The following is a 72,089-nucleotide window of genomic DNA, read 5'->3' on the forward strand; positions in this document are numbered from 1 at the left end:
AGTCCTTCCAATGAACACCCAGGACTGATCTCCTTTAGAATGGACTGGTTGGATCTCCTTGCAGTCCAAGGGACTCTCAAGAGTCTTCTCCAGCACCACAGTTCAAAAACATCAATTCTTCAATGCTCAGCTTTCTTTATAGTCCAACTCTCATATCCATACATGACTACTGGAAAAACCATAGCCTTGACTAGATGGACCTTTGTTGACAAAGTAATGCCTGCTTTTTAATATGCTGTCTAGGTTGGTCATAACTTTCTTTCCAAGGGGTAAGCATCTTTTAATTTCATGGCTGCAGTCACCATCTGCAGTGATTTTGGAGCCCCCCAAAATAAAGTCTGACACTGTTTCCACTGTTTCCCCATCTATTTGCCATGAAGTGATGGGACCAGATGCCATGATCTTAGTTTTCTGAATGTTGAGTTTTAAGCCAATCTTTTCCCTCTCCTCTTTCACTTTCATCAAGAGGCTCTTTAGTTCTTCTTCACTCTCTGCCATAAAAGTGGTGTTGTCTGCATATCTGAGGTTATTGATATTTCTCCCAGCAATCTTGATTCCAGCTTGTGCTTCTTCCAGCCCAGCATTCCTCATGATGTACTCTGCATAGAAGTTAAATAAACAGGGTGACAATATACAGCCTTGACGTACTCCTTTTCCTATTTGGAATCAGTCTGTTGTTCCATGTCCAGTTCTAACTGTTGCTTCCTGACCTGCATACAGGTTTTTCAAGAGGCAGGTCAGGTGTGGTGTCCCCATCTCTTTCAGAATGTTCCACAGTTTATTGTGATCCACACAGTCAAAGGCTTTGGCATAGTCAATAAAGCAGAAATAGATGTTTTTCTGGAACTCTCTTGCTTTTTCCATGATCCAGCGGATGTTGGCAATTTGATCTCTGGTTCTTCTGCCTTTTCTAAATCCAGCTTGAACATCTGGAAGTTCACGGTTCACATATTGCTGAAGTCTGGCTTGGAGAATTTTAAGCATTACTTTACTAGCGTGTGAGATGAGTGCAATTGTACAGTATTTTGAGCATTCTTTGGCATTGCCTTTCTTAGGGATTGGAATGAAAACTGACCGTTTTCCAGTCCTGTGGCCACGGCTGAGTTTTCCAAATTTGTTGGCATATTGAGTGCAGCACTTTCACAGCATCATCTTTCAAGATTTGAAATAGCTCAACTGGAATTCCATCACCTCCATTAGCTTTGTTTGTAGTGATGCTTCCTAAGGCCCACTTGACTTCACATTCCAGCATGTCTGGCTCTAGGTGAGTGTGAGTGATCACACCATCGTGATTATCCGGGTAGTGAAGATCTTTTTTGTACAGTTCTTCTGTGTATTCTTGCCACCTGTTTTTTATATCTTCTGCTTCTGTTAGGTCCGTACCATTTCTGTCCCTTATTGAGCCCATCTTTGCATGAAATATTCCCTTGGTATCTCTAATTTTCTTGAAGAGATCTCTAGTCTTTCCCATTCTATTGTTTTCCTCTATTTCTTTGCATTGATCACTGAGGAAGGCTTTCTTATCTCTCCTTGCTATTCTTTGGAACTCTGCATTCAGATGGGTATATCTTTCCTATTCTCCTTTGCTTTTTGCTTCTCTTCTTTTCACAGCTATTTGTAAGGTCTCCTAGCAAGAATTCTTTTGCTTGCATCTGGTTGTGGCCTTTGTCATATATCTTCCTTGAACTTTAAGCATAGGTTATAAATGGTCCTTAAAACTTTAATTTCTTCAAATATTGGAGCTAATCTGATGCCTCCATGGTATGCTGCAGGCTCACCATTAACTCATTGCCAAAACTCCTTTCTTGCTTCAAAGGATACTAATGGCGTAGAACAGTGGATTTGGGGATTTCATAAAAACAAAGTTTTAAACATGGGGGCAAAAGTGCTGCTGCGCTATGCTGTGCTGTCGCTTCTGTTGTGTTTGACTCTGTGCGACCCCGTGGACTGTAGCCCTCCAGACATGTCTGTCCATAGGGATTCTCCAGGCAAGAATACTGGAGTCCGTTGCTGTGCCCTCCTCCAAGAGATCTTCCCAACCTAGGGGTCAAATATAGGCTTGTCAAATAAGATCCTTGTCAAAATATTTTGTCTGTTATTACTGTATTTTCTTTCATGAAAAGAACATCTTAATCCTGGAAATTTAGTAAGGAATGAATTTAGACAAGAGACAGTCTATTGAATTGAGTGCATATTCCATAATGAAAAACTCTTACACTGTGTTGATTTTCTCACTTCATAATGACTGGTAAAAAGTGTGTCACAGCCAACACTAGTCTTCAGACTGGGAAAATTTGATGAATCCCTGAGTTAGATGATCAAGGCATTATTAGTTTGACAAAATAACATTAAAATGCTTAAATTTCAAAACATAACTTTAGAAATAGTTTTTCCCACAAGGAGCTCTACTTGATGCACTGGGGTGACCTGAATGGGAGAGGGGGGGATACATGTATAAGTATAGCTGATGAACTTTGCGGTACAGCAGAAACTAACCCAACACTGTGAAGCAACTACAGTCCACCGAAAATTAATTTAATAAATAATTAAAATTTAAAAAATGTTGCACTTAAATCAGTTAGTTATCTTTCTTCTCTCCCCTCCTTGGACAAATGTTCCTGGAGCAACTATCTGGGTTAGGCCCTGTGGCAGAAGCTGGAGAAAACTGATTCTCTACTCATAGGAGCTCATAGCCAGGGCTTCTGTACTCATTTTAAAATACGTTGTGCTATTCATTATTCCCCTAAATTTTCATTGTACAGTATAAACTTAAGTTTTTTTCATTTCTTTTTTTTTAATATCTAAGGAAATGGTGCTTAGAAGAAATGTGATCCAAGGAGCATGGGCTGCTACTGTTTGAAACTGCAGATTTCTGAATCTCAGTCCAATCAACCCTAAATAATTCCAAGCAGTTAGGAATTCAACCTCAGCCTTGGTAGCAGCTCATATGCTAAATCTAGTTAGCAGTTTCAGAACCAGTTTTTAAAATAATTTAACCATTAAAATCTTTTTCTATACATAAATAATACATATTTATTGCCAAAATTAAAGTCGTACAGGCACATCTGCTTAAACTTGACTGGAGATAAAACCATGAGTCCCCATAGTTTCTTTGTATTTGCCCTGAAGTAGGAGAGAGAGTGGAGTTTGTGGCCAGACAGACTTGGACTCCAATCTGTCTCTAACTTTCATTAACACTATACCCTTGGATTTCTTATTTCCCCTGATTCATCTATTCCCCTTAAAAATGTGCTTTGAGTGACTTCTCTGTCCCAGGTGTGGTGCTGAGTATGGAGTACAAGAATGAATAAGAAACAGTCCTTAACTTCTGTAGTTCACACTCAAGTGGGGACAGAGCACATTTGAAAAATAAGCAGGCAGTGTACTGATGAGGGACTTCCCCAGTGGCTCCAGGGTTAAAGAACCCACCTGCAATGCAGGAGATGCAGGTTCGATCCCTGGTTTCGAAGATCCCCTGGAGGAGGGCATGGCAACCCACTCCACTACTCTTGCCTGGAGAATCCCATGGACAAAGGAGCCTGGTGAGCTACAGTCCATGGGATCACAGAGTCTGAAGCGACTGAGCATGCGCATACAGATGAGACGTGCAGGGCACAACATTGGGAGGTTTTTTGGTTTTATTTTGTTTTTTTTAAGTTTGGTTTTTTGGGGGTTTTTTTGTGGCTTATTTATAAAGTCTTTATTGAATTTGTTACAATATTGCTTCTGTTTTATGTTTGGGTTTTTAGGTTGTGCACCATGTGGGATCTTAGCTCCCTGATCAGGAATTGATTGCATTGGAAGTCGAAGTCTTAACCACTGGATAGCCAAGGAAGTCCCCACATTGGGGGATTTAGAGAAGACCCCTACCTGATCTTAGAGAATTTAGATGGATTCCTGGAGAGGTAATCCTCAAGATGAGTCTTTTAAAATGAGTAAAAGTCAGGGAGGTGGAAGAGGGGAAGGAGGCATTTCAGGCATGGGGGCTGTAGGAGCAAAGATATAAGTAGGGAAAGCACAGGAACCATGAGGAAAATGGACTTGACCTCAGACTTGTCTGATTTCAAAGCCTGAGGCCATCCTTCTGTGCGGGGAACTTCAGAAGTCTGGCTCTACACCAGCAAGCTTACAATGTGTTCGTCCAAATTTATTAATTAGATGGACAATAAGTAGGTATTTTGCAGGTAAATATCAATGCTATATATGTAGATAGAAATATATAGTTATTTATATATATATATATTCTATAGAAATTATTTTTAAAGAAATAAAAATTCCCAATATGTCAAACCGCCACAGACTAATGCAGAAATGTATCACCAGGTTAACTTTCTTCTGCATAGAACTTGGAATAAATCTGATATTCTTTTCCATAATTTTAACTGTGGAATTTATTGGGAAACAGGATGATGTAATGCTGCTCTAGTCTTTGAAAAAAAAATGATATGTAATATCTGCCAGGTCAATGCTCCATGTGTACTAAACATATTCTGAATGAACACCAGCATAGCACATACCAATAAAATGACAGAGAATAATGCTAATAAAAAGTATTTGCTGAGTATTTTATGTGCAAGGCCACATGTTAGGCAGTATCTCTCATGTCATAATTAATGGTCCAGTGAGACAATATTATTTTCCTTATTTTGCAGGTGAGTAATTCACTGGGAGCTTACAGACTTCATAAAGGGATTTTAGGAGGAGGAGGAATGTGGAACAGAAGGTCAGGACCTGTCAAAGACGAATTTACTTTCTCTAAATGCCTGTTTACAGTTGGCCATGTACTCAATGACCTGTTTGAAACACTTTGGGAAATGCATATATACTTTATCTTTAAAAAAAAAATCTTCAATTTGATTCTTATATTACTTAGATTATTTGAGTGCAACACTCAAAATATCTCTCAATACTTTTTTTGGTATACTTTATAGTCTGCTAAATTTAAAAACATAAATCACTCTTCATGAATCTTTAAACATTTTAGTAAATATTCACACTCTGGTTGACAGTATACAATTAAGCAAACTGATTCACCAAAATCCACAATTCATGGGAGTTTATATGGTTTGCTTTACTTTTTTGGCAAAAATTATGACTCTGCAAAAATTGGATTATTGACTTCAAGAACCAAGTTGAAAATCAGCTGGAACCATTGCACTGATCTCTTAAGATGGCAATACTATTATTACAAAAAAATCAGTTCTGACAAGTTCCTTGCTAATACATTTTTATTTTTATCTCTTCTTGAATGGAAACTTATTTGAATACTTTGAGAAGCGAGTGGAATATGACACTTTTTTGAATGGACATTGTCTGGACTAGGAAAGGAGTGTTATATTGTGTTGTTACAACTGCTTTCTTTATGTTTACCATAATATCATATGTCAAGTTCAAGTTCTTCTTGTGCATGCAACCAAAAGCTATGCCTACTGCAAATTCATTAGAAGACTATCTGGGAGTCATGAAATCCATGAGAGAATGGAGAACTCAGTTTGGAAATGAATACTTGGATATCTCTGGAATCTGGGAGGGATGAACTCCAACAACATCAAGAGCAGTCAGGTCACAGTCTCACCGTATGAATAGAATGGAAACCCACATTTTTTTGTTTTCTTCTAATGATTCTGTAAAAACAATTGTCTTTTTCCCTTCTTTTAAGGTTCAGTTTCTAAAGAAAGACCTGAAATTTTTAGTGGAGGTTTTCCACCCATCTGTTTAGTTAAGGGGAAAGGCAGAAGGCCACTCTCTTCCTTACAGTTCCAACAAATTATGTCTAGTTGGGATGAGAAATTTCCCAAAGCTAATTGAATTCCAGTTGAGAAGCAGATTCTGGACAACCAAAAGGCTAAAATATCTCTGCATGGAGGAATGGAAACTAGAATAAAGCTGCCAATAGGGAAAGACAAGGTGAGCCTTTCTTCTTGTTTGCTGAAAGGATGGGTTACTGGTTGTTTTTTATTAAGAGTATTAAAAACAGAGGCTGCAAAGAGAAATAGGCTATAGGGGATTTACTACTAAGTCTAAAAGGTAGAATTATCTGAGTCATAAACTTGTCCCAAGAAAAATGTGGTCTCAATACTCATTTAAAATAGATGTGAGACAAGGATGACATATCAACATTGTTGATGCTTAGTTGCTTAGTCGCTTAGTCATGTCCAACTCTTCGTGACCCACTGGACTATAGAATATTGCTCTAAAAATTCTGATTAATTAAGTATAGCAAAGACTGTAGATAAGATTAATTATTAGAAAAGAGATAAAGTTTAGCATTTTGGGGGGATAATATGACTGTATAATGAAAATCCAAACAAGTCAACTGAAAAATTAGAATAAATTTTACTATACATAAGCAATAATAATTATATAGAAAATATAATGACTTTAAAAAGATATATTCATAACAAGCAAGACACACACACACACACACAAGTGTAAAACATCTAAGAATGTGTGGGAGCAAATGAAGAAAACCATAGAAACTTGTTATAAGATATAGTCAGTCAGTCAGTTCAGCCACTCAGTCATGTCCGACTCTGCAACCCCATGAACCGCAGCAAGCCAGGCCTCCCTGTCCATCACCAACGCCTGGTGTCCACCCAAACCCATGTCCATTGGGTTGATGATGCCATCCAATCATCTCATCTTCTGTTGTCCCCTTCTCCTCCTGCAATCAATCTTTCCCAGCATGAGGGTCTTTTCCAATGAGTCAGCTCTTCACATCAGATGGCCAAAGTATTGGAGTTTCAGCTTCAACATCAGTCCTTCCAATGAACACCCAAGACTGATCTCCTTTAGGATGGACTGATACAGAAAACTATCTAAATGCTTTTGCTCCCTTTTTAAAATTTAACAAAAATAGTTTCACAAGTAGAAAATTCAAGATAGTTTCTGAAACCAGGAGTGAGTAGGGGCAACTTTCTTACCATATACTAAATGAAAAAAGTTTTAAAACTGCTTTTAAAATCTATGAGAACAAAATCTAGTCACTTCAAGGAAACTAAATATACAATCCTGAAAGAGATTGTAATAGATAGAAGGGTTTGTGAATAGAAATGTATATACAGGAACATGCATTTTTTAGTTTTATTTAAAATTAACTGCCTCACCCTAACTTACCCATGAGCATAAGTCACAATTATGAAACAAATAAATTCAAATCCGTGGTGCTGCTTAACATGATACAAATTACAAGAAGTCTAGATTACAAACAGTTCAAATGCAAATTGATATTTATAATTAAGAATGCTTGCCCACTTCTATTAGGGGATCTTACTTGAAACCACTATTTCTCCTAATTTTTTTTTTCTGTATGCCATCGTAATAGACACGGGATATACTGTGTCCAATTATAGCTCTTTTTTCCGTTCCGTCGCTCAGTTGTGTCCCACTCTATGCGACCCCAGTGAACTGTAGCCTACCAGGCTTCTCCGTCCATGGGATTCTCCAGGCAAGAATATTGGAGTGGATTACCGTTTCCTTCTACAGGGGATCTTCCCGACCCAGGGATCGAACCCCGGTCTCCCGCATTGGAGGCAGATGCTTTAACCTCTGAGCCACCTTACCTCATGTTTATCTGCTTTGATGAATAACTGCTTCTCTTTCAGTGTAGCTTGGCATCCAAGCTGAATTTGCTTTACTTCCTACAGCTTGTATTTTGAGTCCTATCACACCAGGCATGACCTTGAACTATGATGTGAAATCCTCCCAGACATTTTTGTGAGCTTCAGTAACAGGTGCTATGTGCTTAGTTGCTCAGTTATGTGTCCAGCTCTTTGCGACCCCATGGTCTTTAGCCTGCCAGGCTCCTCTGTCCATGGGCAATACTGGAGTGGGTTGCCATGTCCTCCTCCAGGGGATCTTCCCAACCCAGGGATCGAACCTAGGTCTCCTGCACTGCAGGCAGATTCTTTACCATCTGAGCCACCAAGGAAGCCCAGGTAACAGGCATTTAATTTAAGCTGTTCCAAAAAAAAAAAAAAAAAGGAATCAAAATGAACTAAGTGGTCAACAATGGGAAAACGGTTAAAAAAATTTTTGTGCATCCATACAATTTAACATTTTGCAGTCATTACAAAATGATATTTTTAAGAACTTTGAATGATATGGTTCTTAAGTGAGCTATGAATGATATTTTGACTTTTATTTTGTTTCCGTATATTATTTTTATTTTCCTCTATTTTCCAAATTTCCTACAAGTATGAAAATCAGAAAAAAAAATTTTTTAATGTAAGCATCAATAGATTTAAAAATCAGAATATGTATTAATAATTAGTAATAAATAGAAAATTATGTGTAAGCAATAGTAATATTTAATATACACTTCTAGTTGACTTTAAAAAAAAGATATATATATATATCCAAGCAAATGAATGACAAAGTCCTTCTAATTGCCATCTCCAGATGTAGCCTCTTAGTTTCCACCACTGAACACTGAGTAAAGTACCACTGTCAATTTCATGGCAGTTCATGTAAGGGTAAGAAATGTTCTTTAAAATTTTAAGTTCTTAATTTCTGGACTTGTAAAGCTTCAATATACATAATACAAATGGAAAATAAGAAGCAAGATGTAAGCATCATATCTCACTGCACAATCTTTGACCCAAATATTTGATAAAACTCCCTGCAATTGGCACATGTGGTTGAGATTATGCATGTTCATAAATATGATCACCAACTGTTTTGTAAAACACTAGAAATCAGTCCTGAATATTCATTGGAATGACTGATGCTGATGCTGAAACTCTGATCATTTGGCCACCTGATGCGAAGAATTGACTCACTAGAAAAGATCCTGTTGCTGGGAAAGATTGAAGGCAGGAGGAGAAGGGGATGACAGAGACTGAGATAGTTGGATGGCATCACTGACTTGATGAACACGATTTTGAGCAAGCTCCAGGAGTTGGTGATGGACAGGGAAGCCTGGCGTGCTGCAGTCCGTGGGGTCACGAAGAGTCAGACATAACCGAGTGACTGAACTGACTAATAATTCTATGGATTTATTCTGAAAATAATTTACTCCTAGATGAATCTTTTTGGAAAATTTTACCAACTAGAATTATCTTCAGTGCTCTTCTGAACCAGGGGTAGAAAAATGCGTAAACCATTGGATTAAAAGTAGAATTCAAATAGCCAAACCAAATCAATGCATCGTTCAAAGTGGGTGGGATAGTATAGTCCAGGAAAGGGTCCATGACCATGCAGACAAAGAAAGGACACCAGCATGTTAAGAAAACTCCCATCACAATCCCTATAGTCTTCACAGCTTTCCTTTCTCTGCTTCGTGAAATTCCATTTCTCTCTTCCAACCCAATTTGAACCTTCTGCTTTGCATCATGAATTGATCTTTCCTGGCCTTTTGCTATGAAATATATTCTACAATAGATGCACAACATAATAGAGCCAGGTATATAGAAAGAAGTCATAAAGGCCAGAACCCCAGATATTTTGCTGAAGAAGACAGAGCAACTCCCTATGCAATGACTGTGTTTATAATACATCTCTTCAGCTCCTTTGAAGTTTAGCTCCAGAAAGATCATCCCAAAAGCAAAAAGAGCAGGAATACTCCAGCTAATGAAGATCATCAGAGAAATAACCAAGATGTTGATCCTGGTTTTGTATCTCAGTGGGTCACACACAGCATAGTAGCGGTCGATGGAAATGAAGGACAAGTGAAAAATGGATGCTGAACTCAGCATAATGTCAATGCTGGAGTGAATTTTACAGAAGACTTCTCCAAAAGACCAGCGGTGCTCAACGGATCTCACCATGCTATAAGGCATGACCAGGCACCCCAGAAGAAAGTCCACAATAGCCATGGACTGAATGAGCCAATTATTTAGTGTATGCAGTTGCTTGAAGTGTGATATGGAAATAATAACTAGCAGATTGCCAGCCACTGTGGTCAGAATTATGAGCACCATTAAACTGTACAGGGAAGCCCGGATGTCATTTGACCAGCTGCTTTTCACACAGGAAATATTAATTTTATTGTGGCAAAGGGACATCATTTCTAAGGACTATGCACTGGTTGTTATCTTTTCCTTAGTGCTTTGAGGAGTCTCTCTTCGAAATCCATGATCAGGTTAGAGTTCCTTCTCTTACTTCCATATATATATCCCAGAAACCTGTGGGGCGGGGGGGAAAGGAAATTATCAACAATTTGAATTTTCTCACTTTTAATGCATTTACCTATTACTTCTTGCTGAAAATGATTATTTTGGAAAGGGGTTTTATTTCCAAGTTCAGTTCAGTAAGTTCAGTTCCTATAAGTTTTTTTTAACATCTACTTCATGTTAGTCACTGTGTTGTAAATGTAAAGCTGAATTATTAGTTTGAAATATATGATTCTGTAATACTCAGCTAAATTGTGGGGAACTTGCAATACATTTTGTAGTATATGTTTAATGTATATTATGTGTAATATATAACTTTATGTTGTATACTTATATATTATAAAGATAAAAAGAGGAGGAGAAAGAGTTCAGAAAAACAAAGTAAATTCATTTCTGGTTATCAGTGAATAAACTATCATTACATTGGGAAAATGCTAGGAAATAGCAACAAGTCTTAGAATTCCAGGAATCTACCCTCTTTTTCATCTCTTTTCACTCCCTCTGGGCTGACTGTTTAGATCAAGACCACATAGGAATCTAAATTTATCCAAAACTGAAACTGGAGGAATAAAATAACTTTGCCAACAAAGGTCTATCTAGTTAAGGCTATGATTTTTCCAGTGGTCATGTATGGATGTGAGAGTTGGACTATAAAGAAAGTTGAGCACCAAAGAATTGATGCTTTTGAACTGTGGTGTTGGAGAAGACTCTTGAGAGTCCCTTGGACTGCAAGGAGATCCAACCAGTCCATCCTAAAGGAGATCAGTCCTGGGTGTTCATTGGAAGGACTGATGTTGAAGCTAAAACTCCAATACTTTGGCCACCTGATGTGAAGAGCTGACTCACTGGAAAAGACCCTGATTCTGGGAAAGATTAATTGCAGGAGGAGAAGGGGACGACAGAGGATGAGGTGGTTGGATGGCATCATCGACTCGATGGACATGGGTTTGGGTAAACTCCGGCAGTTGGTGATGGACAGGGAGGCCTGGCGTGCTGCGGTTCCTGGGGCGGCAAAGAGTCAGACACGACTGAGCAACTGAACTGAACTGAAAATGGATATTTTAATAAACTTGAAACATCTCTCCCCCTAGTCCCTTTCTGCCTTCTATTCCCAGGAGGAAACATATTAAATGCATCTGTAAGACTTATTTTAGTAGATACCCGGGCCCACTTTATGACAGAACAAACAGCAGACTAAATATATTTATATTACTTGAATTGTATAATTTTTGAATTATAATTGAAACTTCACTAAACAAATGATAGATTTTTTTTACTACAAAATTTGTGTACACTCAACTAAACTAAAATTTAAAGTTTTCTTCTTACTATTGCCCCTTTTCCTTCTTTCTTTTACTTTTGTTGTTGATCTATTAAAGGAATCAAGCAATGTTTAGAATGTTTGCTAATAATTTCTACCAATTAAGAAAATATCTCTGCCTGGTATCACATTGAGCAGTTTCATTCAGCAGGAACTAGGATCCAAATATAAGTAAGGAAAGGTGGGGGAAAAAAAAACCTGCTCAGTTTTAGAAGACTATATTCATAGATGATGAAAAAGTCATCTGGCAACTTTGTATGCCTTGTTCTTCGTTCCCAGATAAAAACAAAATGGCTTCCTCCTCATAACGATATATCTTGTTTTCAAAGAAATAAAGCCTGAAGCACTGTATCTGAGAAATTATTGATAATATCAATGACACTTCAGAAGAATAATCTGTCTGGTAAACTTTAAAACTTTATGCATAATTTTTGTGCAAGTATTTTTAAATGTTATAATTTATTTTAAAAATAGATTTATTTAAATAAATGTTCTATGATGATATTATGAGTTGAACACTTATCTAAGAACATGACATAATCAGTTCAGTTCAGTTGCTCAGTCGTGTCCGACTCTCCCCGACCCCATGAATCACAGCATGCCAGGCCTCCCTGTCCATCACCAACTCCCAGAGTTCACTCAAACTCATGTCCACAGAGTCGGTGATGTCATCCAGCCATCTCATTCTCTGTCGTCCCCTTCTCCTCCCGCCCCCAACCTTTCCCTGCATCAGTGATTTTCTTTTCTTCCAGCTTTAAGAATTTAGCTAGCTAGAAATGATTACTCTCTGTATTTACAAATTACCAAGTAGAACATACTATAGCAATACAGAAATTTAGTAAATCTCTACAATATCTAGCTAGGCTTCCCAGGTGGCGCTAGTGGTAAAGAATGTGCCTGCCAATTCAGGAGACATAAGATTCCAGCTGGATCTCTGGGTCAGGAAGATCCCCTGGAGGAGGGCATGGCAATACACTCCAGTATTCTTGCTTGGGGAATTCCAGGGACAGAAGAGCATGGTGGGCTACAGTCCATGGGGTTGTTAAGAGTCAGACACTACTGAAGCTACTTAATATGCATGCTCTGATACCTAGTTAAGTCAACAGTTCTATTCAATGTTCTAATTACCTAATGTTTGAAAATGACACATGATTTAAAAATATATTGTTAGGCATTATAGTTTGAAGTAGATCTGTCTAGCAGGATAGGACTTCACTGGTAGAGTGTCCTCAACTTCTCAATAAAAGGCCATCAATGCTAATTTCACCATGCCATTTGTCCCTGGTTCCTTCAACTACCCATGTCTAATGGCTCAGACTTTCGATCCCATACTAGTCTGTACAATTACTAATGTGAACCTGTTTCCTAATCTACTCATCCACTACCCACCCACAGACCCTTCCATGTGTTCCCTCTGGAGCTCATGGTCATCACCCTACTTCCTCAGGCTCTTTTTGAAAAACTTCCCTCTCTTTGTTCTAACTGAAATTTTCTTTCCCCTGAGGATATCTCTTTCCCTACAGCCTTATCAAATGTAACTGTTTCCTCTCCTGCATCCTTGACTATCCTTTCTATTACAGGACTTGGAGGAAAAACGTGTCCTCTTGTACTCATTGACATTGCAAATCATTGTCCCTCCTTCCTTCCTAACTTCCATCCCTTGCAAACTTCGAAGCTCTGTGTTCAGACTATACCTCCTCTTGCTGAAGACTTCAGACTTCAAGTCATTTTTCTATATCTTGAAGATGTTAGCTCCTGGCCTACTCTCACTTTCTTCAAAGCTACTCCTGGCAAAATTCTTCATAATTTTCTTGTCCACATAAATGATTCAGTAATGGACTTTCAGCTCCTTACTCCTCTGTCTTCCAACAAGCATGTCCTGCACATGTTTGCTCTGCATGGCTATCTCACTTATTTAACTAAAGACACCAGATATGTACTTACGTTCACATTAATACAATGCAGAGTTTAACTTTACATTAGACATAATCTGGTCTCTTCCTATAAATCCAAAACCTCAAATTAAGAATCTCTTAGTTTTGATGATCTAAAACTGATGCACTATTACATTCTGTGTAGCATAGCAGAGACGCTCTCAGGTATAGTGTGTTTACCTTATCATAATATTGCTGGAGATGATTTTCTCTCTTATCTATCAGTCTATGCTGACGTCTCCACAAACAAATGGATTTTGCCATGCTTCCTGTTACTTAAAGATGGAAACAGTTTGCTTGCAGGGATGTCCCATCTGGACATTTCATGCTGCTTTTGCTTAGTCACTTAAATCATGTCTGACTCTTTGTGACCCCATGGACTGTAGCCCACCAGGCTCCTCTGTTCATGGAATTCTCCAGGCAAGAATACTGGAGTGGGTGGCCATGCCCTTCTCCAGGGGATCTTCTTGACCCAGGGATCAAACCCAGGTCTCCCGCATTGCAGGCTGATTCTTTACCATCTGAGCCATGAGGGAAGCCCAATGAGTCATAATTTAAATATTTGGAAATCCTGTCCATGACTAAAACTGAATTACTGACCTTGTGAAACAAGCAGAAAAATATTATATACACTAAGCTAAAAGACAGACAGAAAGGCAATCATTCTTTTTCAAGATATTTCAATCAAATGCCTTCCTCCTGTCAGGCACTATGTGCTGAGGCAAGAGTGGTGAAGAGACACAATGAAATCCCCTGCTCTTCTGGAACTTACATTCCAGTTGAAGGGTCAGTCAGCTCATCAGTCCAGTCGCTCAGTCGTGATCGACTCTTTGCGACCCCATGAATCGCAGCATGCCAGGACTCCCTGTCCATCACCAATTCCCAGAGTTTACCAAACTCATATCCATCGAGTCGGCGATGCCATCCAGCCATCTCATCCTCTGTTGTCCCCTTCACCTCCTGCCCCCAATTCCTCCCAGCATCAGGGTCTTTTCAAATGAGTCAGCTCTTCACATGAGATGGCCAAAGTATTGGAGTTTCACCTTCAGCATCAGTCCTTCCAATGAACACCCAGGATTGATCTCCTTTAGAATGGACTGGTTGGATCTCCTTGCAGTCCAAGGCACTCTCAAGAGTCTTCTCCAACACCACAGTTCAAAAGCATCAATTCTTCAACACTCAGCTTTCTTCACAGTCCAACTCTCACATCCATACATGACCACTGGAAAAACCATAGCCTTGACTAGATGGACCTTTGTTGGCAAAGTAATATCTCTGCTTTTTAACATGCTATCTAGGCTGGTCATAACTTTCCTTCCAAGGAGAAAGCGTCTTTTAATTTCATGGCTGCAATCATCATCTGTGGTGATTTTGGAGCCCCCCAAAATAGTCTGACACTGTTTCTACTGTTTCCCCATCTATTTCCCATGAAGTGATGGGACCAGATGCCATGATCTTCGTTTTATGAATGTTGAGCTTCAAGCCAACTTTTTCACTCTCCTCTTTCACTTTCATCAAGAGGCGTTTGAGTTCCTCTTCACTTTCTGTCATAAGGGTGGTGTCATCTGCATATCTGAGGTTACTGATATTTCTCCTGGCAATCTTAATTCCAGCTTGTGCTTCATCCAGCCCAGCGTTCCTCATGATGTACTCTGCATATAAGTTAAATAAGCAGGGTGACAATATACAGCTTTGACGTACTCCTTTTCCTATTTGGAACCAGTCTGCTGTTCCCTTTGCAGTTCTAAGTGTTGCTTCCTGCCCTGCATGTAGGTTTCTCAAGAGGCAGGTCAGGTGGTCTGGTGTTCCCATCTCTTTCAGAATTTTCCACAGTTTATTGTGATCCACACAGTCAAAGGCTTTGGCATAATCAGTTCAATTCAGTTCAGTTCAGTCGCTCAGTGATGTCCGACTCTCTGCGACCCCATGAATCACAGCACGCCAGGCCTTCCTGTCCATCACCAACTCCCGGAGTACACTCAAACTCATGTCCACAGAGTCGGTGATGCCATCCAGCCATCTCATTCTCTGTCAGCCCCTTCTCCTCCCGCCCCCAACCTTTCCCAGCATCAGAGTCTTTTCCAATGAGTCAACTCATTGCATGAGGTGGCCAAACTATTGCAGTTTCAGTTTTAGCATCAGTCCCTCCAATGAACATCCAGGATTGATCTCCTTTAGAATAGTCAATGAAGCACAAATAGATGTTGTTCTGGAACTCTCTTGCTTTTTCGATGATCCAGTGGATGTTGGCAATTTGATCTCTGGTTCCTCTGCCTTTTCTAATTCCAGCTTGAATATCTGGAAGTTCATGATTCACATATTGCCGAACCGTAAACATATTGATTCTCCTGACTTGGAGAATTTTGAGCATGACTTTACTAGCATGTGAGATGAGTGCAATTGTGTCGTAGTTTGAGCATTCTTTGGCATTGCCTTTCTTTGGGATTGGGATGAAGACTGACCTTTTCCAGCCCTGTGACCACTGCTGAGCTTTCCAAATTTGCTGACATATTGAGTGCAGCACTTTAACAGCATCATCTTTTAGGATTTGAAATAGCTAAACTGGAATTCCATCACATCCACTAGCTTTGTTTGTAGTGATGCTTTCTAAGGCCCACTTGACTTCACATTCCAGGAAGTCTGACTCTAGGTAAGTGATCACACCATTGTGATTATCTTGGTCATGAAAATCTTTTTTGTACAGTTCTTCTGTGTATTCTTGCCACCTCGTCTTAATATCTTCTGCCTCTGTTAGGTCCATACCATTTCTGTCCTTTATCGAGCCCATCTTTGCATGAAATGTTCCCTTGATATCTCTAATTTTCTTGAAGAGATGTCTAGTCTTTCCCTTTCTGTTGTTTTCCTCTATTGCTTTGCGTTGATCGCTGAGGAAGGCTTTCTTACCTTTCCTTGCTATTCTTTGGAACTCTGCATTCAGATGTTCATATCTTTCATTTTCTCCTTTGCTTTTTTCACTTCTCTTCCTTTCACAACTATTTGTAAGGCCTCCCCAGACAGCCATTTTGCTTTATTGCATTTCTTTCTCATGGGGATGGTCTTGGTCCCTGTCTCCTGTACAATGTCACGAACCTCCGTCCATAGTTCATCAGGCACTCTATCTATCAGATCTAGTCCCTGAAACCTATTTCTCACTTCCACTGTATAATCATAAGGGGTTTGATTTAGAAGGGTAGTGGTAGGCAATGCGAAAATTTGGGCTTCGCTGGTGGCTCAGTCGATAAAGAATCTACCTGCAGTGCAGGAAACTCAGGTTTAATCTCTGGGTCAGGAAGATCCTCTGAAGAAGGAAAATTCCATGAACAGACTAGCCTGGGGAGCTCCAGTCCATGGAGTCACAAGAGTCAGACACAACTTTAGCAACCAAACCACCGTCACCAAGAATAAAAGCAAAAATAGTGAATAATATTACCTAAATAAAGATTTAGTTCATGTCAAAAAGAATTATGATAATATGATACATACAATGCTTTCTAAATTTTTTTTTTAAATAGAAGAAAGTAAATTTCAAGAAAACACAATACTGAAATTTAAATTTTCAACTATTTCAATAATCTCTAGTTATAATCAGAGTTAGTGAGTAACTGGCAAGACACTTCTTGATTGGATCCTAAGATGCAAAATTAATCATTTAATTTTGGAAAATTTCTCCAGTTGGATGTTTTAAATTTTAAAATTCCAAATTGCTTTACCCAGCAAACTTTCAGTGTGGTAGTTTTCATAACAGCAACAAAAGTAAAAAGTAAAATTGTCTAAACTTATATTAGACACATAAACCTCAGTAGATACATGTTCAAAGAGATGTCAAATTGGAGGAGTTGACTTTATAATAAGACATAGAGAGATACCCATGAGCTCTTGTCAAGTAAAGAAAAATATGCAGAGTGTTTTAAAGTACCATGTACTTGAACACACACATATGTATAAAAGCATGAAGAATGGGTATGGAATAATAGCTCCAACTGCTCAAAGATGGTAAGTTTGAAAATCATTAAATAAATAAATAACAAAAAGGGAAAAAATATCAACTTTAGCATTAGTTTTTCCTAGGTGAAATATGGATGAGTTTTACTTTCTTCTCTATAACTTTTACATATTCCAAGTTTCTTACTATGAAAATGCTTCATTTTCATTTTTAGAAAAAAATATTTAACAAAATTAGGTAGGTTGTGAATTGTTTCAAATGAAACTTTAAATGAAACTTTCAAAAAGCTATTGATAAATGATTATTAATAAATTATATTATTTGTGCTTCATGTGTTTGTATAATTCTTCACCTGAGTAAAGAATTTATTATGAAAAATCACACTTTTGCTAAATTTCTTAACTGACCCATATGCTGTTTTTGTTCTAGTATACAAAATTTGGACTCAAAATTAGAAATGGACTTGAAAATAATGTTATTCACAAATAAGTTTGCAGCTCTGTAATTTATCTAGTGTCTTTTAAAATAATGGAAGTATTTTTGAAAAATATTTATTTTAAAGAGGGAAAGAGATAAAGCACAGGATTTCTAAATATTTGAGTCATAACTCATGGGGTGTCTAGGTGGAACATCCCTGGAAGCAAATTGTTTCCATCTTTAAGTAACAGGAAACATGACAAAATCCATTTGTTTGCTTAGGCATCAGCATAGACCAATAGATAAGACAGAAAACAATCTCCACAATATTATGATAAGGTAAACACACTATACCTGAGAGTGTCTCTGTTGTGATACACAAAAGATAATAGTATATCAGATTTAGGTCATCAAAACTGAGAGATTCTTAAGTTAATGGAGCTAATGCATGGCACATATAAACACACACACACATACACAGAGGCACACATGTTAAAGCACAACGTCATTCAGAAATGCACCAGCATTTTCCCCACTAAACAGTATTTGCCACAAATAAGATTTTAGTTCAGTAGTTTCATATATAGTAATAATAAGATACAATTTAATTTGCAAACCTGAAAAATTTCCATGAAGACTCAATTACTACATTAAAACTAGCCAAACACAACATGGAATTTCCTTCATTTTACAAGGAAAGAACATTTAAAAAAAATCCTTTTTCGAATTTTCTAGCCACCCACAGGTGAATTTTTAATTAAGGTGAAATATTTTGAAAAGCTCATATAAAGTAAGCTATTTAAAATATATGTAACTCTTTCTATCCTCTCCTACTAAAATGACAGTAGAGAATCTTCCCATCAAATGACCCTAAATGTTAATATATTTGTAAGTACCAAACCATTGATAACTCTTACTCCCTTGAGCATTCTCCTCGTAAAAGATCACCCGGGCCTCCCAGCTAATCTCTGTGGTTTACAAGGCTGTTCATCGTGTTCAGACCTACCTTCTCAGGAAAGGGTCACAGAGCAAGCGGATAAGCAGAAACACTACCTTTGGGAGGAGGCCATCCTCACTCGTGTCCTGTACACCTGCTGCTGACTTGAGCCACTGCTGATCAATGATAGACTCCAGTTAATGCAGACAGAATGACGCAAATATTAACATCTGGAAAAGATAAGCTGATAATAAATCTTTCTGAAACAAGGTAACAGTATACTATTGAGAAAAATAGGTGAGAGGTGTGTTTATTCTAAATGAGCACCAGGAAGCAAGCAGTGAGCAAACTAAATAGAGAAGGTAAATATCACCGTTACTTTAAAAATAATCTCAAGCATGAGCCACCAGTAACCACAGTCATGGGTGTTAACAGCATATAAATGAAAACAAATGTCCATTAAGGCTGCCTTAATTCAGAAAACAAAGATCATGGCATCTGGTCCCATCACTTCATGGGAAATAGATGGAAAAACAGTGGAAACAGTGTCAGACTTTATTTTTTGGGGCTCCAAAATCACTGCAGATGCTGATTGCAGCCATGCAATTAAAAGACGCTTACTCCTTGGAAGGAAAGTTATGATCAACCTTGATAGTATATTAAAAAGCAGAGACGTTATTTTGCCGACCAAGGTCCGTCTAGTCAAGGCTATGGTTTTTCCCGTGGTCATGTGTGGATGTGAGAGTTGGACTGTGAAGAAAGCTGATCGCCGAAGAATTGAAACTTTTGAACTGTGGTGTTGGAGAAGACTCTTGAGAGTCCCTTGTACTGCAAGGAGATCCAACCAGTCCATTCTAAAGGAGATCAATCCTGGGTGTTCATTGGAAGGACTGATGCTAAAGCTGAAACTCCAATACTTTGGCCACCTCATGTGACAAGTTGACTCACTGGAAAAGACTCTGATGCTGGGAAAGGTTGGGGGCGGGAGGAGAAGGGGCTGACAGAGAATGAGATGGCTGGATGGCATCACCGACTCTGTGGACATGAGTTTGAGTGAACTCCGGGAGTTGGTGATGGACAGGGAGGCCTGGCGTGCTGTGATTCATGGGGTCGTGGAGAGTCGGACACGACTGAGTGACTGAACTGAATTGAACTGAACTGAACTGAAGGGGATGACAGAGAATGAGATGGCTGGATGGCATCACCAACTAGATGGACATGAGTTTGAGTGATCTCCGGGAGTTGGTGATGGACAGGGAGGCCTGGCGTGCTGTGATTCATGGGGTCGCAAAGAGTCGGACACGACTGAGCGACTGAACTGAACTGAATTGTTTATTGATTTGCAAGAAAAATACTCCTGTATTAGGCATCTGTACAAAGGAGATACCTAGCACTAAAAAGCAAAACCAAAACCCCTCACTTTCAAAATAGATCACTTGTACTTGAAAAAAGGAATATTTTTAAAGATTAGACTGTTTTTAAATCTAATAACATAGCTAGAAAATAATTTGATTTTTAAATCATGGTAGGAAAAAATGCATTTTAGCTCATGACTCAAGACATATATAAGTATGCATTCATAACAGAAGCAATGTTGTCATTAAAAAAAAAACCCTTCCCTTACCTAGTTTAATTCACTCTAATATTCTATTTTATTCTATTTCACTTTTTTAGATGAGTGGGATTTGTACCTCAATATTGTTACTAATCACAGTTTTAAGAAAACCACTTTAGAGATGATACATATTTAGCCCACCAATTTTTAAATTCCTATATATAAAATTTCCAAAATGGCCTTCTTTCAAAACAAGGAGCCAGTGCCTTCAACATGGCAAAATAAATGGGTGAACAAGTGTAGTTTCTCATCTGTTTCTAGCAATCTGTTATTCTGCCATAGGAAATCATAGAATCATTATGACAGCTTGATTATTGGTTCCAATTCTCCTTCTTCTAGCATCTATACCTTTCTCTTTGCTTCATTGGGAGTGGAAGGTGCTTCCTTTTCCTTTGAACTTGAACTTTGCCATTTAGCTTGTTTTGGCCAAAAGAACGTGGACAGAAATAAAAGGGCGCCAGTTCCAAGCCTAGTCATTAAGGGGACTCACCTGTTTTTGAACGTCCTCTGTGACATCCCCATGAAGAGAACACACCCCAGCAAACTCCACTTGTCCAAGGAGGTTGAGGCACATGTAGAGCAAATGGGCATATAGCTACCCAGCATTTGCAGAGCCATACTTTCTGACCCTACTGATTCATGCACTGACGTGGCTCTTATTTTAAGCTACTGAGTTTGGGAGTTGTTTTTTACACAGCATTTTCATAGGAATAACTAACTGAGTTAAGTTGTATTTCTGAAAGAAGCTACTGAGATCTACTTACTACCCATTCTCTTGCTGGGAGAAACACTGACACCAGAAAAGTACTGACGCCACACGATGGGCCACCTGTGATGTAAACAGCCATTAAAAAAAGCTGTATCTTCAGAAATTCCTGTATATTACAGGTTAGTTTAGGAAATAACAAGTTTACTTCTTATTAACAGTACATAGAAAATATTATGCATGGTTCCAAAACTAACGTCAATGTGTGCCTAACACATATATACCTGTCATTTTGTGAACAAGCCAAAAAGCATAATGTCTCATGTATTGGAGTTTATTAAGTTCCAGGAAATTAAAGATCTTATCTTCTTTGTTCATTACTGTCTCTCCATCGTCTAAAATAGTGCCTTCACACCATAAACACTCAATGCACATTTGTTTTGTGAACATTGGCTTCTTAATTATAAAATGAAGGATTGGTTGATTTCAGTTCCACCACTGAATGGCTCACATTGAAGACACGATCCTTGTCTTTGGACACGCAGGCTGTCTGCTGATCTTTCAAGGGGGGCATTTCTATAGATTTCATGAGCTCCATGAAGACAGGGAACATACATGCTCTTTTCACTGCTTTATCCTTAGGACCCAGCACATAGTAGGTGCTCAGTAACTACTGATCAGTTGACTGTCTGAGATTTCTAGCAGAGTAGATGAATATTCACATTGATAGCACTAGAAAAGTCAGAGCATGTGATATTGCTTTGGAAGGCATCAACCTAGTGGTAATAGTTGAAGCTGAATCTGTGGTGGAATAGTAAAAACAGAGACAGAGAGGAAGAGGGAGAAAGTGAGCTGAAAATAAGGTGATAGGTTAAAAAAGGTGCCATTAGTGATTTTGAAGCAATATCAGTGGATTATTGTAGACTAGAGGGAGGAGGTCAAAGGAAAGCTAGATGCATGAGACTAGAAAGATAGTGCATAGTGAAAAAATAGTAGTAGCTGGGTTAAATTTTTTTTTGAGACATGTGACAGTGAAAAGAAGATGAAACAGAATATTATTTTGAAGAGATGAGAAGTTCAGGGAAGTATAAGGGCAACTACAAATCCATATGATCCAGCAATCGCACTCCTGGGCATACACACCGAGAAAACCAGAATTGAAAGAGACACATGTACTCCAATGTTCATGGCAGCACTGTTTATAATAGCGAGGACATGGAAGCAACCTAGATATCCATCTGCAGATGAATGGATAAGAAAGCTTTGGTACATATACACAATGGAGTATTACTCAGCCATTAAAAAGAATGCATTTGAATCAGTTTTAATGAGGTGGATGAAACTGGAGCCTATTATACAGAGTGAAGTAAGACAGAAAGAAACGCACCAATACAATATACTAACACATATATATGGAATTTAGAAAGATGGAAATATAACCCTGTATACGAGACAGCAAAAGAGACACAGTTGTATCGAACAGTCTTTGGGACTTTGTGGGAGAGGGTAAGGGTGGGATGATTTGAGAGAATGACATTGAAACATGTATGTTGTCATATGTGAAACAAATCAGCAGTTCAGGGTCAATGCATGTTACAGGATACTCAGGGATGACCCAGAGGGAGGATAAAGGGAGGAGGGAGGTGAGAGGGGGGTTCAGGAGGGGGAACTCATGTACACCTGGGGCGAATTCATGTCAACGTATGGCAAAACCAACCAATATAATATTGTAAAATAAAAAAAAAAAAACTTAGAGGAGGAAGAAAAAAAATAATAAACCTATGTGTTGGAAAAAAAAAGAAACAATTACAATTCACAATTTAGAAGAATGTCATACATTTGAGTTAAATAAACTCAAACCATCTGTAGTCCAAAAAAAAAAAGAATGCATTTGAGTCAGTTCTAATGAGGTGGATGAAATTGGAACCTATTATACAGAGTGAAGTCAGCCTGAAAGAAAAATATCAATACAGCATACTAATGCATATATATGGAATTTAGAAAGATGGTAACCTTAACCCTGTATACGAGACAGCAAAAGAGACATAGGTGTATAGAACAGTCTTTGGGACTCTGTGGGAGAGGGTGAAGGTGGGATGATTTGGGAGAATGGCATTGTAGCATGTATATTATCATGTGTGAAATGAATCACCAGTCCAGGTTCGATGCACGATACAGGATGCTTGGGGCTGGTGCATGGGGATGACCTGGAGGGAGGATATGGGGAAGAGGGAGGTGGGAGGGGGGTTCAAGAGGGGGAACACATGTACACCCGGGGCAGACTCGTGTCAATGTATGGAAAAACCAAACCAACCAATATATTAATGTAAAGTAATTTGCCTCCAATTAAAAAATAAATTAATTAATTAAAAAAATGCATACCAGAAAAAAAAATTCAAAATAAAAGACTTAATTCTCCTTTTTGAAATCAGGGAACAGGCTCCCTTCTCTCCCTTTTCTTAGAGCACTTACTTTAGAAAACGTTTAAGTTCTTTCTCTGTCTCTATGAAATATATGTAAATCTTTCTAAAAGCAAAATAAACTGACTCTTGCCAGCTTTATGACCCAGGAGTGCCTTGCCCAAGGACTTAGGAATCACTCTTTGAAACATAATTAAGGAAGATGATGTCACTAACCCTTAGTTTCTGTGGACTGGTAGGAGTCTAACCTCAATGAACACTTCACTCCGAAGATGTAAAACTATCTTTTGTCATAAAGAAGAGTTTATATTTCCTCTAGATAAAGCTAATTAGTTAGCACAGATGGTCACCCCAACTACCAAGTGAATTTGAATTAACTATGCATGACAAATGATGCTTTCAGTCCTTTTTCTTGAGGAATGTTATTGTGTATCTTGAGAACGTGTATGCATTAGGGTTCTCAGAAAACCAAGCCAGTAGGTTGTGTATACATATACGAATAGATTTATTATACAGCATGTGTGTGCTTAGTCGCTCAGTCGCGTCCAACTCTTCGCGACCCCATGTACTGCAGCCCGCCAGGTTCCTCTGTCCATGGGGATTCTCCAGGCAAGAATACTGGGGTGGGTTGCCATTTCCTTCTCCAGGGGATTATACAGCATTCACTCCTGTAATTATGGATGCTGACAAGTCTCCGTATCTGCAGGATGAGATGGAGATTTGGAGACCAAGGAGAGTCAGTAGTGTAGTTCTAGTCCGAAGGATGACAGGCTTGAGACCCAAAAAGGGTCAATACTGAAGTTTGAATCCAAAGGCAGAAAAGAGCCACTGTACTAGTTCAAAATCAGTCAGGTAGGAAGAATTCTCTCTTACTTGATAAAGGTTGCTGCTGCTGCTGCTACTGCTAAGTCACGTCCGACTCTGTGTGACCCCATAAACGGAAGCCCACCAGGCTCCCCCGTCCCTGGGATTCTCCAGGCAAGAACACTGGAGTGGGTTGCCATTTCCTTCTCCAATGTGTAAAAGTGAAAAGTGAAAGTGAAGCTTCTCAGTCGTGTCCGACCCTTAGCGACCCCACGGACTGCAGCCTACCAGGCTCCTCCATCCATGGGATTTTCTAGGCAATACTACTGGAGTGGCTTGCCATTGCCTTCTCCGTGATAAAGGTTAGCTTTTTGATTTTGCTTAGTCCCTCAACAGATTTGTGGTTACCAAATTTGGGGGAGGGGAATTGGATGAAAGTGGTCAAAACTAAAAACCTTACAGTTATAAAATAAATAAGTTCTTGGGATATAATAGACAACATGATAAATATAATTAACACTGCTGTATATGATATGGGCTTATCAGGTGCCTCAGATGTAAAAAATCTGCCTGCCAATGCATGAGACACAGGAGGTTCAGGTTCAATTTCTGAGTCAGGAAGATCCCCTGGAGGAGGAAATGGCAGTCCACTCAGTATTCTTGACTGGGGGATCCCATTGACAGAGAAGTTTGTTGGGCTACAGTCAATGAGATTGCAAAGAGTTTGGCATGACTGAGCATGCATGCACTTAGACGTTAAATATGAAAATTGAGAAAATCATAAGAGTTCTCACCTCAAGAAAAGAAATCATTTCTGTTTCTTTAATTTTTTATCTATATGAGATGATGAGTATGTACAAAACTTATAGTGAAAAGCACTTCATAATATATGTAAGTCATATAATTATGTTGTACATCTTCAATTTGTACAGTACTGTCTGTCAATTTTATCTCAACAAAACTGGAGTTAAAAAATAAAGTCAGTTCATCATACATACCCACACAAATAGTGTGGAGGCTGAGAAACAAAGTGGTACTTCAAACATTGAGATCAGTTCAGAGCCTTGAGGATAGACCAAATGTTATCAGGTTTCATAAATATCTTAAAACTCCATTCAGACAATAGATTGACTCATAAATAAAATCATCCTGCTGCAAGTAACTCTGAATATCTTCATGAACATTGTAGGAAGGATCTTTGGAGGGTTGTTTGTATATATATATTCTTTGGCTACCACAAATAGAAGAATGAAAATATAATGGGGCATGAGAAAGGATAGTTTCTATCCTTTAGAAAGGGTAGTTTCTCTTTTTTAACTGACCTTAAGGCATTACACTTTGTGTGTTCATTTCTTACTAAACTTGAATCTCTGACCCAGATAATATATTCACATGGACCTACAGAGGGCAGCCTTCTGCAAATTTTTGTAGGATACAGGTTTTTATACCGAATCCTTCCTCCCGCCTCCCAAGGACACTAGAATAGAGTGACCCAGTATGAAACAGCTTCAACCTTCTCATTTTTTTTCCCCTCAATGGAGAGGGGAGGAGGAATAAACTAGGACCCTGTGGATTTCCCACATAATAGTGGATTTCCCACAGTGTGCTGCTCTGGACTTTCCCTTGCATCTTAGGACCTCTTGAAGACAAACCGTAAACATACTGCTCCTGGGGGCACAGGCTAAGGTTGGTCACTCTCAACAATAATAATAATAAAAGGGAAATAATAAAGAAGAAGAGGAGGGGCCAGGAGAGAGATGAAGAAGGAAGAAGAGAAAACATGAGTGGAAGAGGAGGAGAAAAAAAGAGGAAAAGGAGGGAGAGAAGAAAGAAAGTGGAGGAGAAACAACATTTACCGAAACAGTACCAGTCAATGAGCGAAGAGCCTTATGAGAAAACTCTAGTTTATTTCCATAACAACTCTATAGTAATAGATACTATCTTTATAATTGCTTCACAAAGAAAGGTAATGAGAATTAGATATTAGATACTTTAATTTAATACTAAGGGGAAGCAGTGGATTTTGATTCCAGATTTGTCTGACTCCAGAGTTCCAACTCCTAACCACTATGAAGAATTCGGGGGAAAAAAGTTTGAGTGAAGTTTCTTTTCTATAGCTGATTTCTCCTTCAGACTCTTCAAACAATTAGATAGCAAAAACTGAGATAACTACCCTATTGAGAACTTTGCTTAACATTCATAAGTGTTATGAATAAGTGGGCAAGAGAATCATTATTTAGGAGAGGTAATGTTGCAATGAATTCAATAAAGACTTTTTTTTATTATTGGAGGCTAATTATTTTACATTTTTATATTGGTTGGTTTTGCCATACATTGACATGAATCCACCCCGGGTGTACATGAGTTCCCCTTCCTGAACCCCCCTCCCATCTCCCTCCTCCCCTTATCCTCCCTCTGGGTCATCCCCATGCACCAGACCCGAGCATCCTGTATCATGTGTCGAACCTGGACTGGTGATTTGTTTCACATATGATAATATACATGTTTCAATGCCATTCTCCCAAATCATTCCACCCTCGCCCTCTCCCACAAAGTCCCAAAGACTATTCTATACACCTGTGTCTCTTTTGCTGTCTCGTATACAGGATTATCATTACCATCTTTCTAAATTCCATATATATGCATTAGTATACTGTATTGGTGTTTTTCTTTCTGGCTTACTTCACTCTGTATAATAGGCTCCAGTTTCATCCACCTCATTAGAACTGATTCAAATGCATTCTTTTTAATGGCTGAGTAATACTCCATTGTGTATATGTACCAAAGCTTTCTTATCCATTCGTCTGCAGTTGGACATCTAGGTTGCGTCCATGTCCTCGCTATTATAAACACTGCTGAGATGAACATTGGAGTACGTGTGTCTCTTTCAATTCTGGTTTCCTTGGTGTGTATGCCCAGGAGTGCGATTGCTGGATCATATGGCAGTTCTATTTCCAGATTTTTAAGGAATCTCCACACTGTTCTCCATAGTGGCTGTACTAGTTTGCATTCCCACCAACAGTGTAAGAGGGTTCCCTTTTCTCCACACCCTCTCCAGCATTTACTGCATGTAGACTTTTGGATAGCAGCCATTCTGACTGGTGTGAAATGGTACCTCATTGTGGTTTTGATTTGCATTTCTCTGATTATGAGGGATGTTGAGCATTTTTTCATGTGTTTGTTAGCCATCTGTATGTCTTCTCTGGAGAAATGTCTGTTTAGTTCTTTGGCCCATTTTTTGATTGGGTCGTTTATTTTTCTGGAATTGAGCTGAAGGAGCTGTTTGTATATTTTGGAGACTAATTCTTTGTCAGTTGTTTCATTTGCCATTATTTTCTCCCATTCTGAAGGCTGTTTTTTCACCTTGCTTATAGTTTCCTTTGCTGTGCAGAAGCTTTTAATTTTAATTAGGTCACATTTGTTTATTTTGGCTTTTATTTCCAGTATTCTGGGAGGTGGGTGATGGAGGATCCTGCTGTGATTTATGTCAGAGAGTGTTTTGCCTATGTTCTCCTCTAGGAGTTTTATAGTTTCAAGTCTTACACTTAGATCTTTAATCCATTTTGAGTTTATTTTTGTGTATGGTGTTAGAAAGTGTTCTAGTTTCATTCTTTTACAAGTGGCTGACCAGTTTTCCCAGCACCACTTGTTAAAGAGATTGTCTTTTCTCCATTTTATATTCTTGCCTCCTTTGTCAAAGATGACATGTCCATAAGTGCATGGATTTATCTCTGGGCTTTCTATTTTGTTCCCTTGATCTATATTTCTGTCTCAATACTTTTAAAATGATCATCATAAAAAAAAAAGTTAGGCAGGTGTGATAATAACATACTAACAGTAATTTTGGGGCTTCCCTGGTGGCTCAGATGGTAAAGAATCTGCCTGCAATGTGTGACACTGGAGTTTGATCCCTGGATTGGGAAGATCCCCTGGAGAAGGGACCAGCAACCCACTCCAGTATTCTTGTCTGGAGAATCAGTCAATCCTACAGGAAATCAACCCTGAATATTCATTGGAAGGACTGATGTTGAAGCTGAAGTTCCAATACTTTGGCCAGCTGATGTTAAGAGCCAACTCATTGGAAATGACCCTGATGCTGGGAAAGACTGAGGGTAGGAGGAGAAGGGGTGACAGAGGATGAGATGGTTGGATGGCATCACTGACTCAATGGACATAAGTTTGTGCAAACTCCTGAAGATAGTGAAGTCCATGCGGTGACAGAGTCAGACACGACTGAGCAAATGAACAATAGTAATAGTATAGTAACAACAACAGTAATTCCAAAACATTTTCAAAATACTATTTGTAATTGTTTTAGTCACTAAAATTATTATATTTTTCTCAATAGTCTCTATAGATAACTTTCACATATTTTAGGTACAATTGAATTATAAATATTTTTAGGCTAGTAGTTTTATTTTCTTGCTATAATGCTTTTATAATTGATCTCTACAACAACTAGTTTCCTAGTACTAAGTACACACGATGTCAGGCATTTCAATTATTTTCTTACTCATACTGTTATGGCAATAAATCCTCAGTTGTCTTTGACAGAACAAGATGAAATTTTATCATAGACAGGAAGAAAAGAAATCAGCTGGTTCATAATTTCAGCTAAATCAACATCATAATCCATTAAAACAGTATTTTTGATACTAATGTTTTCATAACTCAAAGTTCATCCTTTCTACAAAGCGTATTGCCCAAATATTAACTAACCGATAATCTACCACTATGCTGACAGGTGGCTCTTCTTTGCTTTGGCAGGAGTTCAAAGTTTCTAGAATATATTGATGGCTAAATAGCTATTAACACTGATAAGAGCACTTGCTATATTTCTGCAACCAGACAACCATACGGAGCTGATTTCAAAACAGAAAGATTAAAAGAGCTCACTCTTAACACACATAAGGGAACACAATGAACACGTTGTCACTGATCCTTCTAAATTTACCTCCCAAGTCCAAAACATTTCCACTCTTAATGTTGACAGTTCTCTCTCAGTGTCTAAAGGAAAATGTATATTCTCTATGCCATGTTAACAGATATGATCAACTGAGTTCAATCTTTCTTCAGAGTGTGTATATATATTTAATATTAATTGTGTGCTTTCACCTTAGCCCTATACCTATCACCCTGCAATCTACCAAACTCTGTGGCTATTAAAGCTACAAAACTGACTATGAGGAATGCAGTGTGTTGCTCTTACAAAGGTAGTGAAAGTATTAGTCACTCAGTCATGTCTGAATCTTTGTGACCACATAGACTGTAGCCCAAGAGGCTCCTCTGTCCATGGAATTCTCCAGGCAACAACACTGGAGTGGATTGCCATTCCCTTCTCCAGGGCATCTTCCCAACCCAGGAGTCAAACCTGGGTCTCCCGCACTGTAGGCAGACTCTTAAAAATGCAATTAAAATCTAGCTTCAATAATCATTAAGCAAAACATCAGTACCCAGCACTTTAATCAAACAGGATTAACAGTGACTCCCTCATGAAGCTGCAGTCTAGCGTGGCTATCTAAGAAAACACTGATAACCTAGAAAGCTAAAGAATACATTGGACATGAAGCTCAAAGATTCATTTTTGAGACTCTGATACACCCACATGTTGGCCCTGGGGTGGAGCTTGGTTTCAGTGTAGGTATTGGAGGATTTTGGATGAGTTCTTGTCGATTAATGTTCCCTGGAGTCAGGAGTTCTCTGATGTTCTCAAGTTTTGTATGTAAGCCTCTTGCCTCTGGCTTTCAGTCTTATTCTTACAGTAGAATAAGACTTCTCCATGCATACAGCACAGATGACAAAACATCTAGGTAAATGGTGAAAAGATTCTCCACAGTGGGGGACACCTAGAGAGGTTCACAGAGTTACATGGAGAAGAGAAGAGGGAGGAGGGAGATAGAGGTAACCAGGAGGAGAAGAGGGAATCAAAAGGGGAGCGAGCAGTCTAGCCAGTAATCAGTTCCCTATTTGCTCTCCACAGCCTGGAACACTCAGAGAGGATCAGTGTTCTCCACAGACCAGAACACCCGAAGAGATTCACAGAGTTAAGTAAGGAAGAGAAGGGGGAGGGAGGAGACAGAGGTGACCTGGGGAAGAAAAAGGAGTCAAAAGGGGAGAGAGCAATCAAGCCAATCAAGCAATCAAGTTACTTTACACTCCTAAGTAAAATTGTGTAGTGAAGATTAGATTCTTAAAGGTACAGAATTGATAATACCAAAAAGCAAAGATTAAAAATTTAAAGTAGAGGTTAGACTCTCAAAAATACAATATTAAAAAAAAAAAATCGCAAAAGTCATAAAAATATAAAATTTACTTTAAAAATAGGGTCTATTTTTTGGCAAGGTAATAGTAGGTTTTAAGAATGAATCTTAAAGGAGTACTAAAGAACTTAAAAATAAAAAAATTTTTTAATTAAAAAATGATAATAGTAAAATATATCCAGGAATTTCTCTGGAGCTGTTGAGGGCAGGGTGAAGTCAGTGCAGTTTCAGATAGTTCCTTGTTCCAGCTTATACTTCTCAAGGTCCATAGGTCCCTTCCAACGTAGCCAATGTTAACGGCAAGGTTTTAATCTGTTAACACCTGTCACTTCCAAAGCAGTTCCCTCTGTTTATTTTGGCTTCCTCTGTTGGTCTCTTCAGTATATAACTTGCACCCTGACACAAGGGGGTGAAGGTGGTCGTTTATTTAGGCTCACTTGTTCAACTGTGCTGCGGGAGGGAGGGAGGAACCCTGCAAACATATATATCACTGGCGGGTGTGGGAAGTGCTCGCAGTGTCTGGGCCACACTGGATTTGCCCCTGCTCCTGGGGTGTGTGCTTTCCTATCTATACTGCTCAGGCTCCAGGTTGCTCTGCAGGGAACTGTCTAAAGCGGGCCCTGGGTTGCGTGCATTTCCCAGGTCTAAGCCGCTCAGGTTCAGATTCTCGGGTACTCCATAAGGCACAGACTCGGTTGGGCCTGCGTTTTGTGCCCTTCCCTAGTCTGAGCAGCTCAGGTGACCAGGTGCTTGGTGAGCACACTCTCCCCAGGTGGGCGGTGCGTCTTATCACCTCCCCCAGCAACACCCCGTCCCAGCCGCTCAGTTTCCTGGGTGGAGGGCGGGAGCAACTTCTCAGGTGTGCTGTGTATCTCCTTTGGGGAGCTGATCTCTGGCTGCGACCCTCCTGGGGATGTCAACCGTCCAGGATCCCAGGAACACTTGGTTAGCAACTGGGAGCCTGCTTGCAGTTTGGTAGAGGTCTCCGGGGCTGAGTTTGCTCCTTGCCTTCTGGCTCTGGCTGGCGCCCACCTGCCTCCCTGCCTCTGGCCGGGGATGAGCTAGTCTGCTGCCAGCTAGCTCTCCTCTGGTATTCGCCTAGTCCTTTGTTCTGTGAGCAGGCCGGCAGTGCCTTAGGCTAGAGCTTTTCACCGGAAAGTTCCCTCTCTCTCTCCTCTTTTTTTTCTCTCTCTCTCTCTGGCTATCCCATGGTTTGGGTTGCTATATCACATTAGCTCCCTCAGATTGGCCTCAGGGCATTCAGGCCTGGTCCTTACCCTAAGCAATGCAGCCGGTGCCTCCCTGTTCAGCCCCTGCTTGCTGGTGGCTGACATGAGTGTCTGGGCTACTTCTCCACTGGCAGTTGCAGTTAGGCACATAATCTGTGGGTTTTATTAATTTATTGTTTTCTCCCAGTTATGTTGCCCTCTGAGATTCCAAAACTCCCCACAGACCCACTGGTGAGAGGGTTTCCTGGTGTTTGGAAACTTCTCCTCTTTTATGAGTCCCTCCCGGGGACGGGTCTCTGTTCGTAACTCTTTTGTCTCTCTTTTTATCTTTTATATTTTGTCTTACCTCCTTTTCAAGACAATGGGCTGCCTTTCTGGATGCCTGGTGTCCTCCGCCAGCGTTCAGAAGTTGTTTTGTGGTATTTGCTCAGTGTTCAAATGATCTTTTGATGAATTTGTGGGGGAGACAGTGGTCTCCCTGTCCTATTCCTCTGCCATCTTAGGACCGCCCCCAACACTTTGTGAAATAAAAGAAAATGTACATTAAAATGTTTTTTAAACTACAAAATGCTGTACACAAAACATCAGTGATGCCTTTTACATACGCCTGGCAAGTATAGGTAAAATTGCCTTTAGATCAATGAAAGATCAATGGAAAGTTTGAGTTACTGTTGGTATTGGCTTGCAGTTAGCATATGCATGGGATTGACAACAAAGTAATGGGGCAAGAGGCAAGAAGTATAGTTTAACTATAGGTTAGAGAATAAAGGAAGGGTTTAAAACTCAGCGTTCAAAAATGAAGATCATGGCATCCGGTCCCATCACTTCATGGCAAATAGATGGGGAAACAATGGAAACAGTGACAGACTTTATTTTCTTGGGCTCCAAAATCACTGCAGATGTTGACTTCAGCCATGAAATTAAAAGATGCTCCTTGGAAGAAAAGCTATGACTTACCTAGACAGCATATTAAAAACCAGAGACAGTACTTTGCCAACAAAGGTCCATCTTAGTCAAAGCTATGGTTTTTCCAGTAGTCATGTATGGAAGTGAGAGCTGGACTATAAAGAAAGCTGGAGCACTGGAGAATTCATGCTTTTGAACTGTGGTATTGGAGAAGACTCTTGAGAGTTCCTTGGACTGCAAGGAGATGAAACCAGTCAATCCTAAAGGAAATCAGTCCTAAATATTCATTGGAAGGACTGATGCTGAAGCTGAAACTCTAATACTTTGGCCACCTGATGCAAAGAACTGACTCATTGGAAAACACCCTGATGCTGGGAAAGATTGAAGGCAGGAGGAGAAGGGGATAACAGAGAATAAGATGGTTGGATGGCCTCACCGACTTGATGGACATGAGTTAGAGAAAGTTCCAGGAGTTGGTTTTGGACAGAGAAGCCTGGCATACTGCCATCCATGCGATTTCAAAGAGTCCGACAAGACTGAGTGACTGAACTGAACTGAACTAGCAGCTCTGGTGGCTCACGGCAGACATTAATCATTTATTACGTGATGTCTATATGCTAAAGTTGAAGAAGAATGTAAGACACACATTTTTGAAGACTTTACATTCAGTGATAGATATTACTAGTGTTAGCCAATATTTTATCAATCTCTTCCCTTTCCTGGGCATGCAGGGGAATTACACTGCCTATTTATTTCAATTTGGCATGGCCATATGACTTTCTCTGGCCAATAAAATATGAGTGGAAATGGCAGGTATCATTCTGAGTGAAAGCATTTATAAGGCATTGTACAATTTTTTCATGTTCTTTTCTTATGCTGTGGAAATTATGGGAGCACAGTTAATACGGAAATGATCCAAGGTGAAAAGAGCCCAGAGTTCTGATCTATGACATAAAGGCTAGCTTCCCTAGAATAGACTCTGAATGAACAAGACACAAACTTTTGCTTTAATGAGCCAGAATATTTTTATATTATTTATTACTGTACCATTCCCTAGTCTTTCCTGACTAAAATACATTCTAAAGAGAGAGAAAGTATAGCACCATGAAAGAGTAAACCCCTCCCTCAGTATCCAAGGGGGATTGATTTCAAGACCTCCAGTGGATACTAAACTTCTCAAATGTCCAAGCCCCTTCCACAAAATGGTATAGGATTTGACTATAACCTATGCACATCCTCTAGTGCACTTTAAATCATCTGTAAATTGCTTTTAATACCTAATACAATGTAAGTGGGTTTCCCAGGTGGTGCTAGTGGTAAAGAACACTTCTGCCAATGCGGGAGATGCAGGAGGCTCAGGTTCAATCCCTGGATAGGGAAGATTCCCTGGAGAAAGGAATGACAACCCACTCCAGTATTCTTGCTTAAAGAAGCTCAAGGACTTAGGTGGTTCTAATACCTTAGAAACCTATGTGAGCAAATCAGAACCTAAGCCTGTAAATGCCTCAAAAGTTAAGAAATCAAAATCTAAGTACAACCAATTACAAACAGCCCACTCAGTTCAGTTCAGTTCAGTCGCTCAGTTGTGTCTGACTCTTTGTGACCCCATGAATCGCAGCACGCCAGGCCTCCCTGTCCATCACCAACTCCCGGAGTTCACCCAAACTCATGTGCCCACTAGACTTTCCCAAATAAGCCAGTTACTTAAGCTATTGCCAATCAAATAATTTCTTGCTTTGGCTCTCAATCTTTCCTATAAAAGTCTTGCCCCTAACACCCATCAGAGGACTGTCCTAACCACTTTTGGTTTGGTGCTGCCCTATTCAAACTCATTTTTGCTCAAATTAACTCTTAGAATGTTTAACATGCCTCCATTTCTCTTTTAACAGTTCATGCTTGAAAACATTCATTATTATTGTCGTTGTTGTTCAGTCCTCAGCAATAATAAAATACAGTTGAAATATTTAAAAAATAAACACAGCTCTTGTTGGGTCTACTACACATGGGTGTCCCAAAGCAATGGACAGCTAAAGAGCTGTTAAGGGCTAGAATACAGTGACTATCCTTTGAGAGTGTGAGGGGTGGGATATCCCCTGGCTCTGGAAAATAAGGGTGAGGGGCCATGCATTCCTGCTGGGACATTTTTATTTTGCATTTATTTTTTCCCTTTTCGCAACTTTGAATTTTTTGGGAGACCAGAGATCAAGACAGCATGGGAATATCCTTATCACAGTGAGCAGACCACAGGTATTTTGAACCCTCTCCAAGGACTGACTACTCTTGGAATCTAGAAGTTCTGTTTTATTTATGTTTTTATCTCTTTTAATTTTTATACAGATATATTCCTAGATCTAAGGAACTTTTTCCCTTCAGTATCCTCTCCACCAACTTGAAAGTGAATACTTTTAGTAAAGGAAGAAAGAAAATACTATGGCAACATTTTGACAGTTTGGGGGAATTTTTTATGAAAAAAAAAAAAAGAATGAATTGAGATGGAGAAAATGTCCCTACCTTAAGTCCACACTAATCACTCTCTCCCAACTCCGCTGGCTTCATTGTCTCTATTAAATAAGCCATTGAAGCAGCTCTCCCATCATCACAAAGATGCATTTAGTAAAGAATAAAGAAAAAGACAAAGATTTGGATGAAGAATGTGACAGTCCATTGGTTCCTCCAGTCAGTGTTCGACGGCAGTTAGAATGTGTCTTCATGATCATAGCCTTCACATTCCAGAGCTATAGCTAGCTGCTTAACTGGCCCAGATCCTGGTCCTGGCATCTGGGTTCTATTCACCCAGCAGCCTGTCTCAAACCTGCATGAAGAATCCCATCAGTCCAGGTCAACGGTTGTCAGCACACCGCCAGACATGGAGTCCCATTGACCCTAATACCATTCATGTCCCCTCGGGGTATGAACCAGATCAAGGAACCCTTGCTTTCTAAAGCATCCATGCCCAGGAAATGTTTGGCTGTAGGAAGTCTAAGTTTTCTAAGGTTGAGCCAAAACCACAGTCCATAGTTAGGAAAGCTCACGAAGTCTTTAACCCTGGCCATTGAAATTTACCAAGTTCTGAACTACGACTAGAAAGAGCAGGACAGCAGACAAGTGCTCCTGCCACGCCTGGAGGCTGAAGGAACATGAGACTGTAGAGCAGGAGAACTCAGACCTCCAAGTGCAAGCAGGCTCATTTTCCTGTAGGACAGCATTTTTGATTGTTGGCTTTTGAAGAGATGCGTAGTGTTTCCTGTTTGAGATCACCATACCCAAACAAACCTTTCTCCCATAAGCACTTTTCTAGAAGTACAAACAACACTGACTCACATTTTAATCTGCACCTGTGTCCAACTAGGTGCCCCTTCATAAGTGCTAGGGCCTCTGTGTATAGTCATTGGGGTATATCTGTGTGTGTGCGTGCAAATGTATGAATGAACACGGGTCTTTTGCATTATCATCCATTTTAAGAGCCTTCCAAAATCACTGCGGATGCTGATTGCAGCCATGAAATTAAAAGACTCTTACTCCTTGGAAGGAAAGTTATGACCAACCTTGATAATATATTAAAAAGCAGAGACATTACTTTGCCAACAAAGGTCCGTCTAGTCAAGGCTATGGTTTTTCCCATGGTCATGTATGGATGTGAGAGTTGGACTGTGAAGAAAGCTGATCGCCGAAGAATTGATGCTTTTGAACTGTGGTGTTGGAGAAGACTCTTGAGAATCCCTTGGACTGCAAGGAGATCCAACCAGTCCATTCTAAAGGAGATCAGTCCTGGGTGTTCATTGGAAGGACTGATGCTAAAGCTGAAACTGTAGTACTTTGGCCACCTCATGCGACGAGTTGACTCACTGGAAAAGACTCTGATGCTGGGAAAGGTTGGGGGCGGGAGGAGAAGGGGACGACCAAGAATGAGATGGCTAGATGGCATCACCGACTCTGTGGACATGAGTTTGTGTGAACTCCGGGAGTTGGTGATGGACAGGGAGGCCTGGCGTGCTGTGATTCATGGGGTCGCGGAGAGTCGGACACGACTGAGCGACTGAACTGAACTGAACTGATTTTTAGTTTTTAAGGAAAGTGCCATATTTTATTAAATTATGGAGAATCCTCATGGTTTTCCTCCACTGCATTTTTCTTTCCTCCTTCCCATTCAGCTTTGTTTCATGTTAGACCTTATTTACTTTTCGATTCTTCTGTCTTTGGATTGAGCTGTTGGTATCAAATGAGCATCACAAATACTTTAAGCAGAAGAAATAAAAATTACAGTTAAAAAGCACAGCAAAACTATCATTAAAAAATCTTTATGCATTAAAGAAATCCAGAGTGAAAATAACCAGAGCTGGGTATGAATGTAGTAAGTGCCATTTTTTAAGAGTAAATTCACTGCTGCAATATTTAATTTTTTAAAAAATCATTTTAAGACAATGCAGCAAATTTGTCACAGGAGAACATATCAGACAGTATATTAATATGAGCAGTTCTTAAATGATCTCCAGGAAAATTTAAAACCTAGAAACTAGAAACAACATTGTAAAGCAATTATACTTTCATTAAAATTGTTTAATTAAAAAATAAAATAAAAATATTAATGTCAGTGAATACCAAATGCAACAAAAGACTATGATGTGGTATCTTAGAATGATTGAATATTAATCATGTTTATAAAATTATATTCACTTGTTTGGGATATTAGCCTATAGGCATATTTGGTCATAAGTTAATCAAGGTAATCTTTTTGTGATGTTAATATAACAGAAAGCAAATGAAAATATTTTATTTTTCTTTGGGTGGAAGAATAAGGAAGAGACTCAAGGATAATTTGCCCTTACTGATTTTCAATACTAAGATGCATTGTTCTTTAATACTTTAGAGCAGGAGATGGCAATGTTTCTCTGTAAAGGCAGTAAATATTTTCAGCTTCTTTGGCCACGTAGTCTATACAGTCTCCATTACAACTACTCAGTTCCACAATGCAACATGAAAAACACCATTAACAGTACTGAACAAATGAACATGGCTTTCTTCAATAACACTTTAGGTATGGAGACTGAAATTTGAATTTCAAATGATTTTCATGTGTCACAAAATATTAGTCTTCTTTTAATTTTCTTTTTCAAATCTTCATAAACCTAAAGACCTTTCTTAGCCCACAGGCCATTAGGAAGCCAGATTTGATAAACGTCTACTTTATAGTCACCCTATTAATTTGCTTGCAGGTTGACAAGACAGACAAAGTTCTAAATAGGCAGTCAATCACCACTGAAAAGCACATAAAAAATCTTCAGGCTCTTGAGTAGATTTCTAGATGTAAGCTCAGCTGCTCTCTGGGATACATTAGCGCTAGCTATCAAGCCACACCCAACTGGCTTTTGAGTTTATTGACTTTCTAATCAAAATATACAGAGTGGCTGAACCATTAGAAAATATATGCACTTTAAACAATCAGGGATGATAGGAGTTTAGCAATGAATACATCACAATTGGTTTTCCTGTGGCAGTCCCATATCATTGTAGAAGTTAACATATATACAATACTTACCATGAGCTGGGAAGTTGTCTAAGCACTTTAACTGTAGTAACTTATTTAATTCTCACTAAAAAATTAAAAAAAATACCTAACAGATGGGTATAACTGTTGTTCTTTTTCAAAATTTTGTCATTTTATCTACTTTATATAGTCTGGTGTGTGTTTGTGTGTTTCTAAACAAGAGAAAAAAATGTATTAGCAATTCATTGATATGAATGGTCATGAGTCAAATGATTATGAATGATATGAATGATCATGATTATCAAAATCCCAGATGCATTCTTCTTTTCATATTCGTTATTTTTTAAATTATCCAAAAAATAGAAAGTTTAAATATTCTACCAATCTAATGAGTACACAATAGGTATTATAACCATGAACATTACCCTTAGCGCTTGTGTTGTGAGGTCTGATAAAGCATTTGGTGCACTATCCTTCTCATATAACCTTCCAAAGAGAGTCACTGTCAAAACAGGTCCAGATGTTGGCTTCAGGCTGAACAAGCGTCCGTCACTTGAAACCTAATTAAAATGCAGGGAAGCTGACTGAGAATAACTTTCAGTTGTACAACCTCACAACACACTTAAAATTCAGTACAACTGGATGAAGAAACAATGAAAATAATGGCCATATTCTACTCCATCTGAAATACTTGAAAAGGTACAGAGAAAAATTGGAGTTATAGAATTGGCACTTACTGAAATGTCTGTATTCTACATCTTATAATTTACTCATCTGAGAAGGCACCCCATGAGTTAATAAACACAAAACAATGGATTTGAGAATATATGAGAGAACTCTTGTTCTCTCAGGCAAGAAAGATTCCTCCAAAGGATCAGGAGGGCTTGACTAAGCAGGGGTTGAGCTGAGCTTCTATCATCCCTCATATTCACTCATACAGCCTCCCTATCTGCCCACTGTTCTCAGCTCCCCATGGTAACCGTTTAGACCAAGAAAGGAGAGTAAGAGTGGCACTTGCAGGTAAAGTCAGTGGGAGAACGTGGCTGAATAGAACACTTGTGCAGGAAGAAATTATTTCTGGCATATTCTTTTTAAAAGGGTTGCTTCTTGCCAGTTCAGCCACTATCCAATTCTGCTTCAGCTTTTCTTTCTTCCCTTTTCTGGATGGTCACCCAGGGCCTTCAACCACACCACGAAAACAATTCTTTTCAACTGTCCTAGGCCATCCCTCCCCTAAAAAAGGATGCTTCCTCTGGTAGGACTGGTCCTGCAACTCTTCTCTAGTCTTCTTTCTACTTGACAGAACCTTAAACCATCCAGCCCACTCTCTGAAGTCCCCACAGTAAGATATGTTTCTTTACACTAGTTATTCTCTAAAATAAGGGTCCCCAACCTCAAGGATCTAATGCCTGATGATCTGAGGTGGAAATGATGTAATAATAATAGAAATAAAGTGCACAGTGCCATGTGCTTTTTTGTTGTTGTTCAGTAGCATCCCCAAACCACTCCCCCTACTACCCCAATGGTCCATGGAAAAGTTGTCTTCCATGAAACCAATCCCTGGTACCAAAATGTTTGGGGACTGCTGCTCTAAAGGATTTTTAGAGAAGAGATTCCACGTGCTGCATGTCCTTGATGAGCCCTAAGTCCAATTTTACTCTCTCCAAATGAAGATTTTTATGATATTTGCAAGCACTTGGGCAGGTTTTCTACTCAAAAGACGCTTCTTCTTACGTAAAATGATTTATCAATATTAAGCAAAGATTTGTACCTGAAATTCTCCAGGTGCAAGCTGAATTTCACTCAGCAACACCTCAGGGAAGACATACTGGGTTCCGAACGTGCCACTGAGGGAGAACATTTCAAACCTGGTGGAAGCAGTCTCAACTGAGTCACCACAAGTGTGTAAGTCTGTTGTTTTACACTTCAGCAGAGTACAAATCTAGGAACAAAATAAGAGAACGGTAAGTTTAAAAACAGTTAAGTCTTAGGAAAGCCAATTGAAACACTCTCTTGATCTAGAAAAAAAATGTCTATGTCCTTTTGTTTATAATGTTTGTTATAATATTGCTTCCTCATTAGACTAATCTGCTTCATTTCTGAATACTATTGCAATTAGCAAAAAAAACAAAAAGGGCTTCACGTCCTAGTGCTTTCTGTGTACATGGCAAGTCCCTTCAGTTGTGTCCGACGCTTTGTGACCCTGTGAACCATAAGCCCACCAGGCTCCTCTGCCCATGGGATTTTCCAGGCAAGAATACTGGAGTGGATTGCTGTGCCCTCCTCCAGGGAATCTTCCTAACCCAGGGATCAAACCTACATCTCTTACGTTTATTTCTGCAATTCACTGTAAAAAGATTAAACCACGTAAAGAAATAATAGGTCCTTGGTCTATAGCCATGAACAATTATACCTTATTGTTTTCAAGTTAGTCATGCTTTTAGTAATCAAGAGTGTTCAATTTTTTAAAAAAGTTTACACACTAGTTTAATGTCTATCTTATCACCTATTTCTAACAATGAAGGAACTTTAAAGTTGTAGAGGACCCTAGAGTTGATCTAGAGACAATTCATGAACTGGAAGAGTCACATACCCTACACCTGAGCAAGGGCTGAAAGCACTTTTGTTATCCTACTTAGTTACACTATACTACACTATATTACAAAGCTATCTGCGTGTAAATCTAAGTGTATGAATCATCTCGCCATGTGGATGCAAAACCCCCAAAAGGAAACCTTTTTCACTTATCTCCATCTGTACTGCATCTTCAAAATTTTACTCCAAGCTACCTTCATTTATGGCCTGACTAAAGCAATGGCCCTTAACTGGTCTTCCTCCTTCCATATTTGAAGTTGGAGAGCAAGTGTTTTCGAGCAAGTGTGTCAAGATGGGATACAAATAACTTTGACATAAAGGTACAGTGAATACATGCTTCTATCTTGTTCCCTTGCAACCCTACTAAAACAAACATTATTATTATTATGGAAGATCTGGACCCACAAGATTAGGCGAACAGGAAGAAGACAGACTATAGCAAAAGTTTAGAAATGGTAAATGAGGAAACAACCCACATGCCTATCAATAGACTATTGGATAAAAAGATGTGGTACATAAATACAAAACAATATTTGGAAGGTTTGTTGCTAAGTTGTGTACAACTCTTCTGCAATCCCATGGACTGTAGCCTGTCAGTCTCTTTTGTCCATGGGATTTCCCAGGTAAGAATACTGGAGTGAGTTGCCATACCCTTCTCCAGGGGATCTTCCCAACCCAGGTATCCAAACGGAGTCTCCTGAATTAGCATGGGGAAAGCCTAGAATCGACCTGTCTATACTGCAGAATAGGCTTCCTGGTGGCTCAGATGGTAAAGAGTCTGACTGCAATGCAGTTGGATCCCAGGGTCAGGAAGATGCCTTGGAGAAGGGAATAGTTACCCACTCCAGTATTCTTGCCTGGATAATTCCATGGACAGAGGAGCCTGGTGGGCTACAACCCGTGAGATCACAAAGAGTTGGACATGACTGAGTGACTTTCATTTTTGCTTTCACACTGCAGAATACTCAGAAGATTCCATCCCCGGGAGCACTAGGTACCTTAGTAACTGAGAGCATGTTGGGGTGCTTAGTGAAAGGAAAACCGGTAGGAAGTTGTTAAGGGTGTCTCAATGCTGAGTCTCCAGACATGGATGGGCAACTACCTTTCCCCAGTTCCAGTAAGATGGAACCTTTATTAAGAGGGTAAAAAAAACAATGTTTAGATGGAGACTCTGAAAGACTTAGTAAGGGGATTTTTTGAATGAGTCATGCTGAATAGTGATACCATGCCCTTCTACCCTACATTTCCCCAACTTGACTCTCTTGTTGTTCAGTCACCCAGTCATTTCCAACTCTTCGTGACCCCATGGGCTGCAGCATGCCAGATCTCTCTGTCCCTCCCCATCTTCTGAAGTTTGCCCAAGTTCAGGTCCATTGCCTTGGTGATGCCATCTAGCCATCTCATCCTCTGCCCCCTTCTTCTCCTTCTGCCCTCAATCTTTCCCAGCTTCAGGGACTTTTACAATGAGTCAGCTGCTGACTCTCTACACTCTGTTAAAAAGGCATTTTTCCCTTCAGGAATAGCGTTTCCTAATAAATTACAGGACAGAAGGCCCAGTTAAATCTGACTTTAGGTAAACTAAAAATGCCAAAACCAGTTTTTAGTATAAATATGTCCCAACTATTACCTGGGCATATTTTTTTAAAATCCGTGTTTATCTGAATTTTGAATTTACTGGGTCACCCTGTATTTTTATTTGCTAAATTAAGCAAACTTATTCAGTAAAGGAATTAGAAGAATTTTGAAATATGGGAAACTGAATCATCCCCAAAGGAAGTCTCTAAAGACACTTGCCTCAGGGATTCTTCTAGTAAAAAGCCCAGCTAGACTGTCCCCCCATGAAGCTTAAAGTTGGCAAGTATCAACCACATGCTCAGAGTTTTCAAACAGTTTCAGTTAAAAATTAAAAAAGGTCATCATACACATGAAGAAACTTTCTAAATTTAGAATTTTAAATTTAAAAACCTGTCTGGCACCAGTGGCTTAGCTGAAAGATCACTGTCCAGCAATAATAACAGAGAGCGTCTTGGTTTTACTTGGAGCACTAAGCAACCTCCCAACACTAAGAGACCTATCGCTGATCCCTTTAAGTGGAGTCAAAACTCTGGGGCAGGCAGAGGGGCAGATAAGACTGAGAGGGAAGGAGGGAAAAGAAAGGAAGAATCGAAAGAATGCTATCTTGTTTTATAATCATTTCTTTAAACTTAAAAATAGATCACAAATAATAAAAAATAATATATCACAATTTTTTAATTTTAAAAAGCAATATGGCAATAAAATACCATACATAAGTAACCGTGCATATAGTGCAATATATGTCAATATGCCATGTAATATATGATAATATTCATGTGGCAATAGACACTCTTCTACAACATAATTTTTTAAACTAATTTCCAATCATTGGACTTTTTCTACCTGTGTTTTGATAGCATTTTTCCCCTTTCTTCTAGCACCTGAGCTCTGAGAAGGAATAGTGATTCCTCCCACATTTTCATTCTTTCCTTTTCTGTAGTTCTTTCTCTTAGGCCTATAAAGATAATCAAGTTTCTTTCATCTATTGGAAAAACAGAAACAGCATTATCATGAGTCTCTGTCTAGCTCCTACCTTGTTTCCTTTCTTCCTGAATCAGATATGCTGTTTGAAGAAGAAATCTTCACTCATTCTTTCAATATCCCCACTTACCTCTCGCTTTTCAACCCACTGTAATCTGTCTTTCACTCTATCACTCTGAGCCCAGGAGATTCCAACAAAATTATATATTATTCATGCAATAGTGGCAAACCTATTGCACAAATACACTTCAGTTTCCTCCTTCTGAGAATCTCTACTTACCTTACCTTTCATAAGAGTTCCTTTAAATGCTCCTTTATTTCTCAATCATAATTGCAGGTTCCTATTCTTCTGTGTATTTCCTGCCCAAACACAGGAGCTTCAAAAGATTCCGCTTTTAGCTCACTATTCTTTATCATTAGTCAGTTTTTGCAGTTTACTCTTTCTTGTGGGTTTATCACAACTTTTTTCCTGCTGATTCTCAAAACTGTATTTCTAAATCTAATATCTCCCTTAAGTGTCATATTACATTCAATAGCCTATTGTATACAACTGAATGTCCCCGAAATAATGAAAAGCCCATGCATCCAAAGCTGAATTTACCATCTCTCCCACTACCATCCAATTTGCTCCTCCTCTTGAATCCTGATCCATCAAAGCATCCCATTCATCCAGCCACTCTTGCCAGAAACCTGGTACATTCTAGACCCTTCATTCTGTTTTCCTGTTCCATCTCAAATCAGCTACTAAGATTAGTTTTCTAAATATTTCTTGACTCCATATCCTGATTTTATTCATATGAACATAATCTTCGTTGAAGCCTTAGTAGGACTATTTTAATAATACAGCTAGTCATTTTGCCCTACGTTTCATGATCCACAGTGCAACCAAAACGCTGTACTCATAAACAATTGTGACAGCACCATTCCTTTGCCGAACACCTTCTGGCAGAAACCATCACTGATAGAACAAAGTCCACATCTTAGGAATGACAGGTCAGGTCCTGCAGGGTGTGATCCTGGCTCTGTGCTCATCTTCCATCCATCCTTGCTTCTTATGCTAACACTTTAGTGACTCAACTGTTTGCTCATTTCTGTATACCCTGCTTTTTGACACATCCACCCCCTTACTCAGGCTTTTCACCCTATCTTGAATTTCCTCCCACTCTTTTTTTACCTAGATAAAATAGCATAAACTCAAGCATCATGTCTTCAGATTTCCTGGATCTCCAAATTAGACTAAATGTAGCTCTTCAGTATTCTTACAGAAAAATGTGCCTTCTTCGTTCAACCAACCTATACTGAAACTATGGTCATCTGTCTTTCTCTGCTACTAAATTCCTTAAGAGGAGGGTCCATACTTACTCATCTTCATCTCATTAGTGCTGAATAGATATCTGGTATGTGTTTGGCATTCAAGAAATGTTTGCCAAAATGAGCAAGCATTGGACTGACATCAAAGATCAAAAGTTTTAGCAAATAAAATTTAGGATACCCAACTAAAGGGAAATTTCAAGTAAACAGCCAATTATTTTAGCATACACATAAACACCAAAGTAGGACATACTCATAATAAAAGTAATCCATTGTTTTTTTGAAATTCATATTTAACTGGGTGTCCTGTGTTTTATCCAGCAATTCCCCTGCCACCAAAACAATCATTCAGTTTAGTTCAGTGGCACAGTCGTGTCCGACTCTGCGACCCCATGAATCACAGCACGCCAGGCCTGCCTGTCCATCATCAACTCCCAGAGTTCACTCAAACTCACGTCCATCGAGTTGGTGATGCCATCCAGCCATCTCATTCTCTGTTGTCCCCTTCTCCTCCCACCCCCAATCCCTCCCAGCATCAGAGTATTTTCCAGTGAGTCAACTCATCACATGAGGTGGCCAAAGTATTGGAGTTACCTGTAAATAATAGCTCCCTTCGACAGTATGTAGTCCATCAAATGCCCCCAGGGCATAAACTTCATCTGCTCTTTTCTCAGACATCTTATAACTTAGATGACAGCAGAGATCTCTCTGACAAACTGTGTAATTTCCTCCAATTCCTTTGAGCTCCAAGAAGGTGAATTCATCAAAAAAGATGGTGCCTGTAAATTCCTGGTTTCCCATTGAGTGGACTTCTACACCACTGGCATAGGAAGTCCAATTCACCACTGGTGTGGGGTGTGGGTGGGAGTCCAGCTGTGCGAGGAGGATTTTTCCCTCCTCTGTCTTCATATCATAATGAAATGCTCGCGGAGAATCAGGTGCATAGATGCCACTCCCTGGAAAAGACATTTAAAACAGTAAAACAAAAACGAGTTGCATAGGTGTTATATTCTAAACTCATATGAACGTTTTACTTCTTCTGAGCTGTATCTTTCATTAATTTCAGTAAAATATGCTGATAAAGTCAGACAGATGAGGTGAAATCCAGTAAAGTATGACACTAAGAAGCCAAAAAGAGAATTTCATGTAAGAAGTGGTGAATTTTGAAAAAAAGAAAAAGAGTGTATATTCAAGTTGAATAAAACTAAACCAGTTTATGAAACAATTTGGGTTGAGATTGATTGTACAGCATGTCACCAGCTAGATATGCAGACATTAGCAATTGGAGGAATTTCGTTAAGGAGTACATGTTAGCTAGAAAAAATATTTTTTTCCTTTTTGATTACATCAAAATCTTAAAGACTACACATTACCTGTCATTTTCTTCAAGGGGTAATGTAGATTGGCTGCTAGGAAGTTGACTCTCATGCCCATAGCCCAAGCTGAGTGAAATTCAATAGCTGACAAATGTGGCAAAACATTCATCCAAGCTGTTGGGAAGAGTATGGTATCCACATGGGAATCTCTCACCAGAGTCACGGCAGGATCGTGGAAGAGAATATCAAAGCACGTGAAAATGCCAAACTTTCCAAAGGTGGTGTTGAAAGTCACGACCTCGGGTTCCTTGGGTGCATTGAATTGATCTTCACTCAAGAAAAGGTTTTGCTGCAATAAACAGAAGATGATGGGGGGAAATCTCTTTAAAGAAGTTGGCCCAGATGTCACGGCACCTAAAAATGTTCAAGCTCACATTTATTAAACTGTGCCAACCTCATCTACGACCACTGTCTCTATAGGGAAAGAACATTAGAGAATTAGAGATGACTATGCTGAGATCAATCCTGGTTATTCATTGGAGGGACTGATGCTGAGGCTGAAACTCCAATACTTTGGCCACCTCATGCGACGAGTTGACTCACTGGAAAAGACTCTGATGCTGGGAGGGATTGGGGGTGGGAGGAGACGGGGACGACAGAGAATGAGATGGCTGGATGGCATCACCGACTCGATGGACATGAGTTTGAGTGAACTCCGGGAGTTGGTGATGGACAGGGAGGCCTGGCATGCTGTGATTCACGGGGTCGCAAAGAGTGGGACACGACTGAGCAACTGAACTGAACTGATGCTGATAGGGCTTCCCTTGTGGCTCAGTTGGTAAAGAATCTGCCTGCAATGCGGGAGACCTGGGTTCGATCCCTGGGTTGGGAAGATCCCCTGGAGAAGGAAAGGCTACCCACTCCAGTATTCTGGCCTGGAGAATTCCATGGACACGAATCGCAAAGAGTTGGACACGACTGAGCGACTTTCACTTCACTATGCTGATAGGAACCTTTGTCTCAGGTTACACATATGATAGATATGTATAAGGAAATCCTTATCTATTAACACCTTCTTGAATATTGTTATACAAGACATAAAAGAGAAATGATAGTTTCTATTTGCCAAAAGCACTTAACAATTTTCTACAGACAAAGAACATTGTTTGCTCCTTTTCTCTTTGAACACAAGACTGTCTGGTAAATTTTTCATTCTAGCTTTACCCTTTGCCAGGTCATGTCATTAAAAGTACAAAAGGGAGGGCTTCTCTGCTGGTTCAATCCCTGATCCAGGAAGATTCCACATGCTGCAGGGCAACCAAGTCCATGCACCACAGCTACGGAGTCAGTGCTCTAAAGCCCGTGCTCTGCAACAGAAGCCACTGTGATGAGAAACCTTCACACTGCAACAAGGAGTAAACTCCACTCACCATACCTAGAAAAAACCCACATGCAGCAACGAAGACCCAGTGCAGTCAAAAATAAATAAATAAATGTTTTTTAAAAAAGGAAAATGACCATCCATCATTAAAAAATAAAAAAGGACAAAGTCCAAAAGGCAACATTTTATTCCGAGGCAGGTCACACCTACTGACTCCCACACACTTCTAATGACACATTTACATTTGGAAAAGATTTCTTAACCTTAACTGTAATGACACTTCTAATGACACACTTCTAATGACTGTATTCTTAAATGTACAGGAAATATCCTTTTTCTAGGACCTTACCACAAATAATTATTATTTTCTATGTTTTGTTTATACTCTGTTTTTAAAATGAGCTTATTATCAGCAATAATGCTTGTTTCCCTTCTTGTTCACTTTATTTTGTTAAGTATTCAGTAACTGAATTATTTGCAAATAAATTCTACCTTATGGTAGCGTGCCACCAGTTTTCCCTTAGAATCAAACACCACATCAGTATTGTATTGGTAACGACCGTCAGGGGGACACTGAGGGTCACTGGCGTTGCATGACTTCTTGTCCCCGATATTTGCCACAATGTAGATGGAGTTGTCCTTGGCCAGACAGCTGAGTCTTTGTTGCACTGGCGTGTGGCCAAATCTGTTATATATTCATTGGAAGAGGAAAAAAACATAAAGCTTAGTTTTTAATAAAATTCAGAATGATAGTTTCTTGACTGTATATGTAGACACAAAAGTAAATTCTAAATAGCTAGATAGAAGGGAAAGATTAAAACAAGAAACTTCAGAGGAAGTACATGTTTGTGGCAATTTGGTTGTAGAAAATTATTCTATGATGAGCTTCTGGGCTATGCATTTTTTTCATAGCATTTATCATCATCTATAATTAATGTATTTATTTATATGCTCATCTTAGGCTTCCCTGGTCATACAGCTGGTAAATAATCCACCTGCAATGCAGAGGAGCTGGGTTTGATCCCTGGGTTGGGAGGATCCCCTGGAGAAGTGAATGGCTACCCACTCCAGTGTTCTTGCCAGGAGAATTCTATGGACAGAGAAGCCTGGCGGACAGTCCATAGTGTTGCAAAGGGTCGGACACGACTGAGTGACTGTAACTTCATAATGTATATCACATCTTATAGCTATTATGGGACAAAGACCCATTTATCTTGTTTGCTGAACCCATGCCTGAAAGAAAAATGGCATTAAAAAGTATTCTGAATGAAAGAACAACATCTTGGAAGTAAGATGATTATGGAAAGAAGGCACTGGGAATCCTATCTTTATACCTAATTTTAGGACTTCATCCGTTTCTTCCAAGTTGTCCAGTTTGTTGCATATAATTGTCCTTATGATCCCTTGTATTTCTGTGGTATCGGTTATAAAGTCCTCCCTTTCATTTCCAAAAATATGGAATGCTTCAGGGATATTCATGCCATCCTTGGATGGGTGGCAATGCTAGTCCTCTCTGTCTTGTTCCAGTTTTAGCATATGTGCTGCACAAGAGGAATTCCTGTTTAATGGGTATAGAGTTTGAGTTTCGCTTGATGAAAAGAGTTCTGGAGAAGGAAGACATGATGGCTGCCCAACAACATGTATGTACTTAATACCATTGACTACATTTAAGGATGGCTAAGATGGTAAGTTTTATGTAATGTGTATTTTACCTCACTTTTTTTTAAGTGGGAAAAAAGCCTTGGCAGTAGAAAAGGGAAATCTTGTTCAGGAAACTAACCACTCTCTCTGGAGCAATAGCATCTTTAGGGGAAAAAAGGGAATTTTAGCGATGCATTTTGGGTCATAGGAGAAGAGCTCTGCACAAGAGGTTAAGAAATCTTTTCCAAATAGTACCTCTTTGTAATAAACAAAGAGGTACTATTAAATGTTTTCAGAACAGAAGTCACATGATATGAGTTTTCTTCAAGATTAATAGGGCATCGGAACATAGAATGTACTAGAATATCAGAGTATAAATGTGGGGAATCATTAGGAAGCTGTTATCATAATTCAGTTTAGAAGCAATAAGGGTTGGACTAGAGCAGTGCCAGACTATACGGAAAAACAGAAATACTGAAATGTTTGTTAATGCTTGATTTCTTTATTGCTTATCATGTTACCAGTAGTTGTCCCAGTAAAGCAATTAAAACACAGTTTTGAATAGTTAGACCTCAGATTATATAACATATAGCCATATTTATTCTTTATTGGCATAACACTGAAATAATAAGTGGCTAATAGAAGGTAATAGAAGAATATCTGAGAAAGCTGTGATAACTGTTGGAAGAATGAAAATTTGGTGCCATCTGCTGGCAATATAATCAAAACCATAGCAATGACCCACAAAACATACTCTTGAAAAAACCAAGGATAGGAAACATCTTTTAAAAATTATTATTTTAATGCATCTATATAAAATGACCATTTAATAATATTTCCCTTCACTTGCTTAAATTAATATCTGAAATGCACAGATATAAATATGAGACATTAAACCTTTTGAAACATATTTATCTCAAATCTTTTCAAATACTCTAAGTGGTAGAAGGCACATGAAATAGAAGCCTACTGTTCTGGATTTATAAAACAGCCCTGATTGCATATTTTCATCTTGTCCATATGAATTTTGAAAGGGTAGCATATATTCTAATTTATTTCCATCTAAACTAATTGTTCAGACTCCTTGATATACCCAAAAGGCTCCAAAATTCTTTATTAGACCACAACTTGTGATTTGGAGTTTAAAAATGCATTTTGCTTATGTTAGCTTGAATCTGCTTCTCACTTAATCCATAATATTTTCCGAGCCCTTAACATACCCATTTGAATGCAGAGTTCCAAAGAATAGCAAGGAGGGACAAGAAAGACTTCCTCAGTGATCAATGCAAAGAAATAGAGGAAAACAATAGAATGGGAAAGACTAGAGATCTCTTCAAGAAAATTAGAGATACCAAGGGAACATTTCATGCAAAGATGGGCTCAATAAAGGACAGAAATGGTAGGGACCTAACAGAAGCAGAAGACATTAAGAAGAGGTGGCAAGGATACACAGAAGAACTGTACAAAAAAGATCTTCACGACCCAGATAATCATGATGGTGTGATCACTCACCTAGAGCCAGACATCCTGGAATGTGAAGTCAAGTGGACTTTAGGAAGCATCACTACAAACAAAGCTAGTGGAGGTGATGGAATTCGTTGAGCTATTTCAAATCCTGGAAGACAATGCTGTGAAAGTGCTGCATTCAGTATGCCAGCAAATTTGGAAAACTCAGCAGTGACCACAGGAATGGAAAAGGTCAGTTTTCATTCCAATCCCAAAGAAAGGGAATGCCAAAGAATGCTCAAACTACCGCACAAATGCACTCATCTCACACGCTAGTAAAGTCATGCTCAAAATTTTCCATGCCAGGCTTCAGCAATACATGAACCGTGAACTTCTAAATGTCCAAGCTGGTTTTAGAAAAGGCAGAGGAGCAACAGCTCAAATTGACAACAACCGCTGGATCATCGAAAAAGCAAGAGAGCTCCAGAAAAACATCTATTTCTGCTTTATTGACTATGCCAAAGCCTTTGACTGTATGGATCACAATAAACTGTGGAAAATTCTGAAAGAGATGGAAATACCAGACCACCTGACCTGCCACTTGCGAAGCCTGTATGCAGGTCAGGAAGCAATAATCAGAACTGGACATGGAACAACAGACTGGTTCCAAATAGGAAAAGGAGTATGTCAAGGCTGTATATTGTCACCCTGCTTATTTAACTTCTATGCAGAGTACATCATGAGAAATGCTGGGCTGGAAGAAGCACAAGCTAGAATCAATATTGCTGGGAGAAATATCAATAACCTCAGATATGCAGATCACACCACCCTTATGGCAGAAAGTGAAGAAGAACTAAAGAGCCTCTTGATGAAAGTGAAAGAGGAGAGTGAAGAAGTTGGCTTAAAGCTCAATATTCAGAAAACTAAGATAATGGCATCCAGTCCCATCACTTCATGGGAAATAGATGGGGAAACAATGTCAGACTTTATTTTGGGGGGCTTCAAAATCACTGCGGATGCTGATTGCAGCCATGAAATTAAGATGCTTACTCCTTGGAAGCAAAGTTATGACCAACCTAGACAGCATATTAAAAAGCAGAGACATGACTTTGCCAACAAAGGTCCGTCTAGTCAAGGCTATGGTTTTTCCCGTGGTCATGTATGGATGTGAGAGTTGGACTGTGAAGAAAGCTGATTGCCGAAGAATTGATGCTTTTGAACTGTGGTGCTGGAGAAGACTCTTGAGAGTCCCTTGGACTGCAAGGAGATCCAACCAGTCCATTCTAAAGGAGATCAATTCTGGGTGTTCATTGGAAGGACTGATGCTAAAGCTGAAACTCCAGTACTTTGGCCACCTCATGCAACGAGTTGACTTACTGGAAAAGACTCTGATGCTGGGAAGGATTGGGGGTGGGAGGAGAAGGGGATGGCAGAGAATGAGATGGCTGGATGGTATCACCGACTCGATGGACATGAGTTTGAATGAACTCTGGGAGTTGGTGATGGACAGGGAGGCCTGGCGTGCTGTGATTCATGGGGTCGCAAAGAGTCGGACACGACTGAGCGACTGAACTGAACTGAACCACTACACAAAGGCTTCCCGGGTGGCTCAGTGGCAGAGATTCTGCCTGCAATGTGGGAGCCGCAGAAGACATGCGTTTGATCCCTGGGTTGGGAAGATCCCCTGGAGGAGGGCATGGTAACCCTCTCCAGTATTCTTGCCTGGAGAATCCAAAGGACAGAGGAGTTTGGCAGACTATAGTCCATAGGGTCTCACAGAGTCGAACACGACTGAAGTGACTTAAGAAGCATGCACAGGCATGCACCACTACAGGAAACACCATGCTAGACGTGGGCATCTGGGGAAAAGGCATTCTACGCAGAGCTGTCCATATGCACAGGGTGGGAGATACAGGGTAAAGCAGGGCTGGTGCACTTCAAAATCTTCTTCAAACTTCTACCATCTCCATCCAAACACCATCATCTCTTTGTCTAGGTTACCATCATAGCTTTTAAACTATCTCCCACATTTTTACTGATCTTTCTGGAGTCTTGTCTCCATGAGGACACAGGAATGATCCTTATAAAACTGAAGTCAGAGCATGTCACTTCTCTGTTCAAAACTCCCCAATGGCTACTTTCTCACCTAAGTACCAAAGTCATTAGTATGGCCCATGAACCCTTATACTATCAGGGCCCTCCAATCTATCTGCCTTTCTGCCTCCATCTCCTATTTTTCTCCCACTTCTTCACATCATTTCAACCACACTAACTTTCTTGCTGTTCCTAATATGCCAGACATGCGCTCTGACCATGGAACCTTGGTATTTAGAATTCCCTTGGCCTGGAAGGTTCTTTTCTCAGATACCCATATGACTTCTTCCCTCACTTTCTATAAGTCTTGCTTAGATACCACCAGAAGACCTCTGGTGACAAAAAAAAAAAAAAATTAAACCTCATTCTTTCCACCATATTCACCTTTCCCGTTTTATTTTTTCCTATGATATTTCTACCCCTTACTGTAGATAGGTTTACAGGTGATAAATAACTAAACAAATATCTTTTTAAAAAAAGTTTCAATTGGCTGTTTTCACACTTGAATATAAGCTCCAAAGGACAAAGATTTTTAGTTCTTTTTGTTCACTCCACTGACCAGAACTGTGCTTGGACATAATAGGTATTCAAAAACTGTGTTAAATAAAAGCAAGGACAGAGATGTCATTGGTCGATGGAAAAAAAAGAAAGACTAACAAACTTCTTGAAATGGAACAAATGCAGCACCCTGGTTGGAATTCTCAGAAGGCCCTAGGAAATTTGGTTCTAAGGAAAGGTCATTCAGAAAGAAAGAAAGGCAATTCCTAATGGAAGTGAGAACAGAAGGCTTGTCCTTTAGAACTGAACCTTGAGCATAGGACATGGTTAAATAAGAAATAATTATGAGGCAATGAACTGAAATTAAAATAGTTTGTTAATATTAAGGTAAATAATATTGAACTTTGTCAAAAATCAAGGTGTCCCTATATGCAGACACAGTTGTTAGTTTGTGTGGTTTTGAGAGTTTTTTCAAAAACGGAATTCCTACAATTTTAGCAATGGTGCATTTGGAAATGTGAGTCAACTGACTTGATTCTCTTAATTGTATAGTTCATATGTTTTCCTTATAAGTAGTAGTGTACTTTTATCAGACTTCATATTTGTTATCCTAGATTTGATTTAAACCACTTACATGGGACTTCCCTGGTAGTCCAGTGGTTAAGACTCCGGGTTTCCAATGCAAGGGGCCCAGGTTCTATCCCTGGTCAGGGAACTTGATCCCGCATGCAGCAGCTAAGCTCCAGCACAGCCATATAAATTAAAAAAAGAAAATAACCACTGACACAATTCTGCTCCATCCACCTCCGAGGTCCTCATCTTAAGCTTTAAGATTCATATACATTAATGTCATCCAACCATCTTATTGATCAGAAAGGGAAAATTTTAATATTAAGCTGACATGTGACTCGGTTTCACTATTTTCTCACAGTGTTTTAAAAGTACAGACCTACACAGGAAAGCAGTTTTCTGCTCACTGGTAAGGAGTCAGAAGAGTAGAGTTTGGGTATGGTTCTTCCTCTAACCAAACACCCTGTGACCCTGAGTAAGTCACACTATCAACTCTCCAGATTCGTTCCCTCTGTGCAAATTTCCATTGGAATTCGATTCTGATGTCCTCTTATAGCACTGACTTCATATTCACTTTCCTAATACACATATTTGTAGGAGACGAAAAATTACAAAACTATCCTGAAACTTATATCTGATAGTGAAGCTCATACAATGATCTACAAAGTTTTCTCAGATTAAGTACATGTTCATGGTTAAATTCTCCATAATACATTTCTTTACCTGTTAGGATTATTACAAGGGATCCAGTTCTCTTGAGGGTCTGGGATATCCTCCAAGTATGGGTAGATAGATTCCCTGGTGAAGTTGAAACCGTAAATGCCATCTTCTGGGGTCACAATGATATGCGCACCCTGTTACAAATGAAGCAGAATCAATATATTTTTCAAATAAGCAAACAATCAAAGATAGGGCCTGCAAGAGGACCTGAGTGGCAGAGGAACAATATTTGCTTTCTTTTTTCATCTTATTCTTTTGTTTTCTATTTATAATTTATTTTCTTTGCCCAACCACTTTCATTTCCTAATCACACAGTTATCATTTCTATGTCACTATTTCATCCTTTCATGGCTGTTAATATTTTTCCAGGCTCCTCACAGGCTTGCCACTTGCTGTGGTTGTTAACTATAAACCTAACTCTTCCCTGAATAAACCCTCTCCCTGACCTTTGGCCAGCTATCTTGCCTGAGTATGTCAGGATACTTATCATTCACTCTTCTGCTCCAGCCTTCCCCACCTCATACCCTACAAATGCAGTCCCCATTTCTCAGAAAGGAGCTATGACATGGTTATCTGAAGGGTGCCTAGAGGTACAAGCTGAGCTCACCTGAGCAACTCTGGTGGAAGAGTCACCCTGGAAGCTGCTGTGTGTGTGGCCTTTAAGGAAGCAGTTAAACTAAAGGTGAAAAAAAAACCTCAGAATTCTTAATAACCTTTTAAATCTTTGTATGTACACGAATGTATGTTGATAAATACATGCTCTATGTATACATTCATGACTCTCATCAGACTTTATATATCCCTTGTCTTTACCTGCTCTACACATAGCTTATTTCAACCACATTCATTCAAACCACACACGCAAACTTAACCCTTCATTCAGTTCAAGAACTTACTAAGCACTAACATATGTACTTTTGTAATTAGTATGAAGTATATAATACACACTGGTAAGTAATTTGCAACTTAAGTTTGTTTTGATGTTACAAACTAACATGATAACCTACAAACTCTTAGAGCGCAAAAGTACTCCAAGAATAGCTACTGATTCCTGACCCATTTATCCTCCAACCTACCACCTGTTAACAGAAAAAAGCAACAAAATCAACAAAATAGTTGAATTCACAGCAAGTTCCTCTAAGATTTGTCCTCACTTAATAATAACCAAGTTGTGTTTTCTAAATGTTGCTCTCACTGTTAGGGAAGTATGTAATAGTGTCCTTGCCCTAAAACCTAGGAGCCGGGAGGACTTTGATTGCAAAACAAGGTCTTGGCTACCCTGAGACATATGTCATTCAAAAGTGTAATTGACCCTGACAGCGATTTTATCTACTAGGACGCCACCCTGTCTCTACATAAGAGTCAGAAGCACACTTGAGAAATGGTACCTGCTTCGATGCTGACGTCACTGCTCCCTCCAGAAGATCCAAATTTCGGTTCATTACTGCCAAGGCCTCTTCAGGAGACACTGGCACGAGGGTGGCATTAGGCAATATGACTGGGTGCTCATAAACAGCTGCAATAAAGGTATCCAGGGAGTCGGCTCTGGAGACACAGAAAAACAAAACGGCCACATAGTTCAGCAGCTGAGACATAATCATGCTGAAGTCCAGAGACTGCTGAAAAGCAGAGTAAGCCCTGTTATTTATAGAGAGAGAGAACACAGTGAACCACGTGGCTCCCAGAACTTAGTCCTTTAAAAATAAATGACAAAAGCTAGCTTGAAGAAAGCCTTGTGACTTTTACATCGCAGACATAGATGTAAACAGACCTTATGTAACAAATGACCTTCCCTTCTCACAGGGCTCTGTGAGGATCAAACAAGAAAATGCATGTACGTTTCCGTCTGCTAGGGTTGTCATAACAAAGTACCATACAGTAGGTGGTTTAAATAACAGAAATGTATTGTCTTGCGGTTCTGGGGGATAGAAGTTTCAGAGGAAGGGGTTAGCAGAATTGGCTCTTCCTGAGGGCTGTGAGGGACAGATTTGTTCATGCCTCTTTCCTTGTATTTAGCTGTCTCCTCCCTGTGTGTCTTCACCCAGTATTCTCTCTGTGGGCACGTCTGAGTCCCCCAAACTTTTACCGTTTTTACAAGGCCACCAGTCAATGGCTTGAGTGCCCATCCTACTCCAGTATGACATCATCTTAACTGATTACATCTGAAATGATCATATGTCCAAATAAACTCACAGGCTGAAGTGCAGAGGGTTAGGACTTAAACATATGAAGTCGTGGAACTCATACATCTTAGAACTTCAACACCTAATAGTTTATGTAAATAAGTTGAAGAATAAACAGCTTTTCAATTGTGAATTATTATTACTATCACCTTGTGAATATTTGAATTTCATATTTTGTTCACTTTCGTTTCCTCAAAATGGTGAAGACTCAGGACAAAGAGGAATATCCATTGTCTATATGACAAATCACCCCCCAAAAGTAATGGCTTCTAAGAGCAAGCTTGTATGATCTCACATTTTCTGTGGGTCAGGAAACCTAGGGCAGCTTGACTGGGTGCCTCTGTCCCACAATTACCAAAGCTTGACTGGGAAAAGAGTCAGTTCTAAGTTCTAGGCTCACATGGCTCCAGGCAGGCCTCAGGTCCACATTGACTATGGCCCAACATGTCCCTTGCTGTGAAGGCCCCTGGTCGCACCAAAAGGAAACTCACATGCTGGCATCCAGCTCCCCTCAAACCCAGGTAACAAGAGAACCCACCATCCAAGATAGAAGCCGCAGTCTTTAGTAATGTCATCTAGAAAGTGACAGCCCATCAATTTTGTTGTATTCTATTCATTAAAAGGACGATGCAGGGAACCCAAAGCTGGTGCTCTGTGACAAGCTAGGGGGGTGGGATCCTTACTCAGGATCAGCAGAGAATCTCAGTTTGGGATCTGCCACCATGGTGAGCAGGGCAAGAGAAAGAGAATGCTTTTATAGAGAGAAAAAGGAAGTTGAGAGGACTAGAGTAAATAAAGAGTCCCTGGTTTTTCCTTGGCTGAGTTCTTGCCACAAAGAGTCCTTGCCAGGAAAGGAGAGAGTGGTCTTCTTCCTCTATGGCTCTGCTGTTGTCACAGGGCATAAGAACTTCCCCTTCTAGTCTCCCAACTCTATTTAATAGAAGTTTCCATTTATCCATTTTTTTCTTACAAGGAGATTGTAATCATTCCATAAGAATTTATAAAGGAAGCTCTGAAAGAAAAGTTAAAACTGGAAAGAGTCACCTAGAGATTTAAAACATATATTTCTTTGATCTTATTCAAATATAAATAAGAATCTCCCATTGTGTTTCCAGTCTGATATAACTAGAACTTTGAAGTCTTCTCTCTCATTATCTCAACCAAAAAAAAAAAAAAAAACCCACAGCTGAACAACTGAAAAGCAGCAACTATTTTAGATATGTCAGAGAACTGAAGTCAGCACATATCATTACCCCCAAAATTAGAAAAACAGGCTTACCTGGAGTAGAAGTCCACTGAGGCAACCAGTCCTGGTATGATAAGTCCAGCTGTGTTTGCCAAATAACTGGACAGGCTTGCAAGATAAACACGGGGTTGGGGGGAGGGTGTGGAGGAGGTTTCAGTATTAGGAGGGTCCTCACGGTAGGCTGCAGTCCATGGGGTCGTTAAGAGTCGGACACGACTGAGCAACTTCACTTTCACTTTTAACTTTCACACATTGGAGAAGGAAATGGCAACCCACTCCAGTGTTCTTGCCAGGAGAATCCCAGGGACGGGGGAGCCTGGTGGGCTTCCGTCTATGGGGTCACACAGAGTTGGACATGACTGAAGTGACTTAGCAGCAGCAGCACATTTTTATGACTTTTACTCCAGAAGCCCAACCAGGTTCTCTGAGGGAATAATGAGGAAGTAAAACATCCTGTGCTGCTTCTTAAAGGAGGAGGAAAAATACACCTACTCTGAAATACATGCAGAGCATTCTGTTCTCTTAACCAAAGCTGTCTTCAGTGAAAACGATTTACTAGAGCCTAACCTTTCTGGGGGACACTAAAACCCCATCTCTAATCCCCTTTAACCTGCCTGTCCCAACAGAAGGAGGAAAGAAAACAGCTGAAAAACACTTGTGAAGGTCACAGCCCAGGGACACAATCCTACTACAAGATTTAAAAGGGTTATTTAATAGCCCTACTTAAGCTGATGGATAGAATTCTACTGCAAGAACAACAAAAAAGAAATAAATTTAATAGAGGGCTAGATAACTCCTCCCCTTCCCCACATTTACTACTACATCAAGCTTGCGATTCCAGCCTACCTGACACATACCGTTTGGGAGAAATCTTTACATTGTTGATTGTTGTTGTTGCAATAGAATTCCATCCATCAGCTTAAACTAGGACTGGTCGTACCAATAGCCTCTCTTATGATGCCTCAGTTAAATCTTCTGATCTCTAACATTACCTAAAAGCTTGGTTTTGCCTCTTGGTGTGTGTTAAGCCAGAAGATATAATCAACCCAAAGGGCAGAGGAAGGATTATTTTTTTTACTTGCAACAAGTAAGAACACTGAGGATATTGCAAAATGGGGGAAGTTTTATGCTAAGGGTGCATTGGTATTCATGAAGGGCCTTGAGCAAAGAAGAATTCAGCATTGACTTGGGGCCAAGGTTGGCAGACTCCAGGCTGCAGTTGGCTGAAGTTAGGAGGGTCATCACCTTTTCTTAGATTCCAGTCAGCCTGGTGGTTGAGTGAGTGAGTCCTTGGTAGGTGTTTGGATCCTACAGAACAGCTCAAGAATGTGCTTCAGATTGATCTTTACTTTCGGAATTGAACTGGGAGTCTTTACAATGATATATTGTCTCCAAGACAGTTAAGTCATATTTCTGGCCTCGATATAGCTATTTTTTTTTAAATTTTTTAAATGGAATATAATCCTTTTACAATGTTGTGTTAGTTTGTACTATACAATGAAGTAAATTGCAGTAGCCATATGCATACATATATCCCCTCCCTCTTGGACCTTCCTTCCGCGCCCGCTCCATCCAACCCCTAGGTCATCACAGAGCTCTGAACTGAGCTCCCAGTGCTTCACAGTAGCACACACAGTAGTGCCTATATGTCAATCCCAATCTCCTGGTTTGATCTCAGAGGTTCCTTTAAAAAGAATTTAATTATCTTGTTCCCTGTAAATCATTCTCTATGGAGACCTATTCTGCAAAGACAAGCATTGTGGCCAGGCTTAGATCACAAAATGGCTTAGGTCTAAACTGGCTTCTCCAGCAAAAGAGACACAGATGTATAGAACAGTCTTTGGGACTCTATGGGAAAGGGTGAGGGTGGGATGATTTGGGAGAATGGCATTGAAACACGTATGTTGTCATATGTGAAATGAATCACTAGTTCAGGGTCAATGCATGTTATAGGATGCTCGGGGCTGGCATGCGGGGATGACCCAGAGGGAGGATAAAGGGAGGAGGGAGGTGGGAGGGGGGTTCAGGAGGGTGAACTTATGTAAACCCGGGGCAAATTCATATCAATGTATGTCAAAACCAACCAATATAATATTGTAAAATAATTTGCCTCCAATAAAAAATAAATTAATTACCTAAAATAAAAAATAAAAAAATAAACTGGCTTCTCTCATGTTAAGAAAGCCATGTCTGATTCTTTTCCTCTGGGAGGCCCCCCATCCTGTCTGTCTACAGGTACACAAAGGAAGCAATGAATGTGGCAGTTTAAGGGATTAGGCTTCTTGCCCCAGCACTGCCACTAGCTTGCTGTGGGACCTTGGAGAGTTCATTTCCCTTATCAGCGATCTCCTCAGTTGATCCAGCTAATCTAGTTGATCCAGCTGATCCAGCTAATTGAAGGGAGGTCAACAAAATGCTGATGTCACAGGGCAACCTTGAGGATGAGATAAGATGAGCATCTGAGAATGCCTGCATTGAGGAGATACCCCTCGTCCAAGGTAAGGTACAGCGGCTGCACTTTGCTGGAGCGGCTGTGAAGAGATTTTCCACGACCAAGGTAAGAGAAACCCAAATAAGACGGTAGGTATTGCGAGGGGGCATCAGAGGGCAGACAAACTGAAATCATAATCACAGGAAACTAGCCGATCTGATCACATGGACCACAGCCGAATGTGGTCCACTGGAGAAGGGAATGGCAAACCACTTCAGTATACTTGCCTTGAGAACCCCATGAACAGTAACAAAGGGCAAAATGATAGGATACTGAATGAGGAATTCCCCAGGTCGGTAGGTGCCCAGTATGCTACTGGAGCTCAGTGGAGAAATAACTATAGAAGGAATAAAGGGATGGAGCAAAAGCAAAACCAATACCCAGTTGTGGATGTGACCAGTGATAGAAGCAAGGTCCGGTGCTGTAAAGAGCAATATTGCATAGGAACCTGGAATGTTAGGTCCATGAATCAAGGCAAATTGGAAGTGGTCAAACAGGAGATGGCAAGAGTGAACGTCGACATTCTAGGAATCAGTGAATTAAAATGGACTGGAATGGGTGAATTTAACTCAGATGACCATTATATCTACTACTGTGGGCAGGAATCCCTTAGAAGAAATGGAGTAGACATCATGGTCAACAAAAGAGTCCGAAATGCAGTACTTGGATACAATCTTAAAAACGACAGAATGATTTCTGTTCGTTTCCAAGGCAAACCATTCAATATTACAGTAATCCAGGCCTATGCCCCTACCAGTAATGCTGAAGAAGCCGAAGTTAATCGGTTCTATGAAGACCTACAAGACCTTTTAGAACTAACACCCAAAACAGATGTCCTTTTCATTATAGAGGACTGGAAGGCAAAAGTAGGAAGTCAAGAAACACCTGGAGAAACAGGCAAATTTGGCCTTGGAGCACGGAATGAAGCAGGACAAAGGCTAATAGAGTTTTGTCAAGAGAATGCACTGGTCATAGCAAACACCCTCTTCCAACAGCACAAGAGAAGACTCTACACATGGACATCACCAGATGGTCAACATGGAAATCAGATTGATTATATTCTTTGCAACCAAAGATGGAGAAGCTGTATACAGTTAGCGAAAACAAGACCAGGAGCTGACTGTGGCTCAGATCATGAACTCCTTATTGCGAAATTCAGACTTAAATTGAAGAAAGTAGGGAAAACCACTAGACCATTCAGATATGACCTAAATCAAATCCCTTATGATTATACAGTGGAAGTGAGAAATAGATTTAAGGGACTAGATATGATTGATAGACTGATGAACTCTGATGAACTCTGGACGGAGGTTCATGACATTGCACAGGAGACAGGGACCAAGACCATCCCCATGGAAAAGAAATGCAAAAAAGCGAAATGGTTGTCTGAGGAGGCCTTACAAATAGCTGTGAAAAGAAGAGAAGCGAAAAGCAAAGGAGAAAAGGAAAGATATAAGCAACTGAATGCAGAGTTCCAAAGAATAGCAAGGAGAGATAAGAAAGCCTTCCTCAGTGATCAATGCAAAGAAATAGAGGAAAACAACAGAATAGGAAAAACAAGAGATCTCTTCAAGAAAATTAGAGATTCCAAGGGAACATTTCATGCAAAGATGGGCTCGATAAAGGACAGAAATGGTATGGACCTAACAGAAGCAGAAGATATTAAGAAGAGGTGGCAGGAATACACAGAAGAACTGTACAAAAAAGATCTTCATGACCAAGATAGTCACGATAACATGATCACTGACCTAGAGCCAGACATCTTGGAATGTGAAGTCAAGTGGGCCTTAGAAAGCATCACTACTAACAAAGCTAGTGGAGGTGATGGAATTCCAGTTGAGCTATTTCAAATCCTGAAAGATGATGCTGTGAAAGTGCTGCACTCAATATGCCAGCAGATTTGGAAAACTCAGCAGTGGCCACAGGACTGGAAGAGGTCAGTCTTCATTCCAATCCCAAAGAAAGGCAATGCCAAAGAATGCTCAAACTACCACACAATTGCACTCATCTCACACGCTAGTAAAGTCATGCTCAAAATTCTCCAAGCCAGGCTTCAGCAATATGTGAACCGTGAACTCCCAGATGTTCAAGCAGGTTTTAGAAAAGGCAGAGGCACCAGAGATCAAATTGCCAACATCCTCTAGATCATGGAGAAAGCAAGAGAGTTCCAGAAAAACATCTATTTCTGCTTCATTGACTATGCCAAAGCCTTTGACTGTGTGGATCACAATAAACTGTGGAACATTCTGAAAGAGATGGGAATCCCAGACCACCTGACCTGCCTCTTGAGAAACCTGTATGCAGGTCAGGAAGCAACTGTTAGAACTGGACATGGAACAACAGACTGGTTCCAAATAGGAAAAGGAGTACGTCAAGGTTGTATATTGTCACCTTGCTTATTTAACTTATATGCAGAGTACATCATGAGGAACGCTGGGCTGGAAGAAGCCCAAGCTGGAATCAAGATTGCTGGGAGAAATATCAATAACCTCAGATATGCAGATGACACCACCCTTATGGCAGAAAGTGAAGAGGAACTCAAATGCCTCTTGATGAAAGTGAAAGAGGAGAGTGAAAAGGTTGGCTTGAAGCTCAACATTCAGAAAACAAAGATCATGGCATCTGGTCCCATCACTTCATGGGAAATAGATGGAAAAACAGTGGAAACAGTGTCAGACTTTGTTTTTTGGGGCTCCAAAATCACTGCAGATGCTGATTGCAGCCATGAAATTAAAAGACGCTTACTCCTTGGAAGGAAAGTTATGACCAACCTTGATAGTATATTAAAAAGCAGAGACATTACTTTGCCAACCAAGGTCCATCTAGTCAAGGCAATGGTTTTTCCCGTGGTCATGTATGGATGTGAGAGTTGGACTGTGAAGAAGGCTGATCGCCGAAGAATCGATGCTTTTGAACTGTGGTGTTGGAGAAGACTCTTGAGAGTCCCTTATACTGCAAGGAGATCCAACCAATCCATTCTAAAGGAGATCAATCCTGGGTGTTCATTGGAAGGACTGATGCTAAAGCTGAAACTCCAATACTTTGGGCACCTCAAGCGACGAGTTGACTCACTGGAAAAGACTCTGATGTTGGGAAAGTTTGGGGGCGGGAGGAGAAGGGGACGATGGAGAATGAGATGGCTCGATGGCATCACTGACTCTGTGGACATGAGTTTGAGTGTACTCCGGGAGTTGGTGATGGACAGGGAGGCCTGGCGTGCTGTGATTAATCGGGTTGCGGAGAGTCGGACACGACTGAGAGACTGAACTGAACTGAACTGACACATATGCACACGTGTTTTATGTGCAATATTGTGACTTATAATAAGAAATATATATTTGATCTTTATCCTCATAGAGGAGCATCGCAGGCTACAGGTCATGGGATTGCAAAGCGACTAAGTGACTGAGTAACACTTGACACTTTTTCCTCCACAAAGTGTTTGAAATGCTTGGAATTTTTTGTGATGAGAGAAGTAGATGTCTTTTGTTTTGTTAACAAAGTGACTTTTGAAAAGTACCTAAGGCTGAGAGCTGGTTGGTTGATAGGAGAAACAACCAAGGGTTTAGAAGCTTGGAACTTTCAGTCCCATCCCCCTGACCTCCAGAGAGGGAAGAGGAGCTAAGAATTGAGTTCAGTCGCCTATGGTCAATAGTTTAATCAGTCATACCTATGTCATGATGGGGTTCAGAGAGCTTTCTGGTTTGTAAATGGGAGGACATGTTGGAAGACTCGCATGCTCCAGAGGACAGAGAAGCTCAGAGTCCCTCTCCCATACCTCATCCTTTGTTCCTCTTCCATCTGGCTGTTCTTGAGTAACATCCTTTTGTTATAAACTGGTAATCAAGTAAGTAAGCTGTTCCTCTGAGTTCTGTGAGCACTCTGGGAAATCTGTCAAACCTAAAGAGAAGGTCCATGAAACTTCTAATCTATAGCCAGCTGGTCAGAAGGACAGGAGACATCTGGGTTCACAACCAGAGTCTGACATGGGGAGAAGGCAGTCTTATGGCATCGAACACCATCTGCAGTTAGATGAGGTCAGAATTGCATTGAAATTCTGGACTCCCAGCTGGTGTTGGAAAATTTCTTGATGGTGTTGGGGAACAATTCACACACAAAAATCAGGTATCAGAATCATAGCTGGTAATCAGAAGTGGTATTGGAGTCAGAATTCTAGTGTGTGTGATAAAACAGTTTCTAAGTATACTGTGGGTCTCAATCACTCAGTTGCGGGGACTCTGTGAGCCTATGGACTGCAGCCTGCCAGGCTCCTCTGTCCATGGGATTGTACAAGCAAGAATACTGGAGTAAGTTGTCATTCCCTTCTCCAGGGGGTCTTCCTGGCCCAGGGATTGAACCCACATCTCTTGTGTCTCTTGCATTGGCAAACAGATTCTTTACCACTAGCGCCACCTGGGAAGTCCTCTAGGTATATGCACCTACATATTAATATTTAATGGCTAAAGCACTGTCGATCTCCTATTGACATTAATCTAATCGATAAAGTTGTTTATATTGTAAGACTATATATGTTTACCATAGGTCTTAATATGCCTTTTGTTTCTTTAAAATATAGTCTCTAATCATTATTCTATGACTTGAACTGACTCTCATGAAAAAATTTTTTTTTCCTTCCAGTGAATTTATGTACTTTGCTGCCTCAGAAACACTAGCTGAAGCCAGAAGAGTGGCTTCACTTTCCAAAGAAAGGATTTCAATGAGGAAGACACAGCTGTGAGGGCTGAGTCTAGCAAGGTCCTAATTAATGAGTCATGGTAAATAAAGTGAGAATTAAGGAAGAGAAGGGGGAGAGACAAAATTAGAGCTCAAAGAAATAAAAGACATGGGATGTTAAAAGATAAGTGCCAAAACAGCATGGGATATACAAAGAGGGACACTAGGTTGTATAGTCACGGGAAGAGCTGAGAACACCCATGGGATGCAGTGATTCTGTGGTTCCTGGGACTAGAGAAGGGGCAGAGGTTGGCTATATAAGATGCAAGGGGTGAGGGGTGGTGAGGAAGCTGGGGCCACTAGATACTAATGCAAGCTCCAAACAACTGTCTAGAAGAGAGAGAAGAAGCCTAGAAAGAACCAACACAAGGCCGTCATGCAGAGGAAGCCTACATCCTGCACAAACAGAGGAGTCCAGAGTACAGGTTCCATCCTAGCCCCTGGAGAGAGATTCCAGGTATGATGGAAACAGAGAGACCAAAGGCATTTTCTACTGCCTAGAATGTCTCCAGCTTCCTGGAACTGGATTGAATTAAATCAAGTGGAAATAAACACTTGGGAAAAATCTAGAAAAGTGGTTGTCATAGCTTTTAGGGAAGGGGAAATGTGTCCCCAAACTTGGAGTGATCCTCAGCCTCTCCCACTCATCCTAGAGAGCTCCTCTTCTCTCACATATGTGTATCTCTTCCCAGAGTTAATAAGTGACCAACCAGGAAAAGGACTCAGGATGCCAGGGTCAAGGGACCGAAGGTAACTGGGAAAAAGGTGACAGGGTGCCCTTTTCTAGGAAAAGATCCTGTCTAGCACAGGCTGCAACAAATTCCAGAGGACAAGAGGGTTTATCCAGGATTGGGTACATTCTAAGATAATAATTTCAGAAGGAAACAGTGTGTGTTCTGAAGTAGATCATTTATTCATTTATCTCTTTTTAAATTTCCAATCACAAGTATCTAACTTCCATACAAATATTCCATAAAAGTAGAATAAAGAGATAATGGAACAATTTCAATTTGTTAAAAAGTTATTTAAAAGATACCCTTGTTTTTAACTTTCTGTGTCCTAACTGACTGGGACCAAATACCCTCCACATTCTCCCTGTGCAATTACAAATGAGAGATACAGTATTTGCATACGTTAGAGCAGTTACCACCCAAGGACTCTTCGTGGCTCTCCTCCCATAGATACATGTTGCACCATGCATGGACATAGTGACACATGCTCCCAGAGTGAGCATGTAAAATGTGCACGCTCTTCCATTTCTTTTTAAATCTGCTTAAAAGTTGGCTGTTCCAGCAAAGTTATGACACATCTTCTAAACAGATACTACGGGCTGGGCTCTCTCTTTTTCCTCTCTCTTTGCCAGGCTAATCCTGAAAGGATGGCAGTGAATGGGGATCACTGTAGTTACCCGGGGCCCTGCCCTAAGCATGGAGGATCCCTCTCAAACACTCTTCCATAAAGGGCTAGAACCAAGGTAGGCAAAGGGGCTCTGGCTTGGCTCTGCAGACATCCGTCTCTTGAAACCCAATCAAAGAAAGCAAAGGATTAACTTCAGTGCAGATTTGGTTTCCAGTCCAGAGGCCTTCTTTGACAATGTCACTCTAAAAGCAGCATGAAGTAGTCAAAAGCCCACAGACTTTGGAATCAGAACCTCCCTGTTTCAGATCTACGTATGCAGTAATATCAGAAGGACTTTGGATGAACATGCAGTAAATAAATCTACTGCCCTGGTGATCTTTGCAAACAAAGAAAACATTAGTTGCTGGCTATCATTGGCAATCAATATTTTTTTTTAATTCCTCCATAATCTTGTTCCTTTGATTCTCAAAATCACATTTATGTAAGAAAATAAAACCCCAGATTCTCTTATCACAGCCTGAAGACAGTCTAGAACTACAACTTGTCTTCATATCACAGTGTCTTTGTATAAGTTGTTTACATAAGGTGAACTTCAGTGTTACAATGCTGTCTCATTGTTTCAAATTTTCATTATGCCAATCAACTCCATCTGTTCAAAGGAATTTATCCTCCTGAAAATCCGCTACCTCACAATGTCTTTCAGGGGCAAGCTGACTCCCACTGAGAACGATCTATGGGAAAACTCGTTCCAAATGTGCCACTGAGGGAATCTTCAAACTTGGTAAAAGCTGACCCCACAGGCTCACCACAAGTTTTCAGGTCAGGGGTTTGACATTTCAGTAACATGCCTACCAAGGTAGGAAAAGAAAAGAGAAGTGGTTGGAAATCTTGGAAATGTTTTCACAGCTAAAAATACAATTTCAAAGAATAGAACAATACTTTCTAGCTTGCCTCTTAAGTCCTTTCTCCCCCAATTGCAGCTCATAATCTATTAGCCAACCGTATGAGATGGCTGGATGGCATCACCGACTCTGTGGACTTGAGTCTGAGTGAACTCCGGGAGTTGGTGATGGACAGGGAGGCCTGGCGTGCTGTGATTCATGGGGTTGCGGAGAGTCGGACACGACTGAGGGACTGAACTGAACTGAACTGAACTGACTGAACATTAATTTAGTGAGTGAAGATTAGCCCTTTTCTTTCAATGCAGCAAAATGGAGTAGACTGCAGCTAAGTCACTTCAGTTGTGTCTGACTCTGTGCGGCCCCATGGACGGCAGCCCACCAAGCTCCACCGTCCCTGGGTTTCTCCAGGCAAGAACACTGGAGTGGGTTGCCATTTCCTTCTCCAAAGCATGAAAGTGAAAGTGAAGTCGCTCAGTTGTGTCCAACTCTTTGCGACCCCAGCCTACCAGGCTCCTCCGTCCATGGGATTTTCCAGACAAGAGTACTGGAGTGGTTGCCATTGCCTTCTCCAACGGAGTAGACTAGAATTTTCAAAATTAGACTGTGTTGGATATAATTACAGCTATGTCTAATTTTTGTTTGCATTATTTTATAAAATGTTTGTTTCACTAAGTATCTCTTTGAGATACGTCTTGATGGCACTGGGTTATGATGTGCAATGGACTTCTTGCTCTGGATTCTAGTTGAAAACAGTCAGTTTGCAAACACAGCCCTAAAGTAACCTGACAGAAAAAGAAAATATATGGGGATTGTAGCTTTTTAAACTTTAACCCTGTCTGCTGGGAACTAAGCAATCGATTATATGTTTTTACCTTGCAGCTCTAATTCTGTTCTTGCCAGGACTAAACAAAGTATTCGAGGGAGAAAAGTTCAATGACAAATGTAACACTATTCCAATTAACTGAATCCAGCACAGTTCTTAACGAAATGCAATGATGACCTAAAGAAATGCAATAATGACAAACTAGTAACAAAGTCATTCTTACATACTTGAGTGTTTCTACCTGTAAGTAATATTGGCCTTCTATCGCATGTAATCCGTCAAGGCACCGAGTGCATACATTTCGTCAGTTCATTTCTCAGACATCTTGTAAGTTAAGTGACAGCACCGGTCCTTCTGACAAACTGTGTAATTTCCTGTGTTTCTCTTAAGCCTGGTTAAGGTGAATTCATCAAATAAATCATCCCTGGAAAATTCAACTGCTCCAATGGGAATGGCTTGACACCCCTAGCATGAACACTCCAGTCAGCAGCTGCAGGGTAACGGTTCTTGTCAAGGTCGAGACTTCAATTTTGAGAGCGTCAGCTGGCCACTCTCTGTTTTCACCTTGACAGCCTCCGGTGCATAGATTTCACTGCCTACGGGTTACATGGAGAAACATGAATACCGGTTTCAAAATTTCATGGTCACAAACTAATAGAATCATTTCATAAGAAATGAAATATAAAGTTATGAAAGCATAAGAATGTTCAAGATAAGGAAGGAAATACCGATTACACTGACCTGAGTTCAATATGAATCTGTGTCCTCCATAAGAGTCTGCTTGCACTGAAACTATCATTTGACTTGGATGACTTTATTTTTTAACTTAAGCTCCGCTTTCTTTAACCAACTTGATAACAAATCAAAAAGTTTCTCAGACATGAAGAGCAATTTTAAGTATCCACCAACCTGTCTAATTTGTTTGTATTTGATATTCTTCACCTGGATCAAACAACAAAACAATCGAGAGAGGAACCTTCCCTTAAACATGGATTTTTAAAGGATAAACTCTGAAAACCTGATTAAGTCTAAAGTGATTTTATCATCCCAACAGCAAGATTTATTTCAATATTACTAATGGATGGTGGCTGCGACTTTCTTTAACTCTGCCTTTGCTTTTTTTATGTGACTTGAATTCTGTCTAACTCCAATTTCCCCTCATATGAAATTGACAGTATACTCTTTGCTCCCTTCTTTATTCCCAGGAATAATGTTCTTTAAATAATGTTGGTATAGAAAGCCATAGTCTTATTAATTTTGTGACATTAAAGTTAATAAAAGAATCATTAAAGAACTTTTCTGGTGGTATAGTGGATAAGAATCCACCTGCCAAAGCAAGGGACACGGGTTTGATCCCTGGTCTGGGAAGATACCACATGCCTCAGAGCAACTAAGCCCATGCACCACAACTACTGAAGCCCACGCGCCCCACAAGAGAAGCCACGGCAGTGAGAAGCTTGTGCAGCCCAAGGAGGAGTAACCCAGCCTGCGGCAACTAGAGAAAGCCTGCTCACAGGCTAATCAAAACTAAATAAATACTTAATTAATTTGGGGGGAAAAAAAATCATTAAAGAAACACATGGCTTGAAAATGAAGGCGTCCCAAGACTGTGATTGCCCTTTGGGGCAGGACTCGGGGGCAGGTACCAGTCATGTGCACCTGGTATTGTGGGTATTGGCAGCAAGCAGGTTGACTCTCAGGGCTCGGGCCCATGCTGAATGGAAGGGAGAATGGAAGGGCCCACATTGAGAGGAGGGGCAGTGTACTATACAGGCCCTGGGGTAGTGGATGCTCTCAACCTGAAACTCTTCCACCACCACCACAGGCAGGTCATGAGAGAAAATGTCAAAACAAGTGAAAATGCTCAACATCCTGAAGGGAGTGGTCAAGTGAAAATGCCCAATATCCCAAAGGGAGTGTTGAGACTCACATGTTCTGAATCCTTGGGAAAATCAAACTGAACTTCAGGTGCAAAAAGATTGAACTGTTAATGAAAAGCAAAGAAGGGGAAGATTCGTAAAAAAATTGGCAAATTAAAGTGATTAATATTTGCAAAATCTCCTTGCATGTATTTTAGTGTGCATATTCAAAAATATGACACATAAATTAATGTAAATTATACCCAGTATACCACTGTCTTGTGAGTTTTCTTGTCCCCTGGACTCGATCAATATCCCGGCTCCATAGACCGCACTCTCAGGCATCATTCTGAGAGCCGCCCATGACCTTGGAGGCCACGACCCCAATCTACCTAGATAGTGAAGGTCTCGCTCCTCCCACAGCCCCGCCCCTGGGAGATCTCACCCCCTCTCGACCCCGCCTCCATCAGCCCCGCCCCTATCTTACCCCACCCCCTCACTGGTTCAACCACCAAAAAACCCCCGAAGCACTCCATTTTTCTCACAATCAATGAATCAACCAATGAGATCATATCTACAAGTGATATTTAAAAGATGGATATTTGTCTTAAAGTCACTTGAAATTTCGAACCTCACAAATTTCTGATGGTTTTTCACTCAATTCTTTTAAGTACTCATATCACCACGCATGTGAAGTTTAACACGTGTTAATAAACTGAACTTTGTCATGTCTCCCCGTGGAATGGCTAGGTTTATATAAGTGAGGTGAAGTAAACTGGAACTTAGACAATATAATAGCTCAACCTTGTTAATTAGTAAGCCATTAGAAATTTTTCTTCAGCTTGATTATTGCTCCCAAACTCCATCTACCCTTGGCTCAAGAGTACAGCCTTATGTTCTGCTCAGGTTTTTATTCGGCCTGATGTGTGCATATGTGCTCAGGCCACACCCCATCCCACCCCCACCACGGAGGTTCCTAAACTGCTCAGGTGGCAGCCCATCCTTCATTCCCAGGAGATCGACTCAAGCGAGGCATGTGGCCCCTAGGTGGATTGAAGGAATAATAAGGCTTTTGTGGGGTTTCTAGGAAAGAGAAATTCAGTCTTCCTCTGGATTTTGTCACTATTAGGATATGCGCTTTGTAACCAGCAGCCATATGGCTTCTGAAAAGATAGTCAGCTGAGAAAAACTTGGAAATTTTTTACAAGGAACTAAGAGAGCTAGAGGGTGACTTTCCCTGGTGGTCCAATGGTCCACACTCCCAATGCAAGGGACATAGGTTCAATCTCTAGTCAGAGAACTAAGATCCTGCATGCAGTATGGCATGGCCTGAGAGGATAAAAAAACACACCGTAAAAATGAGAGAGAGAGAGCTGGGGGGATGGCTGACATCTTCCAGGCCTTAAGATACAGACCATGTCAGAAACTAGACCTATCCTTTCTATGATTTATATTTTCTCAGGTACCTGAGCGAGGGCATTCCATTGCTTTTGTTGTTGTTGTTTCAAATCAATTTCAGCTGGGGGTTTTTCTATCATTTCAATCAAAAAGATCCTAATGGAACGAATGACTAAAGCTTAATACCTAACACTAACATTTGGTCAAAAAACTTACTCTAGTATTAAATCATGTGATGAAACAGAATTTCTCCTTCTTTCTCAGAAAATATTAAAATCCTGTGAGGCTATTAGCACATCTGCTTTAATATTCTGCCAGATTCTATTTTATGACTAATTCAAATTCAGAACCCTTATATAAAAGTCAAAGTAAGTTAAGTCCCCTTTTCAACTAAATGTAATAATTAAGGAATGTGTTTATAACAGTCCCCTCACCAGCATTCAACAAACAAGTCTACATAGATATCACAAACAAAAATAACTCAAGATCAGCTAAGGCACAAGTAATTCTCACCTTATGATAGCGGGCCATAAGCCTGCCCTCAGAATTAAACACCACATCAGTGTTGTATTGGTAATGACCATCAGGGGGACACTGAGGGTTACTGGCATTACACGAATTCTTGTCCCAGATATTTGCCACAATGTAGATGGAGTTGTCCTTGGCCAGACAGCTGAGTCTTTTTTGCATAAGGATATGGCCAAGCCTAATTCAATAGATATTGCCTTAAACTTACAGTGTGTTAGTGATTTTTGAACATCCAAACTGATACTTTATTTGCCTGTCATTATAACACACAACAACTCTAGGTTAAGAATCAACAGCAAAAATTTAAAAACTCGTATGCAATACAATGGCTTCCCAGGTGGCTCCAGTG

General features: G+C 40.0%; 2 protein-coding genes, 1 non-coding gene and 1 pseudogene across 11 annotated transcripts; all 4 read right to left on the minus strand.

Annotated features, from left to right (window-relative positions):
• Nucleotides 1-8,302: 8,302 nt before the first annotated feature.
• On the minus strand, nucleotides 8,303-10,013 carry TAAR1 (trace amine associated receptor 1). Its single transcript, XM_055433227.2, has one exon. It carries the CDS (start codon nucleotides 10,005-10,007, stop codon nucleotides 8,997-8,999), a length of 1,011 nt encoding a protein of 336 aa, XP_055289202.1. The 5' UTR covers nucleotides 10,008-10,013; the 3' UTR covers nucleotides 8,303-8,996.
• A 13,844-nt stretch (nucleotides 10,014-23,857) lies between these two features.
• Nucleotides 23,858-58,669, minus strand: LOC129560941 (pantetheinase). 9 transcript variants are annotated; one of them, XM_088840761.1, is made up of 10 exons: nucleotides 58,504-58,669; nucleotides 57,680-57,754; nucleotides 55,606-55,762; nucleotides 54,221-54,351; nucleotides 47,741-47,933; nucleotides 45,925-46,216; nucleotides 45,146-45,507; nucleotides 39,861-40,031; nucleotides 38,515-38,649; nucleotides 23,863-24,105 (listed from the first exon to the last, which is right to left on the minus strand). In XM_088840761.1, the coding sequence occupies exons 3-10, from the start codon at nucleotides 55,657-55,659 to the stop codon at nucleotides 23,941-23,943; spliced, it is 1,503 nt and encodes a 500-aa protein (XP_088696887.1). In that variant the 5' UTR covers nucleotides 55,660-55,762; nucleotides 57,680-57,754; nucleotides 58,504-58,669; the 3' UTR covers nucleotides 23,863-23,940. The 9 variants fall into 9 exon arrangements, with proteins under 9 accessions (XP_055289196.2, XP_088696889.1, XP_088696887.1 ...); XM_088840763.1 differs by lacking the exon at nucleotides 57,680-57,754 and having other exon boundaries at nucleotides 23,862-24,105; XM_055433226.2 differs by lacking the exon at nucleotides 58,504-58,669 and having other exon boundaries at nucleotides 57,680-57,890.
• On the minus strand, nucleotides 48,698-48,803 carry LOC129561374 (U6 spliceosomal RNA). Its single transcript, XR_016038508.1, has one exon. It is a non-coding gene; the product is annotated as a U6 spliceosomal RNA (small nuclear RNA).
• A 7,289-nt stretch (nucleotides 58,670-65,958) lies between the features above and the next one.
• The window catches only part of LOC129560806 (vascular non-inflammatory molecule 3-like), an 11,015-nt pseudogene continuing 4,884 nt past the window's right edge, over nucleotides 65,959-72,089 (minus strand).

The sequence above is a fragment of the Moschus berezovskii genome, chromosome 10 (genome assembly GCF_049115385.1).
Source record: "Moschus berezovskii isolate FMDL1 chromosome 10, NW_MosBer_1.0, whole genome shotgun sequence".
Taxonomy (NCBI): domain Eukaryota; kingdom Metazoa; phylum Chordata; class Mammalia; order Artiodactyla; family Moschidae; genus Moschus; species Moschus berezovskii.

Excerpts from the sequence above, each read along its gene's own strand:
- TAAR1 (XM_055433227.2), bottom strand. The coding sequence starts at position 10,007 with ATGATGTCCCTTTGCCACAATAAAATTAATATTTCCTGTGTGAAAAGC.
- LOC129560941 (XM_055433221.2), bottom strand. The coding sequence starts at position 55,818 with ATGATTATGTCTCAGCTGCTGAACTATGTGGCCGTTTTGTTTTTCTGT. Across the intron at positions 47,934-54,220 it reads CCTTGTAATAATCCTAACAG|ATTTGGCCACACGCCAGTGC; the intron begins GTAAAGAAATGT and ends AATATATAACAG. Across the intron at positions 24,106-38,514 it reads TCACAACACAAGCGCTAAGG|ATACGGAGACTTGTCAGCAT; the intron begins GTAATGTTCATG and ends CTCATCCTGCAG.